Source organism: Triplophysa dalaica, chromosome 5, assembly GCF_015846415.1.
Source record: "Triplophysa dalaica isolate WHDGS20190420 chromosome 5, ASM1584641v1, whole genome shotgun sequence".
Classification (NCBI taxonomy): Eukaryota; Metazoa; Chordata; class Actinopteri; order Cypriniformes; family Nemacheilidae; genus Triplophysa; species Triplophysa dalaica.
Genome location: NC_079546.1, coordinates 20,191,734 through 20,253,114, shown reverse-complemented (window position 1 = coordinate 20,253,114; position 61,381 = coordinate 20,191,734). Strand labels below are relative to the sequence as shown.

The 61,381-nt window shown below is 36.3% G+C and overlaps 2 protein-coding genes across 2 annotated transcripts; both read left to right on the top strand.

Annotated features, from left to right (window-relative positions):
- Positions 1 to 25,649: 25,649 nt before the first annotated feature.
- LOC130420412 (C-type mannose receptor 2-like) lies at positions 25,650 to 34,115 on the top strand. The gene is made up of 5 exons (XM_056747696.1): positions 25,650 to 25,685; positions 25,952 to 25,990; positions 26,074 to 26,431; positions 33,284 to 33,615; positions 33,745 to 34,115. Exons 1-5 carry the CDS (start codon positions 25,679 to 25,681, stop codon positions 34,113 to 34,115), a joined length of 1,107 nt encoding a protein of 368 aa, XP_056603674.1. The 5' UTR covers positions 25,650 to 25,678.
- Positions 34,116 to 47,119: 13,004 nt separating this feature from the next.
- LOC130421475 (C-type mannose receptor 2-like) lies at positions 47,120 to 57,513 on the top strand. The gene is made up of 3 exons (XM_056749361.1): positions 47,120 to 47,156; positions 52,223 to 52,576; positions 57,101 to 57,513. Exons 1-3 carry the CDS (start codon positions 47,120 to 47,122, stop codon positions 57,466 to 57,468), a joined length of 759 nt encoding a protein of 252 aa, XP_056605339.1. The 3' UTR covers positions 57,469 to 57,513.
- The last annotated feature ends 3,868 nt before the right edge of the window (positions 57,514 to 61,381 follow it).

Genomic DNA, 61,381 nt, shown 5'->3' with positions numbered 1-61,381 from the left:
TATGTGATCAACACCATGAGCACCACCACACTTACTAATGTATATTATATACTGTATATGTGATCAACACCATGAGCACCACACACTTACTAATGTATATTATATACTGTATATGTGATCAACACCATGAGCACCACCACACTTACTAATGTATATTATATACTGTATATGTGATCAACACCATGAGCACCACCACACTTACTAATGTATATTATATACTGTATATGTGATCAACACCATGAGCACCACCACACTTACTAATGTATATTATATACTGTATATGTGATCAACACCATGAGCACCACCACACTTACTAATGTATATTATATACTGTATATGTGATCAACACCATGAGCACCACCACACTTACTAATGTATATTATATACTGTATATGTGATCAACACCATGAGCACCACACACTTACTAATGTATATTATATACTGTATATGTGATCAACACCATGAGCACCACCACACTTACTAATGTATATTATATACTGTATATGTGATCAACACCATGAGCACCACCACACTTACTAATGTATATTATATACTGTATATGTGATCAACACCATGAGCACCACCACACTTACTAATGTATATTATATACTGTATATGTGATCAACACCATGAGCACCACACACTTACTAATGTATATTATATACTGTATATGTGATCAACACCATGAGCACCACCACACTTACTAATGTATATTATATACTGTATATGTGATCAACACCATGAGCACCACCACACTTACTAATGTATATTATATACTGTATATGTGATCAACACCATGAGCACCACCACACTTACTAATGTATATTATATACTGTATATGTGATCAACACCATGAGCACCACCACACTTACTAATGTATATTATATACTGTATATGTGATCAACACCATGAGCACCACCACACTTACTAATGTATATTATATACTGTATATGTGATCAACACCATGAGCACCACACACTTACTAATGTATATTATATACTGTATATGTGATCAACACCATGAGCACCACACTTACTAATGTATATTATATACTGTATATGTGATCAACACCATGAGCACCACCACACTTACTAATGTATATTATATACTGTATATGTGATCAACACCATGAGCACCACACTTACTAATGTATATTATATACTGTATATGTGATCAACACCATGAGCACCACCACACTTACTAATGTATATTATATACTGTATATGTGATCAACACCATGAGCACCACCACACTTACTAATGTATATTATATACTGTATATGTGATCAACACCATGAGCACCACCACACTTACTAATGTATATTATATACTGTATATGTGATCAACACCATGAGCACCACCACACTTACTAATGTATATTATATACTGTATATGTGATCAACACCATGAGCACCACACACTTACTAATGTATATTATATACTGTATATGTGATCAACACCATGAGCACCACCACACTTACTAATGTATATTATATACTGTATATGTGATCAACACCATGAGCACCACCACACTTACTAATGTATATTATATACTGTATATGTGATCAACACCATGAGCACCACCACACTTACTAATGTATATTATATACTGTATATGTGATCAACACCATGAGCACCACCACACTTACTAATGTATATTATATACTGTATATGTGATCAACACCATGAGCACCACCACACTTACTAATGTATATTATATACTGTATATGTGATCAACACCATGAGCACCACCACACTTACTAATGTATATTATATACTGTATATGTGATCAACACCATGAGCACCACCACACTTACTAATGTATATTATATACTGTATATGTGATCAACACCATGAGCACCACCACACTTACTAATGTATATTATATACTGTATATGTGATCAACACCATGAGCACCACCACACTTACTAATGTATATTATATACTGTATATGTGATCAACACCATGAGCACCACCACACTTACTAATGTATATTATATACTGTATATGTGATCAACACCATGAGCACCACCACACTTACTAATGTATATTATATACTGTATATGTGATCAACACCATGAGCACCACACTTACTAATGTATATTATATACTGTATATGTGATCAACACCATGAGCACCACCACACTTACTAATGTATATTATATACTGTATATGTGATCAACACCATGAGCACCACACTTACTAATGTATATTATATACTGTATATGTGATCAACACCATGAGCACCACCACACTTACTAATGTATATTATATACTGTATATGTGATCAACACCATGAGCACCACACTTACTAATGTATATTATATACTGTATATGTGATCAACACCATGAGCACCACACACTTACTAATGTATATTATATACTGTATATGTGATCAACACCATGAGCACCACCACACTTACTAATGTATATTATATACTGTATATGTGATCAACACCATGAGCACCACCACACTTACTAATGTATATTATATACTGTATATGTGATCAACACCATGAGCACCACCACACTTACTAATGTATATTATATACTGTATATGTGATCAACACCATGAGCACCACCACACTTACTAATGTATATTATATACTGTATATGTGATCAACACCATGAGCACCACACACTTACTAATGTATATTATATACTGTATATGTGATCAACACCATGAGCACCACCACACTTACTAATGTATATTATATACTGTATATGTGATCAACACCATGAGCACCACCACACTTACTAATGTATATTATATACTGTATATGTGATCAACACCATGAGCACCACCACACTTACTAATGTATATTATATACTGTATATGTGATCAACACCATGAGCACCACCACACTTACTAATGTATATTATATACTGTATATGTGATCAACACCATGAGCACCACCACACTTACTAATGTATATTATATACTGTATATGTGATCAACACCATGAGCACCACCACACTTACTAATGTATATTATATACTGTATATGTGATCAACACCATGAGCACCACACACTTACTAATGTATATTATATACTGTATATGTGATCAACACCATGAGCACCACCACACTTACTAATGTATATTATATACTGTATATGTGATCAACACCATGAGCACCACCACACTTACTAATGTATATTATATACTGTATATGTGATCAACACCATGAGCACCACCACTTACTAATGTATATTATATACTGTATATGTGATCAACACCATGAGCACCACACTTACTAATGTATATTATATACTGTATATGTGATCAACACCATGAGCACCACCACACTTACTAATGTATATTATATACTGTATATGTGATCAACACCATGAGCACCACCACACTTACTAATGTATATTATATACTGTATATGTGATCAACACCATGAGCACCACCACACTTACTAATGTATATTATATACTGTATATGTGATCAACACCATGAGCACCACCACACTTACTAATGTATATTATATACTGTATATGTGATCAACACCATGAGCACCACACACTTACTAATGTATATTATATACTGTATATGTGATCAACACCATGAGCACCACCACACTTACTAATGTATATTATATACTGTATATGTGATCAACACCATGAGCACCACCACACTTACTAATGTATATTATATACTGTATATGTGATCAACACCATGAGCACCACACACTTACTAATGTATATTATATACTGTATATGTGATCAACACCATGAGCACCACCACACTTACTAATGTATATTATATACTGTATATGTGATCAACACCATGAGCACCACACTTACTAATGTATATTATATACTGTATATGTGATCAACACCATGAGCACCACCACACTTACTAATGTATATTATATACTGTATATGTGATCAACACCATGAGCACCACCACACTTACTAATGTATATTATATACTGTATATGTGATCAACACCATGAGCACCACCACACTTACTAATGTATATTATATACTGTATATGTGATCAACACCATGAGCACCACCACACTTACTAATGTATATTATATACTGTATATGTGATCAACACCATGAGCACCACCACACTTACTAATGTATATTATATACTGTATATGTGATCAACACCATGAGCACCACCACACTTACTAATGTATATTATATACTGTATATGTGATCAACACCATGAGCACCACCACACTTACTAATGTATATTATATACTGTATATGTGATCAACACCATGAGCACCACCACACTTACTAATGTATATTATATACTGTATATGTGATCAACACCATGAGCACCACACACTTACTAATGTATATTATATACTGTATATGTGATCAACACCATGAGCACCACACACTTACTAATGTATATTATATACTGTATATGTGATCAACACCATGAGCACCACCACACTTACTAATGTATATTATATACTGTATATGTGATCAACACCATGAGCACCACCACACTTACTAATGTATATTATATACTGTATATGTGATCAACACCATGAGCACCACACACTTACTAATGTATATTATATACTGTATATGTGATCAACACCATGAGCACCACCACACTTACTAATGTATATTATATACTGTATATGTGATCAACACCATGAGCACCACACACTTACTAATGTATATTATATACTGTATATGTGATCAACACCATGAGCACCACACACTTACTAATGTATATTATATACTGTATATGTGATCAACACCATGAGCACCACACACTTACTAATGTATATTATATACTGTATATGTGATCAACACCATGAGCACCACCACACTTACTAATGTATATTATATACTGTATATGTGATCAACACCATGAGCACCACCACACTTACTAATGTATATTATATACTGTATATGTGATCAACACCATGAGCACCACCACACTTACTAATGTATATTATATACTGTATATGTGATCAACACCATGAGCACCACCACACTTACTAATGTATATTATATACTGTATATGTGATCAACACCATGAGCACCACCACACTTACTAATGTATATTATATACTGTATATGTGATCAACACCATGAGCACCACCACACTTACTAATGTATATTATATACTGTATATGTGATCAACACCATGAGCACCACCACACTTACTAATGTATATTATATACTGTATATGTGATCAACACCATGAGCACCACACTTACTAATGTATAGTATATTATATACTGTATATGTGATCAACACCATGAGCACCACCACACTTACTAATGTATATTATATACTGTATATGTGATCAACACCATGAGCACCACCACACTTACTAATGTATATTATATACTGTATATGTGATCAACACCATGAGCACCACCACACTTACTAATGTATATTATATACTGTATATGTGATCAACACCATGAGCACCACCACACTTACTAATGTATATTATATACTGTATATGTGATCAACACCATGAGCACCACCACACTTACTAATGTATATTATATACTGTATATGTGATCAACACCATGAGCACCACCACACTTACTAATGTATATTATATACTGTATATGTGATCAACACCATGAGCACCACCACACTTACTAATGTATATTATATACTGTATATGTGATCAACACCATGAGCACCACCACACTTACTAATGTATATTATATACTGTATATGTGATCAACACCATGAGCACCACCACACTTACTAATGTATATTATATACTGTATATGTGATCAACACCATGAGCACCACCACACTTACTAATGTATATTATATACTGTATATGTGATCAACACCATGAGCACCACCACACTTACTAATGTATATTATATACTGTATATGTGATCAACACCATGAGCACCACCACACTTACTAATGTATATTATATACTGTATATGTGATCAACACCATGAGCACCACCACACTTACTAATGTATATTATATACTGTATATGTGATCAACACCATGAGCACCACCACACTTACTAATGTATATTATATACTGTATATGTGATCAACACCATGAGCACCACCACACTTACTAATGTATATTATATACTGTATATGTGATCAACACCATGAGCACCACCACACTTACTAATGTATATTATATACTGTATATGTGATCAACACCATGAGCACCACCACACTTACTAATGTATATTATATACTGTATATGTGATCAACACCATGAGCACCACCACACTTACTAATGTATATTATATACTGTATATGTGATCAACACCATGAGCACCACCACACTTACTAATGTATATTATATACTGTATATGTGATCAACACCATGAGCACCACCACACTTACTAATGTATATTATATACTGTATATGTGATCAACACCATGAGCACCACCACACTTACTAATGTATATTATATACTGTATATGTGATCAACACCATGAGCACCACCACACTTACTAATGTATATTATATACTGTATATGTGATCAACACCATGAGCACCACCACACTTACTAATGTATATTATATACTGTATATGTGATCAACACCATGAGCACCACCACACTTACTAATGTATATTATATACTGTATATGTGATCAACACCATGAGCACCACCACACTTACTAATGTATATTATATACTGTATATGTGATCAACACCATGAGCACCACCACACTTACTAATGTATATTATATACTGTATATGTGATCAACACCATGAGCACCACCACACTTACTAATGTATATTATATACTGTATATGTGATCAACACCATGAGCACCACACTTACTAATGTATATTATATACTGTATATGTGATCAACACCATGAGCACCACCACACTTACTAATGTATATTATATACTGTATATGTGATCAACACCATGAGCACCACCACACTTACTAATGTATATTATATACTGTATATGTGATCAACACCATGAGCACCACCACACTTACTAATGTATATTATATACTGTATATGTGATCAACACCATGAGCACCACCACACTTACTAATGTATATTATATACTGTATATGTGATCAACACCATGAGCACCACCACACTTACTAATGTATATTATATACTGTATATGTGATCAACACCATGAGCACCACCACACTTACTAATGTATATTATATACTGTATATGTGATCAACACCATGAGCACCACCACACTTACTAATGTATATTATATACTGTATATGTGATCAACACCATGAGCACCACCACACTTACTAATGTATATTATATACTGTATATGTGATCAACACCATGAGCACCACCACACTTACTAATGTATATTATATACTGTATATGTGATCAACACCATGAGCACCACACTTACTAATGTATATTATATACTGTATATGTGATCAACACCATGAGCACCACCACACTTACTAATGTATATTATATACTGTATATGTGATCAACACCATGAGCACCACCACACTTACTAATGTATATTATATACTGTATATGTGATCAACACCATGAGCACCACACACTTACTAATGTATATTATATACTGTATATGTGATCAACACCATGAGCACCACCACACTTACTAATGTATATTATATACTGTATATGTGATCAACACCATGAGCACCACCACACTTACTAATGTATATTATATACTGTATATGTGATCAACACCATGAGCACCACCACACTTACTAATGTATATTATATACTGTATATGTGATCAACACCATGAGCACCACCACACTTACTAATGTATATTATATACTGTATATGTGATCAACACCATGAGCACCACCACACTTACTAATGTATATTATATACTGTATATGTGATCAACACCATGAGCACCACCACACTTACTAATGTATATTATATACTGTATATGTGATCAACACCATGAGCACCACCACACTTACTAATGTATATTATATACTGTATATGTGATCAACACCATGAGCACCACCACACTTACTAATGTATATTATATACTGTATATGTGATCAACACCATGAGCACCACCACACTTACTAATGTATATTATATACTGTATATGTGATCAACACCATGAGCACCACCACACTTACTAATGTATATTATATACTGTATATGTGATCAACACCATGAGCACCACCACACTTACTAATGTATATTATATACTGTATATGTGATCAACACCATGAGCACCACCACACTTACTAATGTATATTATATACTGTATATGTGATCAACACCATGAGCACCACCACACTTACTAATGTATATTATATACTGTATATGTGATCAACACCATGAGCACCACCACACTTACTAATGTATATTATATACTGTATATGTGATCAACACCATGAGCACCACCACACTTACTAATGTATATTATATACTGTATATGTGATCAACACCATGAGCACCACCACACTTACTAATGTATATTATATACTGTATATGTGATCAACACCATGAGCACCACCACACTTACTAATGTATATTATATACTGTATATGTGATCAACACCATGAGCACCACCACACTTACTAATGTATATTATATACTGTATATGTGATCAACACCATGAGCACCACCACACTTACTAATGTATATTATATACTGTATATGTGATCAACACCATGAGCACCACCACACTTACTAATGTATATTATATACTGTATATGTGATCAACACCATGAGCACCACCACACTTACTAATGTATATTATATACTGTATATGTGATCAACACCATGAGCACCACCACACTTACTAATGTATATTATATACTGTATATGTGATCAACACCATGAGCACCACCACACTTACTAATGTATATTATATACTGTATATGTGATCAACACCATGAGCACCACCACACTTACTAATGTATATTATATACTGTATATGTGATCAACACCATGAGCACCACCACACTTACTAATGTATATTATATACTGTATATGTGATCAACACCATGAGCACCACCACACTTACTAATGTATATTATATACTGTATATGTGATCAACACCATGAGCACCACCACACTTACTAATGTATATTATATACTGTATATGTGATCAACACCATGAGCACCACACACTTACTAATGTATATTATATACTGTATATGTGATCAACACCATGAGCACCACCACACTTACTAATGTATATTATATACTGTATATGTGATCAACACCATGAGCACCACCACACTTACTAATGTATATTATATACTGTATATGTGATCAACACCATGAGCACCACCACACTTACTAATGTATATTATATACTGTATATGTGATCAACACCATGAGCACCACCACACTTACTAATGTATATTATATACTGTATATGTGATCAACACCATGAGCACCACACACTTACTAATGTATATTATATACTGTATATGTGATCAACACCATGAGCACCACCACACTTACTAATGTATATTATATACTGTATATGTGATCAACACCATGAGCACCACCACACTTACTAATGTATATTATATACTGTATATGTGATCAACACCATGAGCACCACACACTTACTAATGTATATTATATACTGTATATGTGATCAACACCATGAGCACCACCACACTTACTAATGTATATTATATACTGTATATGTGATCAACACCATGAGCACCACACACTTACTAATGTATATTATATACTGTATATGTGATCAACACCATGAGCACCACCACACTTACTAATGTATATTATATACTGTATATGTGATCAACACCATGAGCACCACCACACTTACTAATGTATATTATATACTGTATATGTGATCAACACCATGAGCACCACACTTACTAATGTATATTATATACTGTATATGTGATCAACACCATGAGCACCACCACACTTACTAATGTATATTATATACTGTATATGTGATCAACACCATGAGCACCACACACTTACTAATGTATATTATATACTGTATATGTGATCAACACCATGAGCACCACACTTACTAATGTATATTATATACTGTATATGTGATCAACACCATGAGCACCACACACTTACTAATGTATATTATATACTGTATATGTGATCAACACCATGAGCACCACACACTTACTAATGTATATTATATACTGTATATGTGATCAACACCATGAGCACCACCACACTTACTAATGTATATTATATACTGTATATGTGATCAACACCATGAGCACCACCACACTTACTAATGTATATTATATACTGTATATGTGATCAACACCATGAGCACCACCACACTTACTAATGTATATTATATACTGTATATGTGATCAACACCATGAGCACCACCACACTTACTAATGTATATTATATACTGTATATGTGATCAACACCATGAGCACCACCACACTTACTAATGTATATTATATACTGTATATGTGATCAACACCATGAGCACCACCACACTTACTAATGTATATTATATACTGTATATGTGATCAACACCATGAGCACCACCACACTTACTAATGTATATTATATACTGTATATGTGATCAACACCATGAGCACCACCACACTTACTAATGTATATTATATACTGTATATGTGATCAACACCATGAGCACCACACACTTACTAATGTATATTATATACTGTATATGTGATCAACACCATGAGCACCACCACACTTACTAATGTATATTATATACTGTATATGTGATCAACACCATGAGCACCACCACACTTACTAATGTATATTATATACTGTATATGTGATCAACACCATGAGCACCACCACACTTACTAATGTATATTATATACTGTATATGTGATCAACACCATGAGCACCACCACACTTACTAATGTATATTATATACTGTATATGTGATCAACACCATGAGCACCACCACACTTACTAATGTATATTATATACTGTATATGTGATCAACACCATGAGCACCACCACACTTACTAATGTATATTATATACTGTATATGTGATCAACACCATGAGCACCACACACTTACTAATGTATATTATATACTGTATATGTGATCAACACCATGAGCACCACCACACTTACTAATGTATATTATATACTGTATATGTGATCAACACCATGAGCACCACCACACTTACTAATGTATATTATATACTGTATATGTGATCAACACCATGAGCACCACCACACTTACTAATGTATATTATATACTGTATATGTGATCAACACCATGAGCACCACCACACTTACTAATGTATATTATATACTGTATATGTGATCAACACCATGAGCACCACCACACTTACTAATGTATATTATATACTGTATATGTGATCAACACCATGAGCACCACCACACTTACTAATGTATATTATATACTGTATATGTGATCAACACCATGAGCACCACCACACTTACTAATGTATATTATATACTGTATATGTGATCAACACCATGAGCACCACCACACTTACTAATGTATATTATATACTGTATATGTGATCAACACCATGAGCACCACCACACTTACTAATGTATATTATATACTGTATATGTGATCAACACCATGAGCACCACCACACTTACTAATGTATATTATATACTGTATATGTGATCAACACCATGAGCACCACCACACTTACTAATGTATATTATATACTGTATATGTGATCAACACCATGAGCACCACCACACTTACTAATGTATATTATATACTGTATATGTGATCAACACCATGAGCACCACCACACTTACTAATGTATATTATATACTGTATATGTGATCAACACCATGAGCACCACCACACTTACTAATGTATATTATATACTGTATATGTGATCAACACCATGAGCACCACCACACTTACTAATGTATATTATATACTGTATATGTGATCAACACCATGAGCACCACCACACTTACTAATGTATATTATATACTGTATATGTGATCAACACCATGAGCACCACCACACTTACTAATGTATATTATATACTGTATATGTGATCAACACCATGAGCACCACCACACTTACTAATGTATATTATATACTGTATATGTGATCAACACCATGAGCACCACCACACTTACTAATGTATATTATATACTGTATATGTGATCAACACCATGAGCACCACCACACTTACTAATGTATATTATATACTGTATATGTGATCAACACCATGAGCACCACCACACTTACTAATGTATATTATATACTGTATATGTGATCAACACCATGAGCACCACCACACTTACTAATGTATATTATATACTGTATATGTGATCAACACCATGAGCACCACACACTTACTAATGTATATTATATACTGTATATGTGATCAACACCATGAGCACCACCACACTTACTAATGTATATTATATACTGTATATGTGATCAACACCATGAGCACCACCACACTTACTAATGTATATTATATACTGTATATGTGATCAACACCATGAGCACCACCACACTTACTAATGTATATTATATACTGTATATGTGATCAACACCATGAGCACCACCACACTTACTAATGTATATTATATACTGTATATGTGATCAACACCATGAGCACCACCACACTTACTAATGTATATTATATACTGTATATGTGATCAACACCATGAGCACCACACACTTACTAATGTATATTATATACTGTATATGTGATCAACACCATGAGCACCACCACACTTACTAATGTATATTATATACTGTATATGTGATCAACACCATGAGCACCACCACACTTACTAATGTATATTATATACTGTATATGTGATCAACACCATGAGCACCACACTTACTAATGTATATTATATACTGTATATGTGATCAACACCATGAGCACCACACTCTACTAATGTATATTATATACTGTATATGTGATCAACACCATGAGCACCACCACACTTACTAATGTATATTATATACTGTATATGTGATCAACACCATGAGCACCACCACACTTACTAATGTATATTATATACTGTATATGTGATCAACACCATGAGCACCACCACACTTACTAATGTATATTATATACTGTATATGTGATCAACACCATGAGCACCACCACACTTACTAATGTATATTATATACTGTATATGTGATCAACACCATGAGCACCACCACACTTACTAATGTATATTATATACTGTATATGTGATCAACACCATGAGCACCACCACACTTACTAATGTATATTATATACTGTATATGTGATCAACACCATGAGCACCACCACACTTACTAATGTATATTATATACTGTATATGTGATCAACACCATGAGCACCACCACACTTACTAATGTATATTATATACTGTATATGTGATCAACACCATGAGCACCACCACACTTACTAATGTATATTATATACTGTATATGTGATCAACACCATGAGCACCACACTTACTAATGTATATTATATACTGTATATGTGATCAACACCATGAGCACCACCACACTTACTAATGTATATTATATACTGTATATGTGATCAACACCATGAGCACCACACTTACTAATGTATATTATATACTGTATATGTGATCAACACCATGAGCACCACACTTACTAATGTATATTATATACTGTATATGTGATCAACACCATGAGCACCACACACTTACTAATGTATATTATATACTGTATATGTGATCAACACCATGAGCACCACACTTACTAATGTATATTATATACTGTATATGTGATCAACACCATGAGCACCACACACTCACTAATGTATATTATATACTGTATATGTGATCAACACCATGAGCACCACACACTTACTAATGTATATTATATACTGTATATGTGATCAACACCATGAGCACCACCACACTTACTAATGTATATTATATACTGTATATGTGATCAACACCATGAGCACCACCACACTTACTAATGTATATTATATACTGTATATGTGATCAACACCATGAGCACCACCACACTTACTAATGTATATTATATACTGTATATGTGATCAACACCATGAGCACCACCACACTTACTAATGTATATTATATACTGTATATGTGATCAACACCATGAGCACCACCACACTTACTAATGTATATTATATACTGTATATGTGATCAACACCATGAGCACCACCACACTTACTAATGTATATTATATACTGTATATGTGATCAACACCATGAGCACCACACACTTACTAATGTATATTATATACTGTATATGTGATCAACACCATGAGCACCACCACACTTACTAATGTATATTATATACTGTATATGTGATCAACACCATGAGCACCACCACACTTACTAATGTATATTATATACTGTATATGTGATCAACACCATGAGCACCACCACACTTACTAATGTATATTATATACTGTATATGTGATCAACACCATGAGCACCACCACACTTACTAATGTATATTATATACTGTATATGTGATCAACACCATGAGCACCACCACACTTACTAATGTATATTATATACTGTATATGTGATCAACACCATGAGCACCACACTTACTAATGTATATTATATACTGTATATGTGATCAACACCATGAGCACCACACTTACTAATGTATATTATATACTGTATATGTGATCAACACCATGAGCACCACACTTACTAATGTATATTATATACTGTATATGTGATCAACACCATGAGCACCACACACTTACTAATGTATATTATATACTGTATATGTGATCAACACCATGAGCACCACACACTACTAATGTATATTATATACTGTATATGTGATCAACACCATGAGCACCACACACTTACTAATGTATATTATATACTGTATATGTGATCAACACCATGAGCACCACCACACTTACTAATGTATATTATATACTGTATATGTGATCAACACCATGAGCACCACCACACTTACTAATGTATATTATATACTGTATATGTGATCAACACCATGAGCACCACCACACTTACTAATGTATATTATATACTGTATATGTGATCAACACCATGAGCACCACCACACTTACTAATGTATATTATATACTGTATATGTGATCAACACCATGAGCACCACCACACTTACTAATGTATATTATATACTGTATATGTGATCAACACCATGAGCACCACCACACTTACTAATGTATATTATATACTGTATATGTGATCAACACCATGAGCACCACACACTTACTAATGTATATTATATACTGTATATGTGATCAACACCATGAGCACCACCACACTTACTAATGTATATTATATACTGTATATGTGATCAACACCATGAGCACCACCACACTTACTAATGTATATTATATACTGTATATGTGATCAACACCATGAGCACCACCACACTTACTAATGTATATTATATACTGTATATGTGATCAACACCATGAGCACCACCACACTTACTAATGTATATTATATACTGTATATGTGATCAACACCATGAGCACCACACTTACTAATGTATATTATATACTGTATATGTGATCAACACCATGAGCACCACCACACTTACTAATGTATATTATATACTGTATATGTGATCAACACCATGAGCACCACACTTACTAATGTATATTATATACTGTATATGTGATCAACACCATGAGCACCACACTCACTAATGTATATTATATACTGTATATGTGATCAACACCATGAGCACCACCACACTTACTAATGTATATTATATACTGTATAAGTGATCAACACCATGAGCACCACACTCACTAATGTATATTATATACTGTATATGTGATCAACACCATGAGCACCACACTTACTAATGTATATAATATACTGTATATGTGATCAACACCATGAGCACCACCACACTTACTAATGTATATTATATACTGTATATGTGATCAACACCATGAGCACCACCACACTTACTAATGTATTATATACTGTATATGTGATCAACACCATGAGCACCACCACACTTACTAATGTATATTATATACTGTATATGTGATCAACACCATGAGCACCACCACACTTACTAATGTATATTATATACTGTATATGTGATCAACACCATGAGCACCACCACACTTACTAATGTATATTATATACTGTATATGTGATCAACACCACGAGCACCACCACACTTACTAATGTATATTATATACTGTATATGTGATCAACACCATGAGCACCACCACACTTACTAATGTATATTATATACTGTATATGTGATCAACACCATGAGCACCACCACACTTACTAATGTATATTATATACTGTATATGTGATCAACACCATGAGCACCACCACACTTACTAATGTATATTATATACTGTATATGTGATCAACACCATGAGCACCACCACACTTACTAATGTATATTATATACTGTATATGTGATCAACACCATGAGCACCACACACTTACTAATGTATATTATATACTGTATATGTGATCAACACCATGAGCACCACACACTCACTAATGTATATTATATACTGTATATGTGATCAACACCATGAGCACCACACTTACTAATGTATATTATATACTGTATATGTGATCAACACCATGAGCACCACCACACTTACTAATGTATATTATATACTGTATATGTGATCAACACCATGAGCACCACACTTACTAATGTATATTATATACTGTATATGTGATCAACACCATGAGCACCACCACACTTACTAATGTATATTATATACTGTATATGTGATCAACACCATGAGCACCACACTTTACTAATGTATATTATATACTGTATAAGTGATCAACACCATGAGCACCACACTCACTAATGTATATTATATACTGTATATGTGATCAACACCATGAGCACCACACTTACTAATGTATATTATATACTGTATAAGTGATCAACACCATGAGCACCACATTTACTAATGTATATTATATACTGTATAAGTGATCAACACCATGAGCACCACACTCACTAATGTATATTATATACTGTATATGTGATCAACACCACGAGCACAACACACTTACTTATGTATATTATATACTGTATATGTGATCAACACCATGAGCACCACCACACTCACTAATGTATATTATATACTGTATATGTGATCAACACCATGAGCACCACCACACTCACTAATGTATATTATATACTGTATATGTGATCAACACCATGAGCACCACCACACTTACTAATGTATATTATATACTGTATATGTGATCAACACCATGAGCACCACACTTACTAATGTATATTATATACTGTATATGTGATCAACACCATGAGCACCATCACACTTACTAATGTATATTATATACTGTATATGTGATCAACACCATGAGCACCACCACACTTACTAATGTATATTATATACTGTATATGTGATCAACACCATGAGCACCACCACACTTACTAATGTATATAATATACTGTATATGTGATCAACACCATGACCAACACATTTACTAATGTATATAATATACTGTATATGTGATCAACACCATGAGCACCATCACACTCACTAATGTATATTATATACTGTATATGTGATCAACACCATGAGCACCACACTTACTAATGTATATTATATACTGTATATGTGATCAACACCATGAGCACCACCACACTCACTAATGTATATTATATACTGTATATGTGATCAACACCATGAGCACCACCACACTTACTAATGTATATTATATACTGTATATGTGATCAACACCATGAGCACCACACTTACTAATGTATATTATATACTGTATATGTGATCAACACCATGAGCACCACCACACTTACTAATGTATATTATATACTGTATAAGTGATCAACACCATGAGCACCACACTCACTAATGTATATTATATACTGTATATGTGATCAACACCATGAGCACCACACTTACTAATGTATATTATATACTGTATATGTGATCAACACCATGAGCACCACACTTACTAATGTATATTATATACTGTATATGTGATCAACACCATGAGCACCACCACACTTACTAATGTATATTATATACTGTATATGTGATCAACACCATGAGCACCACATTTACTAATGTATATTATATACTGTATAAGTGATCAACACCATGAGCACCACACTTACTAATGTATATTATATACTGTATATGTGATCAACACCATGAGCACCACACTCACTAATGTATATTATATACTGTATATGTGATCAACACCATGAGCACCACCACACTCACTAATGTATATTATATACTGTATATGTGATCAACACCATGAGCACCACCACACTTACTAATGTATATTATATACTGTATATGTGATCAACACCATGAGCACCACACTTACTAATGTATATTATATACTGTATATGTGATCAACACCATGAGCACCATCACACTTACTAATGTATATTATATACTGTATATGTGATCAACACCATGAGCACCACCACACTTACTAATGTATATTATATACTGTATATGTGATCAACACCATGAGCACCACCACACTTACTAATGTATATAATATACTGTATATGTGATCAACACCATGACCAACACATTTACTAATGTATATAATATACTGTATATGTGATCAACACCATGAGCACCATCACACTCACTAATGTATATTATATACTGTATATGTGATCAACACCATGAGCACCACACTTACTAATGTATATTATATACTGTATATGTGATCAACACCATGAGCACCACCACACTCACTAATGTATATTATATACTGTATATGTGATCAACACCATGAGCACCACCACACTTACTAATGTATATTATATACTGTATATGTGATCAACACCATGAGCACCACACTTACTAATGTATATTATATACTGTATATGTGATCAACACCATGAGCACCACCACACTTACTAATGTATATTATATACTGTATATGTGATCAACACCATGAGCACCACATTTACTAATGTATATTATATACTGTATAAGTGATCAACACCATGAGCACCACACTCACTAATGTATATTATATACTGTATATGTGATCAACACCATGAGCACCACACTTACTAATGTATATTATATACTGTATATGTGATCAACACCATGAGCACCACACTTACTAATGTATATTATATACTGTATATGTGATCAACACCATGAGCACCACCACACTTACTAATGTATATTATATACTGTATATGTGATCAACACCATGAGCACCACATTTACTAATGTATATTATATACTGTATAAGTGATCAACACCATGAGCACCACACTCACTAATGTATATTATATACTGTATATGTGATCAACACCATGAGCACCACACTTACTAATGTATATTATATACTGTATAAGTGATCAACACCATGAGCACCACATTTACTAATGTATATTATATACTGTATAAGTGATCAACACCATGAGCACCACACTCACTAATGTATATTATATACTGTATATGTGATCAACACCACGAGCACAACACACTTACTTATGTATATTATATACTGTATATGTGATCAACACCATGAGCACCACCACACTCACTAATGTATATTATATACTGTATATGTGATCAACACCATGAGCACCACCACACTCACTAATGTATATTATATACTGTATATGTGATCAACACCATGAGCACCACCACACTTACTAATGTATATTATATACTGTATATGTGATCAACACCATGAGCACCACACTTACTAATGTATATTATATACTGTATATGTGATCAACACCATGAGCACCATCACACTTACTAATGTATATTATATACTGTATATGTGATCAACACCATGAGCACCACCACACTCACTAATGTATATTATATACTGTATATGTGATCAACACCATGAGCACCACCACACTCACTAATGTATATTATATACTGTATATGTGATCAACACCATGAGCACCACCACACTTACTAATGTATATTATATACTGTATATGTGATCAACACCATGAGCACCACACTTACTAATGTATATTATATACTGTATATGTGATCAACACCATGAGCACCACCACACTTACTAATGTATATTATATACTGTATATGTGATCAACACCATGAGCACCACCACACTCACTAATGTATATTATATACTGTATATGTGATCAACACCATGAGCACCACATTTACTAATGTATATTATATACTGTATAAGTGATCAACACCATGAGCACCACACTCACTAATGTATATTATATACTGTATATGTGATCAACACCATGAGCACCACACTTACTAATGTATATAATATACTGTATATGTGATCAACACCATGACCAACACATTTACTAATGTATATAATATACTGTATATGTGATCAACACCATGAGCACCATCACACTCACTAATGTATATTATATACTGTATATGTGATCAACACCATGAGCACCACACCTACTAATGTATATTATATACTGTATATGTGATCAACACCATGAGCACCACCACACTTACTTATGTATATTATATACTGTGTATGTGATCAACACCACGAGCACCACCACACTTACTTATGCATATTATATACTGTGTATGTGATCAACACCACGAGCACCACCACACTTACTAATGTATATTATATACTGTATATGTGATCAACACCACGAGCACCACCACACTTACTAATGTATATTATATACTGTATATGTGATCAACACCATGAGCACCACCACACTTACTAATGTATATTATATACTGTATATGTGATCAACACCATGAGCACCACCACACTTACTAATGAATATTATATACTGTATATGTGATCAACACCATGAGCACCATCACACTTACTAAAGAATATTATATACTGTATATGTGATCAACACCATGAGCACCACCACACTCACTAATGTATATTATATACTGTATATGTGATCAACACCATGAGCACCACCACACTCACTAATGTATATTATATACTGTATATGTGATCAACACCATGATTACCACCACACTCACTAATGTATATTATATACTGTATATGTGATCAAGAGCACGAGCACCACCACACTCACTAATGTATATTATATACTGTATATGTGATCAACACCATGAGCACCACACTTACTAATGTATATTATATACTGTATATGTGATCAACACCATGAGCACCACCACACTTACTAATGTATATTATATACTGTATATGTGATCAACACCATGAGCACCACACTTACTAATGTATATTATATACTGTATAAGTGATCAACACCATGAGCACCACACTCACTAATGTATATTATATACTGTATATGTGATCAACACCATGAGCACCACCACACTTACTAATGTATATTATATACTGTATAAGTGATCAACACCATGAGCACCACACTCACTAATGTATATTATATACTGTATATGTGATCAACACCATGAGCACCACACTTACTAATGTATATAATATACTGTATATGTGATCAACACCACGAGCACCACCACACTTACTAATGAATATTATATACTGTATATGTGATCAACACCATGAGCACCACCACACTTACTAATGTGTATTATATACTGTATGTGTGATCAACACCATGAGCACCACCACACTTACTAATGAATATTATATACTGTATATGTGATCAACACCATGAGCACCACCACACTTACTAATGTATATTATATACTGTATATGTGATCAACACCATGAGCACCATCACACTTACTAATGTATATTATATACTGTATATGTGATCAACACCATGAGCACCACCACACTTACTAATGTATATTATATACTGTATATGTGATCAACACCATGAGCACCACCACACTTACTAATGTATATTATATACTGTATATGTGATCAACACCATGAGCACCACCACACTTACTAATGCATATTATATACTGTATATGTGTTCAAGAGCATGAGCACCACACTTACTAATGTATATTATATACTGTATATGTGATCAACACCATGAGCACAACACACTTAATAATGTATATTATATACTGTATATGTGATCAACACCATGAGCACCACCACACTTACTAATGTATATTATATACTGTATATGTGATCAACACCATGAGCACCACACTTACTAATGTATATTATATACTGTACATGTGATCAACACCATGAGCACCACACTTACTAATGTATATTATATACTGTATATGTGATCAACACCATGAGCACCACCACACTTACTAATGTATATTATATACTGTATATGTGATCAACACCATGAGCACCACACTTACTAATGTATATTATATACTGTATATGTGATCAACACCATGAGCACCACCACACTTACTAATGTATATTATATACTGTATATGTGATCAACACCATGAGCACCACCACACTTACTAATGTATATTATATACTGTACATGTGATTAAGAGCACGAGCACCACCACACTTACTAATGTATATTATATACTGTATATGTGATCAACACCATGAGCACCATCACACTTACTAATGTATATTATATACTGTATGTGTGATCAAGAGCATGAGCACCACACTTACTAATGTATATTTTATACTGTACATGTGATCAAGAGCATGAGCACAACCACACTTACTAATGTATATTTTATACTGTACATGTGATCAACACCATGAGCACCACACTTACTAATGTATATTATATACTGTATATGTGATCAACACCATGAGCACCAACACACTTACTAATGTATATTATATACTGTATATGTGATCAACACCATGAGCACAACCACACTTACTAATGTATATTATATACTGTATATGTGATCAACACCATGAGCACCACACTTACTAATGTATATTATATACTGTATATGTGATCAACACCATGAGCACCACCACACTTACTAATGTATATTATATACTGTATATGTGATCAAGAGCATGAGCACCACACTTACTAATGTATATTATATACTGTATATGTGATCAACACCATGAGCACCACCACACTTACTAATGTATATTATATACTGTATATGTGATCAACACCATGAGCACAACACACTTACTAATGTATATTATATACTGTATATGTGATCAAGAGCATGAAAGATTTATAGCAAGCAAGATTTTAATAGCAATGACAGCTGGGGGGACTTTCTGGTTTTGTTAATCTGTTTAACTCAGTCAGTGAAGAGTTACATTAGTACATGTATACAATCCCTAAAGCACAGGTCTTATCAGCTGACAATTTTCAAAGCACTTTTGAGATCCATTTGAAAACCAGCTATAAGATCATTTATTTGTGATGAACTATTTAAACAGAAAACCCAACTGATAAAAAATATACTTACATACATTCTGGTCGTTACCATTAAACTACCATTAATGAACCACCATTTTTTAACTCAGCCTAGTTTTCACACACTGGGTCACACTATGAGTACAAGTTGTGACTATTATTGACATTGATAGTTCCCTTTCTGTCAGTCTCTCGACGTTGTGTCGAGAACGACAGATGGGGTTCGCCCTTGAGAACCAATCAGAGGTGGACAATCCTGGGGCCAAAGAGTAAAAGTCCTGCCATATTTTTGTTTCACCCATGAACTTAGCAGCTGATTTCACCAGCGGAGGAACCAAAACATTCCTTTTAAGTCACAAGTCAAATCTCAAGCCCTCAAAGAGTTAATGTTAATGAGATGATTAAGTGAGTAATTTAATGATGATTGAGTGATGAACACCTGCTGTTAACAATCAACATCACTGAAGAAAAGAGAAACACAAGAAGTACAACTGACTTCAGCCACAGCCTTGGATGACATCAGCTGAAAAAAAAAAAAATTCACCATAATTGTGGTCAGTGTTTGCTTTAGTTGTGCTCTTGAGTCGTTCAGTAATAGGTTGTGGGTCTTTTTCTGTCTCTTCTCTCAACCGAATGCTGGTATGTCGTGAGCGCACTGGTGGTCACACAGACTCCCCACTTATGGTTATAAAGCACTTTAGGTGTACAGGAATACACAAGCGAGCGTTATATAAATGGCTTATTTATTCAAAGATACTTGCTAAATTAATTACAATATTTGTTCAATGCTGAATCAAATCTTGAAGGAACAGAATAGTTTGTATTTCTGGTTTAAATCTCTCTAGGTTTATGATCTGCATTTGGATATAAAAACCTCCTAAATCAATGGCACAATACAGCTTCACTATATGGATCAGTCTTTTAGACATGAACATTTATCATATGAACCTCAACAGTGGTGACAATTATAAGTCATACTGCATTGCATGATGGGAGTTTTTCATGCATTGCAGCTTGAAGCATTTTGTTGAGCGTCACCATTGTTGAGCTTCATATGCTGGTTCATGATGTCTGTCTAGAAGTTTTAACTCAGGTACGTGCATTTCTAGGGTTGGCGGGCTACTATCGGTGTTTTATACCCCACTTTTCTTCGATAGCCAGCCCCCTGACAGACCTGATGAAGAAAGGACATCCAGAGAGACTGGACGGCTGAGGCAGAAGCAGTGTTTCGAGCTCTGAAGCAAGCCCTAACCTCGTCACCGGTCCTGTACGCTCCAGATTGCGGCTGCCCTTTTTTTCTCCAGACGGACGCCTCAGACAATGGTCACCCCAGATCAGTCCTCTGGAACACCATGTCTCGTCTCTAGATGGGACGAGAAGATCCTGAGTTGGCTACTCCCCCTCTATGGCGGAGACCATCACCCAAGCTAGGGCCCCATCTACTAGGGGTTTATACGTCTCTAGACGGCGCCTCTTCTCATCCTGGTGTCACTCTCAACGAGAAAGATTCACTGAGGTGCTCGATCAGGATCGTGTTGTCCTCCTTAAGAGACGGGAGACTGATATCTCCCCTCCACACTGAATGTGTATGTAGCCTCTGGGCCCCCCAAGAGCCCCTTGGAGGTTCCGATCTTCCTCACCTGACGAGTAAGATGGCCCTCCTGATGGCGCTCGCTTCCATCAAGAGGGTAGGTGACCTCCAAGCTTTCTCCGTGTCCCCGGAATGCCTTGAATTCGGCCCTGGAAACTCTCACGTTATCTTGAGACCCAGGCCCGGATGCCGGCCCAAAAGTTCTCACTACTCCCTTCCGGGGCTCTCCCCATTGGAAAGGAAGGTATGCCTGCGAAAGTACCTTTCCACCCTCCAGTAGGTTGGGTCAGTTCGCTATCTACCTCTATTCTTACCCAAACATATGGCTAAGAATAGGTGTCTCACCAACCTTCCTTCTTACCCAAACACTGGTTAAGAACCGTCATTCCATCCATCACTAAGCAAGCACCCCCTGAGGGTTGGGCTGGGTAGAGCAGCCTTCCCCCTTAGGCCGGGACACCATATGAACTATCACCACTTTCACTTTATTTCTGTCATACATTCCCTTAAAGAGAAAAATGTCAATTCTGTGATTATTTTCTTTCTCTCGTGATCCCGTGAACCCGTATTACATCTGCACATCATAAAAGATGTCTAGTAAAATTATTTTATTTCAAGTGAATTATAAATGTTTTAAATATATGTATTGAAGAACCACATCACACCAGCCTCCTAATATCTTTTATTCACTGTGTTTTACTGACGCTGACTCATGACTCTGATGTGACACTATGCAAACAAGATGAAAACAGACACCTCATTTATCCTCATTTCAGTTCTGTTTATTATACCAACAGGTGGAAAATATACAAATAAGCAGGATGTAAAATATGAAAATAAGTCTTCCTAGAGAAAAACCCAAATGATGTGAGGTGCTGAAGATCAGATGTAATATAATGACATATAAACACAGAGAGAGAGAGAAACAGCAGCAGATTCAGGAGAGAAACACACAAGAGATGAAAAGTAAGAACTATTTACATTCTCATTTCTATTAATATTATCCTTTTGATATGACTTTGTTTTATAAAAATTGTGATCGTTTTAACTCTTTTTTTTCACATATTTATATAGCATAACAGACACAGTATAACAACCTTTCATATCACATTTATTTCATACATCTTTAATTATACCTTAAACAAGTAACATTCTGTGAATTCTTTTATTATTTATTTAATGTGGTTACCAAATTTTTTACATTTAATGTTTTCAATGTGTTTCTTCCTCAGAAATGGCTCAGACTCTATATTTCAGTCTTCTTGTCATTGGTGAGTTTTTGTTTCTGGTTTTATGTGTGATTTATGTGAATCGATTATGTGTGTCTAATAAAGACTCAAACTCTCTCTTTCAGCTCTCTGTTCATTATCTGAAGGCATTCAGCGCCGCTATCACTATATAAACATTGAGAAGACCTGGACTGAAGCTCAGAGATACTGCAGAGAGAAATACACAGATCTGGCCACAGTCAACAACATCAATGACATGAACGAGCTGAAGAAGACTGTGAATAACAATCTGGAGTTTGTCTGGATTGGACTGAAGAGAACAGATGTTTTTACATGGAAGTGGTCTCTGGGTGATCCTGTGAAATATCTGAACTGGGAAACTGAACCATCAACTGACACAAATAATTGTGCTGTTATGAGAAATGGAAAATGGCGTCAGCAGAAGTGTATTGATAAGCTGGGATTCATCTGCTACAATGGTGAGTGACAGCAAACCTTCACTTCACAAAACATGATCATAAGACAACAATAATAAACATCACAGTTAAGAAACAGAACACATGTGGGTCAGATGAACAGGTTGGAGCTGAACTCTACAGGATTGGACACTTCTGATTTAAACAAATACGCAAAGACAGTCAATGTAACACAGTAACATCATTACATCTGATTCACTTCTCATCTCTGACTTCAGGTGTTTCAAAGGATTTCATTATCTGTCAATCACAGACTTTCCTTCTCAGCTGTGGTGAGTTCTCTGAGTTTCATCATTTACATGTTCACTGATTTAAAGGCCACATAACATGATGAGAAAATAAAGATTTGTCAAACACAATTGTCTGTAATGTTACTTTTATCAACAGATCAGGGAACTATTAAAGTCCTTTCAGCCAATTACGGGCTTACAGACCGACAGACCTGCTCTACTGGAAGACCAGATAACCAGATCTCAAATGTTCAGTGCAGTCTGAACACATCTCTAACGGTGGCCACTCGGTGAGAACAGAAAACATTATTAAAGAGTTATCAGATATTATCACATCATCTTTATATATTTTTGCTGTTTTTTGTATTTATTATCACAGATGTGATGGAGAAACTAATTGTTCTATGGTTGTGAACAATACAGTTTTCACTGATCCTTGTCCTGGAACTCACAAATACCTGAATGTGTCTTATGAGTGTGTTGAAGCACCACCAAGTGAGTTTTACACCCAACTGACACCAGACCTTATAAAACACTACACAAGAGTAAAGTTTAAGTGTATTTTAAGTGTTATTTATTTATTTAGTAAGTATATAAGTAACAGTCTGCTAGTAGTGAACCTGTAGGTGTATTATTTTAATACTACTGGGGACTAAACTGACCTCTTCTAAGTTTATGAAACTAGACTTTTAAGTGTAGTCTAAGTTTAAGTCTGGGGTTTTAACTCAAGTCCTCGGGTCTCCCCACACAGAATCATTTAGACGTCTCCCTATTGAACACATGAACGAGTGAATAAGTCAAATCAGATTCAGTCAATGAGATAATGAAGTGAAGATTGAGTCATTCACAATCACTGAAGAAAACATGAACAATAAGAAGAAAAACCCTCATCGTGTTTAGTGTTTCACAGCAAAGTCCGTGGTGTAAAAATGTACACCCTGGTGTATATATGAATCCATCACTATGGGTGTACAAATTCACACTGAAGAAGAGTCTTTCTGGTGTGAAATGTTAATTTATTCTTGCAATTAATGAATCAATTGAGTTGACTTTACAAGTGATAATTAATCTTTAGTGATGACACCTGCTGTTCATGATCAGAGTCCACTGAAGAAGTGAACAGGAACAGGAAAAAAAGACTGTAGCCACACAGATTCATGTCATATAAATACACAATCAGATATGCTAATAAAACACAGTGGACTTCTTGACTCTTGTTCTCTTATATTAATGTGTTTGTTGGTTAGCTGTGATTGTTTGTTTTATTGTAAATGGAGTCATTTTGTGTTGATGATACACTGGAAGTAGTGTGCTGTTCCCTATCAAAAGCTACACTCGATGCTGCATTTCAAATGCTATGGGAGAACAGTCTTTGTTCGACCGGTTGTGAAGCACGTGTGTCAAACACGGCAATAATTATTTTGGCTTTAAATAACCTCGGCAGGTGACATGGCTAATTACACCCACACCTGCAGGATATAAATACGTGTGAATGCGGACGCCTCATCAGGTTCTTTTGTCTTCAAGGACTTCAAGGTGTGCTTGTGTTGTGAGGGAGAAGTCTCCCTCTTTGTTGTTTTCAAAGCCTTTATTATAAAAGAGATTTTACCAAGATTCTTACACTAGTGACCAAGCACTCTCTGAGTTACTTAGTCTAGTGTAAAAATAAGGCAAAATAAAATAAAACCATGACTGACTCGGATCGGAGATTTGTTTCTCCCTGTGAGAGGATGCTCTCCGATTTCGATAAGCATGAGTTTTGCTTTGAATGCTTGGGGGCTGACCATGCCGCCAAGGGACTTGAGGGAAAGTGTGAACTCTGTGATGGTTTTGGGTTCAGAGTTCTGCGTGCTCGGCTCGCCTTTTTTAAACGAGACAGAGCCACCTCTTCCTAACCCTGTGATTCGCAGTTTGTTTTTGCTGAGGTGCGGGAGACGGATCCGTCTGCTTCTCCCGTAAATTCACTGAACCGCGACTTCCTCGCCTCCGCTTTTGAAGCGTGCCCGGCACTTCTTCTGAGCCGGCGGAGGATGAGGTTTCTCTTGTTTCTGCGGGGTTAGATAGATCCGCCACGAGGCGTTCCTCTCGTGATATTAAAGCGGTTGAGGATCTACTCGGGGCGGTAACCAAGGCAGTCGACAGGCTCAAACTCGACTGGCCGCAGGAACAAGAGGCTCACAAGGGTTCAAAGCTCAACGACAGATATCTGTCGGGTGGCCGGAGGGATGAGCCCCAAAATCGGGCTCTCCCTTTCTTTGAGGATCTCCACGGCGAACTGTCTCGCTCATGGCTCACTCCTCCCGTGTTTTCGTGCCATCGACGACGATTTATTCGACCATCGTTGGCGCGAGGCCACGGGGATACACGCCGATGCCCAGGGTGGAAGAGACGCTGGCTAGCTATCTCTCCCCTGGGACATCGTCGTCCCTGAAAAAGCCTTCTCTTCCCACCAAGCCTTGCAGAGTAACATCTGCGCTGGTGAGAAAGGCTTTTCAGGCAGCGGGTCAGGCTGGTGCTGCACTGCACACCATGGCGGTTTTGCAGGCATACCAGGTTGACCTACTGGATGATGTCAGCACTGGCGGGGTGATTGACGAAGCAGGGTTTTCAGACCTACGCCGCGCCACAGATTTGTCTCCCCGTGCAACCACGCAAACGGCCCGTGCTATCGGCCGTTCCATGGCTGCTTTGGTTACTGTTGAGAGACACCTGTGGTTGAACCTCACGGGCATCAAGGACAGGGACAGAGCCTTCCTCCTTGATGCCCCTATCTCGCCTTCCGGACTGTTTGGAGATGCGGTTAATACCGTTGTCACCAGGTTCCGGGAGGCGAGACGTCACGAGGAGGCATTTGTCAAATATCTACCTCGCTGTGCTCAAGCGTCTGGAGTGTCTGCCACCCACTCCGGACCGGTTCCCCAGTCCCGACCGGGCACACAGTCTACCTGAGGCGTGAGGTCCTCAGGGAGAGTGTGGCGAGTCGAGCCCCCCCTCGCAGAGGCAGGGGAGTGGCCCACCGTGCCCTCAGGCTGCCTCGGGAGGACCAGACCTGAGGCGCTTCATCTCTTCTAACAAGAGATCCTAAAATGTGTGCACGGGACTGTGGGGGTGTGTCCCCCCCGAGGTGGGGTGCATAAAATTCCAAGAGAAATTGGAGGCTCCCATTCGGTACCCTCAAAGGGCCGCTTTGCAATCTCCGCCGTCACTGGGCCTTTCGGGGATAGCGGGCTCAAAAAGAATGCTAGATGTTCGGTTGACTTCTACCATATTTCAGGACGCCATACATCTGGTATACCCCCCCAACGAGAAGTGCCAAAATTGATACGCCTTTCAGAGAAAACCTGGCAGCGTGGAAACTACTGCCAGGTATCTCTCCATGCGATGAAAGAACTGTAGACCAGGGCTGCAGGATAAAATTTGCATATCGCCTTCCGCGAACGGCGTGGTCTTCACGTCCACGCAACCGGAGAGAGCAAATGTGTTGGCACAAGAATTACATGCTATGCTTGTTAAAGGGGCCATAGAACGTGTTCCCCTACCAGACAAAGAATTAGGCTACTAAAGCCGGTATATTTTAGTTCCCAAAAGGGATGGGGGATCAAGATGATTATGTCTTACATTCAGTCCCACGACTGGTTCGTGATGAACGATCTGAAAGATGCATACTTTCATAAATAGATCCTGCCACAACACAGGAAATTCCTGAGGTTCGCTTTCGGGGGCGAAGCTTACCAGTATCGGGTTCTTCCATTTGGCCTTGCCTTGTCATCCCGCACATACACAAAATGCACCCTGCGACTCCAGGGTATCTGCAATTGAAATACATAGACGACTGGGTGAATTTTTGCCTAGTCTTGCGAGTTAGCGCTTCGACATCGGGATGTCATCCGATCTCATCTCAAAGCTCTCGGGTTAAGACTCAACGCCATAAAGAGCGTTCTCACGGAAAATACAATGTATTTAGGGATAATATGGGATTCGACCACTTTCAAAGAGTTTTAGGTCTCATGGTGGCGGCTTCCACGGTGATACCTCTGGGATGCCTGAACAAGAGACCGTTTCAGTTGTGGCTCAAAGCCAGGGGGTTTTATTCAAGGGCCAACCCCCAGAGGCAGACAAGGGTGATGTGCCAGGGGCTTCTCACCCTTACTATGTGGTACAGACCTCGGTTTCTGACTTTAGGTCCCACTCTCGGTCCGTGTAGTCGTCGCAAGGTGCTAACGACAGACCCATCCCTTATGGGTTGGGGTGTGGTCTTAAATGACTGTCCAGCCCAAGGGATCTGGAGAGGTCATCTTCTCGATTGGCACATCAATTGCCTGGAAATGATGGCTGTACTTCTGGCCCTTAAATACATCCTCTGGTAGTTACGAGGCTACCATGTCCTAGTGCGGGGGGACAACCCTTCAGTAGTCTCGTACATAAATCAACAGGGCAGGTTGCGGTATTGCCACCTGAACAAACTGGCCCAGCAAATCCTGCCCTGAGAAGAGGTCAAATTCTTGTCCCTCAGAGCAATTTACATCCCGGGGCATAGGAATGAGGGAGCAGACTTGCTGTCCAGACAAGCTGTGATAAATGGGGAATGGAAACTCCACCCTGAAAAAGTCAAACATATCTGGAAAGATTTTATGAAGCGGATATGGACCTCTTTGCTAAGCAGGAGACGGCACAATGTCCCCTCTACTTCTCTGACTCATCCAGCTCCCCTGGGTCTGGACGTGATGGCTAATACGTGGCCCAGACTTCGTCTTTACACATTTCCTCTGATAGCTCTGCTCCCTGGAGTCCTGGCAAAGGTCTGTCAACAGGGCTCGCGCCTCTTATTGACGGCTCCCCGTTGGCCAACCAGAATCTGGTTCTCAGACCTAGTATCCCTCCTCGACGACTCGCCATGGGCGATCCCAGTCAGGAGAGATCTATTGTCTCAGGCGAAGGGGACAGTGTTTCATCCCTATACTGAGCTCTCGAACCTCCATGCCTGGCTACTTAAGGGCACCAGCTGAGAGATGTCGAGCTTCCGCCTTATGTAGCGGAGACTATTCTAATTGCTTGGCCTCCCTCCACTAGAAGGAGCTATGCCCTAACATGGAGCGATGTTGACAGATGGTGCATGGCACACCATGCAGACCCAATTACTGCCAGATCGTTTAAGTGCTGCATTTTCTGCAAGATAAACTGTCCTCAGGGACAAGCCCCGGTACTCAAGGTTTATGTGGCCGCCATTTCGGCCTGCCACGCCCTGATTGAGGGGGTTTCTGTGGGGAGCACCCTTTAGTCACCCGCTTTATTTGTGGACCGAGGCGGCTGATGCCTCCTTCTAGAGGGACAGTCCTTCCATGGGACTTAGCGACAGTGCTCGAGGGTCAAGTTAGCGCCCCCTTCGAACCTATGGAGTCAGCACCTCTTCTGACCTTTAAAATGTATTTTCTAATGGCAATCACCTCTCTTAAGAGAATCGGAGATTTGCAGGCGCTTTCAACCTCGCCGTTCTGTTTAAATTTTGCACCTGGGATGGTCAAAGCTATACTGCATCCTCACCCGAGTTATTTGCCTAAAGTTCCGTTCACCACTGTGCATCCGGTTATTCTTAAAGGCCTCTTGCCCTCCGCCAATCACAACGCTGGAGCAGGAACGATTACACCTACTGTGTCCAGTACATGCTCTTCAGACTTGCGTCTGCAACGGCTGCAACCAAAAAACAAAATCACATTGGGTGAGGGATGCTATTGCTCTGGCCTATGAGGCGCGCAGTCAAGCTTCACCTCTAGGAGTCAGAGCTTATTCCACAAGGGGGTTTCATCGTCTATGGCCTTAGCAAGAGGTGTCCCCTTGCAGCAAGTGTGTGATGCGGCGGGCTGGTCCTCTCCGCACACATTTTTTTTTCCGTTTTTATAGTCTGGATGTCCATGCCACTCCCGGCTCACGTGTCCTGGAGTCTACATCCCAGAGTCGTGCTTGAGGCCTCCTCTCGGATTGTGCACACACGTCACACAACCTTGGGGGGTCCAGACACTTCCAGTACGTTGCCGTTGGTATTCTCGTTCCCATAGCGTTTGAAACGCAGCATCGAGTGTAGCTTTAAATAGGGAACGTCTCGGGTTACTTGGCTGTAACCCTGTTCCCTGAAAAAGCGGGAACGAGATGCTGCGCCTCAATTCCGCACTATAGGCGTGCCCGGACGTCCTTTCAGACAAAGTTGGAACCTGATGACGCGTCCGAATTCACACGTATTTATAACCGGCAGGTGCGGGTGTAATTAGCCACGTCACCTGCCGAGGTTATTTAAAGCCAAAATAATTTTGGGCGTGTTTGACACTCGTGCTTCACAGCCGGTCGAACAAAGACTGTTCTCCCATAGCGTTTGAAACGCAGCATCTCGCTCCTGCTTTTTCAGGGAACAGGGTTACAGCCAAGTAACCCGAGACATTTTCATCACTGTTTGTAACCTGTGACATCATTCCTCCACTTTCATATTTGTTTTTTTTTCTGGAACCTGAACAAGTTAAGCATTTATCAAGACGTTTAGAAGAAATATGTTTTTGTAGATTGACATCTGAACTGTAAGTGTAATGAGAATGAATGAAAGTCATGAGACTTGAACCTTAATTTTTTTCAACAGACAGCAGTAAATCATACATCATTTATACTTCTAATGCAACATGGAGAGAAGCTCAGAGTTTCTGCAGACAGTATCATACTGATCTGATCAGTGTGAGGAACCAGACTGACAATCAACTGATCCACAACATCATTAATGATCCTCACACATCTGTCTGGATTGGTCTGTTCAGAGGCTTGTGGGAGTGGTCAGATAACACTGACTCCGCCTTCAGATACTGGGACTCTGGTCAACCTGATAATTCTGGTACTGATGCTTGTACAGTGACCAATATGAATAATGAGGGGAAATGGCATGATCTATCTTGCAGTGTCTCTTACACTTTTATGTGTCATGAAGGTGAGTTAATAAAAGTCAATGTGTGTGTTTGACGACAGAAGTTTCTTCATGATGAAACTGATCTCAGTTCAGTCTCAGTGTTTGTGTTTTGTTCTCATGTTCAGTTGTTTGTGTTTATTGTGTGTTCAGATGAGCTGATATTGATCCAGAAGAATCTGAGCTGGACTGAAGCTGTGAGATACTGCAGAGAGAATCATGTGGATCTGGTTTCAGTTGATTCAGAGAAGATTCAGCTCTGGGTGACATCAGTGGTTCATCAGGCCTGGACTGCTGAGGTGTGGCTGGGGTTACACTATTACTGTCTCATGAATCTCTGGATCTGGGTACGAGGAGAGGTCGTCTGCTATCAGAATTGGGCTCCAGGGGTTCAGATTCAACTGAATCACTGCAGCGGTGAACACAGAGCTGGAGCGGTTCAGTCTGGAGGAGATCATAAGTGGATCAGCCTTCCTCGATCTCAAGAACTCAACTTCATCTGCACCAGAAATAAAGAAAATTAAATCATGTGTGTCTGTCACTTTCTGTGATGTAGATCACTTCAGATGATGTAAACAACGCTGGTCCAGAAGAACTTCCAGTCTCAGTTTTTTTAACACAACAAACAGAACATTTATAATCAATAAACCAAAATGTTAAACTAATATCTTTAAGATTTAAATGTGTATATAAGATTTATAAAGAGATGTTATATATAGATTTATATGTATGCATGTTTTATAACTTTTGTTTGATTGTGAAATTATAGCAACATTCCAAATAAAATGTAAAGATTTACAGAGTCACATTGCTGACTGTGGGTAATAAATAAAAACACACTTTTGGAATAATTTGAGCAAAATACTTAGCAATAAGTAGTGATATTAATTATTAATAGACGAGGACATGGTGAATATGTAGCTCCGTATAGTTTACATTTGTTTGTTTGAATCATCTTTATGAAAGTTAAAAAAATATAGATTCCAATATTATATCTGTTTTATCAAAGCTTATTTATAAGAAATAATTGAAAAGGACAAAATTAAGATATGTATCCTAAAGCCATGGAATATTTTTTACAAACTTTTTTGACTTCTTATTGGTTGAACTGTCAACATGTGACCTGTGTTAATGATTTTTTTTTAGTTTGTGCTTTAACTGCTTTACAACAATTCTCTCATAGAGGTTTTAGCTTTCCTATTTGTTTCATTTAAACCGTTTATTCACTCTAGAATGTAATAGGTGGTACATTTGTTCTTCTTTCAAATAAAATTGGTAAAGTCGTTTTGATAAAAGTTTTGAAAACACTGAATTTAGATTTTTTTTTACTTTAATTGCATTTAAGAATCTCACAGACAATATTTCATGTCTCTTTAAGTTAATAATGGAAATGTGACTGCTGTCATCTGTGGTTTTCTTAATACAGTATAGAGCAGCTCTTCCCAAAGTCGGGACTCCAATATGGATCCAGACCCACCTTAGCCTATGATGAAAAAAATAACTTGTACACAAGATGTTCAAAAACAATGTATAATATCAATGAAACTGTATTTGTGTTCTTTTGATTAGGTGATAATATAAAATACAACACAATAAAAACATGATCAAAAATTAAACTTTATCTGTTATCTGTTTCTTCAAATAAACTCTTCATATAGAGTTGATTTGTTTTATTTCAATTTATTTAAAGTTGTTTTAAATGTTTATTAAAAGCAAGTTTTGTAATAATAATTGTACCGGACCTTTGACATTGACAAGAATTCAGAATTCAGACATTTGAATATAAACTTTAAGAACACCTGGTATAGAGGATATTATTGTAAAGTATTGTTAGATTGCACAATATTTGTATTTTTATTTATTTTGTTGCTATGTTTTTGTTTGTTCTTTGTTTTTAAGGAGTGTGCCATGCATCCCCCAGCCAAACAGCTTATGCCCACCTAGACGTCTCTGAACAGACCCCCTCTGGCAGCAGAGGATGCTGGGAATGTGCCGTGGCCGCAGGAAGTTCCTGGCTGCCTCTGTCGCGCTGCTCTTTATTCCGGCCCTCACCTGGATCTATCTGTCATCTGCAAACTTCACCGGTAAGACGACACGCAAAACACATGTCAGTCAAACACACACGTTTAAATAACACTCATCGGTGTTTTGACTTTCCAGTGAAACCTCTGTCACCGCTGGAGCTTCAGTCATCAGGGAGAATTGTCCAATAATGGACTAAAAAAAATTGTTAGGAATCAGTTTTATATGTTTGAAAAAAGCTTTCAGAAACCGTACGATCGCTGGGGGAGTGTATTGAGCACAGAAATACAACGTAATACACCAACTCGTTTTTTGACAAGTGGACCATGTTAAGCATGAGAAGACAGCACGTTTAACATTGTAAAGAAGTCAGAATGCATGGAGGTGTGTCATCGTCACTGATAGTTATTTCAGCTGATTCTACTTCCACTACAGGCTTCTCTTTTGTTGCAATCTAAAGGGCATTTACAAATGAAAATGAATTTATCATGTTAATTACAGTTATTGTGTAAAGGTATTATCTATCTCTCTAACTACCCCCTGATAAAGCAATAAACATGATACTAAATATAAAGTGTATTTATTTATGTGCATCCATGAAGATTACCCAATAAATGTGTAGTGTTACATGCTTTCAGCAAAGTGTTTACTTACCTTTACAAGTACAACATGACCCACAGTACACTTTTTTGAGAATACACTTCTGAAAATGTTGCCAGATGCCTGACGGTCCCCATAGCCTGAGTGAAGCAGTTCATCCCGTCATAAAAATTAAAATGTTCTCCAGTGAGACAATGAAATGAAATGATTTTTGACTCAAGATGGTACGTCACAGCGACATGTTCGTATCTGATTGTGAACACAGGAATGTAATTACATTATGCTATATAAAAAAATGAAATAAATAGTCCAATAATTAAAAAAATTAACTTAATACTATAATTTAACATTATTTGTACATATTAGTTAATTTAGTTACTTATGTTTAATTTGGCATCTTACTGATAATCTACAAATGTAGAGTCGAAGTATTGCTGTTTATTGGATTTCATAATAAAAAAAATGAATGTCTTGCCTTTCATTAAAGAGTTCCACTGAAGAATCCACTGATCAACAGCAATGATCACAAAACAAGGTACACTGTAAAAAGTGCTTCACTCACAAAGTAGGCTTTATTTAATTTAAATGGTTTTAATCTACTTAATTTTATTTGTTTTATACTAAAACGTATCACACTGTAAAAAGTAATACCTAGATCTAACTTATAAAAAGTGAGGCTAGTTGCTGCATTGGACTTTTTAAGTTGAATCAACTTGGAGCCTTTTTTTAAGTATAATAAACACTTTAATATTACTTAATACAAACGCAACAAAATCAAGTTGAGCTAACTAATAGTACCAGTATTCTTCAGTTAGATAAACCTACTTTTATTGGTAGAGGGAACTTATTTATGGGTTGTTACAAGTAACCTGTAATCATTTTATTTAGGTGTTATGAACATTAATTTTTCTTAGTAAAATTAAACTAATCATATGTGAATAAACATTTTAATTGAGTCCTGGCTATAACATCAAAAAATAAATCTTAATGTCTATATTCTTAGCACTACGGTAATTAACTTTACATAAACAGACATTGTCAATGACAATTACAAATTCAATTGAAGAAGAAAAAGATGGGAAGATAGATCGAAGACAATAACATTTATAAAATGTCAACGACTACAAAAGAGGCAATAAATGTGGCCACACACGTACACAAAATATAAAAATATTTGCCCAGAGGAATACAACAACTACAACCTAAAATACAACCCAGCTAACAAAAGTTTGTTATAAGAACGTTCCTTTTAAAATATTCAAAATGTTTAAGATAAATTCCAGCTGACAAAAGTCAACATCATGGTGATCAGTGTTTCCTTGAGTTGGGCTCGTGACCCTTGACATTTACTTTTGAACATAGATGTACTTTTAAGTACATTTTTCAAAGAAATTGAAATGATGCTCTGAGTAATGGTGTTGGTTGGTGGTCAGTGAGATATCTACCATGTTTACATTTAAATAAATTACTGTCCTGCTGATCTTGAAATTACATTAAAACATCTGGGAGTTTGATTACATTTTTCAGTCTCAAAAGCTTTTTTGAAAAAAGAAAATACTCAGAATTTAAACACACAGACATGAAGAATCAGTTTATGAATCTCAACAATGGTGAGAATAAACAAAAGAAAACTTCATGCTGCGATGCATGCTGGGTAACATCATAGCACAAAACTAATTAATAATTCCCAGCATGCATTGCGGTTGATCCGCTAATCTGAGTTAGTTGGTTGTTTCTCACCATTGCTGAGATTCATACATTGATTCTTGATATCTGTGTGATTCTAAAATGTTGTTTGATAAAAATACATCCGTTTTTCACAAATCTTTCTAGATATCTAAAAACAATTTTACAATGTCCTTTCAGGATCTCTAGCATAGCACTCAACCTAAATGAGTACTGAATCAAGCTATAACATCACAGAGGTTTTACCAATACCATTTGTTTAGGTTCATATTTGCTCTGCCGTGACAAGTGCACTTTATGAGCACTTTCAGCAGTTCAAACATACATTTGCTCAGGGGTCAAGATCCCAACTCAAGGAAACACTGATCACCATGACGGTAACTTTCTTAAAACGCTTAAAACATTTTATTACGTATTCAAACATGTGAAAAACCTCTAAGGAACGTTCTTATAACACATTTTTGTTAGCTGGGTTGTATTCCAGGCTGTATTTCAGGTTGTAGTTGTTATGTTTCTATGGGTAAATACTTTTCAGCAGTGACGCTGTTTGTTAACAGCAGATGTTCATCACTAATAAATCAATCATCACTATAATAATAATGAAACTCAATACAAATTCTGTCAAACTGGAGCACAGAAAGGTGTTGGTTTTGGGATAAATCTGGGCCAGAATTGAAATGAACTGTTGTTTATATTTGGTTCAGTTCTGCTTTATTTGTTTTGATGTTTGAAATGTGGCATAGCTTTGGCATGCCTGTGGCCCAAATCTGGAGCGGACCGCACAAGGGCCATCATTCCACGCCATATGTGGGCCAGATGAGTAAAGTATGGGGAGTAAAGTGTGGGCCAGATTTGGGCCGCAAAAATTTGCTATCTGGGTTAGCACAACTTGATTTTGTTGCGTTTGTATTAAGTAATATTAAAGTGTTTATTATACTTAAAAAAGGCTACAAGTTGATTCAACTTAAAAAGTCCAATGCAGCCACTTGCCTCAATTTTTATAAGTTAGATCTAGGTATTACTTTTTACAGTGTACTCAATGAATGAACTTCCTGGATGTGTAAGTCCTTCTACACGGACATGCCTTTCTATTTCTGTGCACAACACAATTGATAAATATAGCAATTTAATGGCCAACATTTCATATGTAACTGGTCCTACTGTAACCGCTGACAGATGCTATCAGTCATTGGCTTCAGCCTCTAAAGGGACGCCAGTTTGTGAGTAGAGTCGGTTACATATATAAGGATATAAGTTCTATTCTAAATAACATCCTGTATAATACAGTCTGTCTTAAAATAGTTTTTGATAAAAGTGTATTTTCTTGCAGTTACTGTATTTGTACTACCCTGTATTTGTTCTGCCCATTGATGAAATCTAATTGTCATGCATTAAGGTGGCTGCCGCCTGCAACTCACTGCTAAACGCACCTTTTTTGGTCAGCCTAGATTATTTACACCTTATCACAAGCAACAATTATTCTCATCCAGAGGTCATGACCACTCCACAGCGATAGATAAACCAATCTTACCTTCTCTAATGTCAGCTTTATATAATCATGCCATGGTTTCCCATGTACACTGGAATAATATTACTGTAATCAGAGTGTGACACTTACCCTATTTAGATTGACCAGACGACCCTTGTGTTGTTCTAAACGGAAAATCACATTAACAGCCTCTCAGATCTAAGTACACTTAAACTAATGCCAAGTTGTTAGCCGGATCTCTTAAATCCTCAGCTGGTGTGCCTGTGCCACCTAGACAGGATTCTAGTCCGTTACTGACCTGAGCAGGGATTTGTGTAACAAGGATGTAACAGGATACAATATAATTCTTATACTGAATACATAACATGAGAATGTGTTTATAAATTCAGAATACTGCAGAACAATTTCAAACATGACAATTTATTAGTCAAGTAAATGTTACAATTCAATTCAATTCAGAGAATACGAAAACAAAACATCAAATCCTCAAAGTCTACGAGTCTAAGACGCATACCTTCACTTAAATACCCAGACCAGAATACCCTTCCTCCATACAACAACAATTTACATTGTAAAGGACTCTGTCCTGGATCTGATCAGGCCAGAAAAGGGCATTTGCATGAAGACACAACCTCAACAGTGAGCAGAATATCTTTAAACCCTCAAATCTATGTTATGATCTGCTCTACTGTTGTGGATATGAGACCATGGTACCAATCGCACTGAGACATTTCAAATGATACCAAATATGGATATGAAGATACTTTGTTCATATAAGATATGGTTTTTGTCAAATCCAGTTCATGGGTGAGCTTTGAATTGCTCTGAGTTCAGTTGGAGAGAGATGAGAGGGGGAGAAGAGAACAGATGTAAAGGTGTGAGTTGGTAATCATCATTCATTGTTACATGCTGTCTGAGATGGAGATGCAAACTCTGTGGGGAGATCATTGTATTGGATGAAGTTCTGTGTTTCCCGGGATATGGTGCCCTTTTGGTGTGGACACCTTGGCACCAGCCTTACACTGGTGTAACATAATTCCGGTCCAAAGTGGCAGAGTTTCCAAGTATTGACTGACTATGTCGATCAAACCAGGGCAATAGTAAGGATTGGGGGGAGCTCTTCCTTGTCTGTCTCTTTCTTGTTGTACCTGAGAGTACATCTTCAAAGCATCTCACAAAAGGGGAGTCATGCCTGATTGTTTTCGGGGTTGTGCCTGTAAGGTCTGCTTCTTCTGTTGGTGTTATTTCAGTTCGGCAATAAAAGACTGATTTTCAATTGCAGTCTTCAGGTTATTTATACTCTCCTGGCAGTTTGTATGTGTGGCCTCAGTAAAAACTGTTCCAATGTCGGTTAGAAGAGCTTTTATCTCATCCAGTGTTGAGGTATTCTGCAGCAGTGCCATGGAGTAAAGGAAGAGGTCCTTTGTTGGCTTTCCACATTTTACTTTAGACACCATACAGGACAGTATTTTTACCATGTGTGCTGCACATATGTGCACAACAGTGAACGAGTCTGTCTCAACCTTTTGAGGATGGAGGTGCTGTCTGAACATTTTACAATCTTCACGTGACAGACAAGTAAGCCAGTGCTGTATTGTAGGTGTGCTCTGGTCAGAAGAGAGCATCTCTGCTACAGCAACAACTAATGTTTCTGAAGTGGATATAACTGGACACCAAAGTGCATAATACAGTACACTTTTGCAGTCTTTAGGTTTGGCCACAACAGTTCCAGTTGCATCGAGGTAGAGGAGAAGTTTGCCTTCTTTCTGGAAGTCTTTCAGAAGCTGGAGTTGATCAACAGACTACATGTGTTTGACAAAGGGTGAAATTGCCACAAACTATATGACCATTGGCATTTCCTGGAGCAACTCGTAAATGGTTCTTCTTCTGTGTCCCATATTTAGAGTTTCTGCACGAGAGCGCCCTCTGGCTTTCAGATGTGGCGGCATTTAACCCTAATACATTGAGAAACTGAGCATATACATGATATATCATCCCGGCGCTGTTTAAGCAGTTTAATTTAATGAATTCGTCATTTTTTTATATTGATTTTTATATTGAACAATATATCCTATGAAAGAAGTTTTTTCACACTATCGGCTAATAGTTTATAAACAGCTGATGATCAGGGCCGATATATATCCTGTCATTCAAAAGAGGACACGAACATGCTAAGAATTTGTTCTATGTATATAAAACATCTAAAGAAACATCTCCAGTTCAATGTTCAATATTTATAGTCATTATATGAATTAGTAACACAAATTTAAGAAATATTAAATTAATCTTCAGAATCAGTATCGTCTGATATCACTGTAAATAATCGCCTGTCAGTATCTGTGGAAGAATTTAGTATTGGTGCTTCAGACCACTTCGTAAGATGTAAATACTGGTCCAGAAGCACGTCCAGTTTCATTTTTATTTATTTTTCAATCTTGATAAAAATATTCAATAAATAAATCTTGAAGATATTTGTTAAACATTTTGATTTGGTTATAAATGGTCTATTGGTTGTATATTGTTCAAACGTTTGTGTAGTGGATGTGCTTTAATATCATCGTGGCTTACGTTTTCATAAGTGGTCTTTAGGTTTCCTTTTTTATTCCAGCACAACATAAAAAAACATGCGTAACTAGAACACGTAGGTTTTGCCGTATCGCTATATTCCGTCACATCTGGTGTAGACACGGTGTAAGTGTATATTTATAATGTTGGTCTGTAACGTGTAGTTTTTTATATTTAGGCATTTATTTGATTTTGGTTAAAAGATATATTTTAATAGTTTTAGTTTTAGGCAACAAAAATGACCCTGACCAGAGATGCACTTCAACAGCCCTTAAATGTTATTCTGTACATTTGCTTTTTAGGTACAGTTCATGAAAACTTTGTAGGAATTTATGTTTTTTAGTGTTCCTGTTATTGGAAGCACAAGGTGTAAGCAGCGCACAGGTCATGGGTTCTGTCCCATATTCTTTATAATTGTTTTAAAGCGGCGTCTCATGCAAATCATCTCACACACATTTAATGAAGATGCTTCCTCTTGATTGGGTAATACTTGATGTAATCGTTAGTTTGATTGGTTTGATTAACTGTCCAGTGAGAAGGGGGGGGGGGGAGTAATTTAAATCAATGGCAGATGCGTCTCCAGGTATTCCCCTGACGTGTGACAACATGCCTCTGGAGAGCAACATTCCTCATTGACAGAGACTCACATAAATCAAAGCTCAGTCAGACAGTTCTTCATACCCCAAGTCTCTCCTGTAGCAGACATGCTAATGACAGAGTGATTATTATCAACAATATTCAGATTAATTGCTAAATAATGTTAATAATGTGACCCAGTCTGTGAAAACCTAGCTGGAGTAATTTTTGTAATTCACTGTTTTCTACATAAAATAAAGAACAGTCTGTGAAAATAATATAAATATATTATATTTATTTAATATTAACTGAATAAAACCATGTCAACAACGGAAAATCATAGTGATAAATAAATGTCTAAAATCAAGAGAATGACGGGATTGATGGTGCGTGTGTTGTGTTGTGTGTTACAGGTGTGATTCTGTTGTTGTGTTGTGTTGTTATGTTGTGTGTTACAGGTGTGATTCTGTTGTTGTGTTGTGTTGTGTGTTACAGGTGTGATTCTGTTGTTGTGTTGTGTTGTGTTGTGTTGTGTGTTACAGGTGTGATTCTGTTGTTGTGTAGTGTTGTGTGTTACAGGTGTGATTCTGTTTTTGTGTTGTGTGTTACAGGTGTGATTCTGTTTTTGTGTTGTGTGTTACAGGTGTGATTCTGTTGTTGTGTTGTGTTGTGTTGTGTGTTACAGGTGTGATTCTGTTGTTGTGTTGTGTTGTGTGTTACAGGTGTGATTCTGTTGTTGTGTTGTGTTGTGTGTTACAGGTGTGATTCTGTTGTTGTGTTGTGTTGTGTTGTGTGTTACAGGTGTGATTCTGTTGTTGTGTTGTGTTGTGTTGTGTTGTGTGTTACAGGTGTGATTCTGTTGTTGTTGGATCGTTTGAGGAAACTGAAGTGGGAGCAGATGTGGAGACTGATGGCGTCATGTTGTCCACATCACTCGCTGATCAGGTAAACACTTTATCTTTAATCTCTGTTCCTCTTCCCGTTCCTACATTTCCTATCACTCTATTTAAATAATATGCAAACTAGTGTTGACGGTTCAAAAAAACTATGACAGCAAGTATCACTAACAGTAAATACAGCTTGTGAGGATGAAGGAGAAATAGGTTTGACTCTGAATCTTTATTAGATGTTTAAAGTTAAAGGGATAGTTCACCAAAAATAAATATTCTGTCATGATCTACTCGCTCTTATGATGTTCCAAATCTGAATAAATGTCTTGTGAAATGAAAAGATATTTGAAAGAATGTCAGTAACCAAACAGATCTCATCCCCCATTTACTGCCATAGTAGCGAAAATAAATACTATGAGAGTAAATGGGGGATGAGATCTGTTTGGTGACCGACATTCTACCAAATATCTTCCTTTGTGTTCATGAGGATAAAAATGAATGAGGTTTGGAACTGTGTGAGGGGGAGTAAATGATGACAGAGGTGAACTGTCCCTTTAAGGTATGTTGGGTAAAGAAAACGATGTTGTTGGTATATATTTCTGTATGTATGTATGTAGGACTGTTATGTCAAATAAAATAATATTGTGTCTGCAGGACATCTTCAACGCTGTCATCAAACAGAATCCCTTCCTGGTCCATCAGCTGTCGTGCTTCTGGAACGTTCAGCTGTCGGATCACACGCGCTCTGAGAAGTGCTACAAAGATGTGTCTGATCTCAAGAAACGTTCATACGGCTGTTAACTGCCTTTACACGTATAACACGTATTGAAAATCATTGAGAAAACACATCATACGCCAGTAGAAACACCTCGGTGGACACAGCCCCTAAACCAAGAGATGGGGTAAATTGTCTCTATATAACAAATCCTTTAACAACATTTAAAAGTCATTTTAGAGGGAACAATATTGCATTATAATTAGTTTCTCTACATTAAACGTATTAAATTAATTAAATGTAATTTATTTGTATTATCCGACATTTCGTTTAAAGCCGCCTTTCATGACAATAAACTTTAAAGTTTTAGTTTATTTTACTGTTTCCTTGACATCACAACCAGAGCGAAATCTGAACGGCTCGATTTCTCACATGCTTGCAGGGAAAGGCACACCAAAACAAACTTACTGGGTTCTTTTTTTCAACGTTTTCTGGGTTGCTGGGAAATATTTCCACTATATTAGTAAAGTCAAAAGATTAGTAAAGTCAATTTTTTTTATATTTGTCTAACATAAAATTACACGTCCCCATTTAATGGTTTTTAGTTGCATCAGCCATGTCTGTAATATGTAAGTTAAAATTCCCCCACAAATGACCTGCCATATTCTGATGAACACTGAGGTCCTGTGATAATATTGTGTGATTTAGCGGGCTCATACTGTCACGGTTGTTTTCTGTTTTGGTTAGTGTCTGATGTCTTTTATTAGTTCATTTGTCTCTTGCCTGTTTTCACCTGTGCCTCATTTAGTTCATCCCTTGCACCTGTTTATCCCTTGTTATCTGTTCTATTTAAGTTCTCCCCTTGATTGTATTACTTGTCCAGTATTGTTAATGTTTCATGGTGTCTTGTATCTCCTGTGTTCCCGGTCCATTAAAGACCACCCTTTTGTGTACTATGCCGTCTTTGTCTTCCCTGCACGGACCCTGTGACAGAATACTGGACCTTAAAGAAATTATGGATTACCTACAGCTCAACATTTCTCCAGAGAAATATGTGGAGGAGTTCATTTTACTGAGTCGTGTGTGGATGACCAATCTATCAACGCGTGTATTGTAATGAGGTTTGATGAGGTCTCCCTTCGGTGTCTGTCGCCAGAGTTCAGGGACAGACCCGTAAGGGAGTTTATCCATCTTATCCGGTTGATAATGAGCCCTCGCCTATGTGTGAGCGAGGCTATCGCCAATGGGATCGAGTCTCATTTAGCTCCATTGAATCATGCGCTGAGAGACCCTCACCATCAGCCTGGACACTTCTTCCCTGCATGGACCCCGTGACACATACTGTAAATCTTTTTTCAAGATTTCATCCACAGTGTGCAAATTTCACACAGGGTATAAATAGTGTCCATGATGAATGATCATCAGGTGCAGGTGCAACAACAAAGTACAGGTAAGGGATCGTGGCAAAATATAGTCAATGGGTAAAAACGGAGAAAACTAAACAGGGAAACAGACATAAATGTGACACATGTAACCAAAATGAATTGTATTGCACGGTTAACCACTATAAGAGCCAGCCCAAGCCGAAGCGCTAGCTAAGATAAAGATACTCTGACCAGACTAAATGACTCACACAAGTCACTTATTTCAGAGGAAATGTGAGATATATTTGTAGGGGAGTAGGCGGGGCGAGACCGTGGTTCGAGACCGTTGAGTAATTGTTAATGAGCGCTGGCTGTGCGCTGGTCTTGTATCATGAAGGAGATCGGGATTATAAGAGAACGAGCGACCGGACCGTCGATGAGAGAGGACCGGGCCTGAACATGTTTTATGTTTGTTTGTATGTTCTTGTGTTCGGCAGTCAACCGTGAGGTGGCTGATAACATTTTACTTCAGTATTTTTTGTTGTGGTTTGTTTTGTTTGCCGGCTGTTATTATTTTTATTAAAACTATATTTAAATGTCTTCCGGTTCCCGTCTCATTTCTTCCTTTTATTGAACCTTTCTACAATATCCAACAGCAGACCCGCAGCCACACATTTTAAAACACAATCCAGACCGCCAGTCTCAGGCCGAAACCATAAATGGTTTAGTGCAGATCGTGCTACTGAAAGTTTTTGTATTATGTACTAAGTACAATATCTGAAAACGCTAGAAAATAAATAACCTAGATTTGTTTTGTAGTTATTTGCATAGTGCTTTCTATTTTACTAGATCAAATATTAATTTAGTTTTCATAATATCTACATAATTAATATATGTTCATTTTGAAACCAACACTTAGGCACAAAGTGTACTTTTTATTTCAAATATACATTATTTTTCAGGATTTAAATGAATACAAAATAAAGTCTCACATTACTTATATGAACAAAGATTTCAACAAAACACACTCAAACAGAACATATTTTACACATTTTAATAGATGTATATGTGAATATTTGCAACAGGAATAACCATGTTAACACCTCATTTTGAGTTCTGTTTATTATGACGACAGTAAGACTGGTGGAAAATATACAAATAAGAAGGAAATGAAATATGAAAATAAGTCTTCCTACAGAAAAACCCAAATGATGTGAGGTGCTGAAGATCAGATGTAATATAATGACATATAAACACACAGAGAGAGAGAAACAGCAGCAGATTCAGGAGAGAAACACACAAGAGATGAAAAGTAAGAACTATTTACATTCTCATTTCTATTAATATTATCCTTTTGATATGACTCTGTTTTATAAACATTGTATCTAAAAATAACTTCTAATGAAACTTTATCAAGAAACTGACTTTCTGTAGAAATACACTAAGTGATGGAAATGTTGACATTTAACTTCATTGACATTTATAGATTTAAACTTTTATGTCATATGACTCACAGATTGATTTGATTTTAAATGTTGCAATTTAATTTGTTTCTGACACCAAACTTGTGAACAAACAGAAGTTTAACATTTGAGCTTTTCAATGTGTTTCTTCCTCAGAAATGGCTCAGATTCTATATTTCAGTCTTCTTGTCATTGGTGAGTTTGTGTTTCTGCTTTTATGTTTGATTTAAATGTCAGGAGAATTGACACCAGAGTTATCCGTCTGTTTATTAATAACTGTTCTATTGAAGAAAAAGAGGCATTTTATAATAATTACTTTATGAAATATATCACACCAACAATCTAAGGCAATGTGTCCAAAAGACGTCTTTTCTGCGTCTGTGTTGATGTTGAATAGATGTCCCTTTAGGGGCCAAAAGTGAAAGGTTTTACTTCTTCTATTTATGACATCTTCTGAACATCAAAAAATTGAGGGACTGTTTTGCTGTCATAAATGTGCATTATTAACACACTATTACAGGTAACAAAAGAAAGTAAAGAATTAACAATGTTAAGAGAATAACTAAAGTAAACACTAAACACTATTAGGGTTCATGTTTTCTTCAGTGTTTGTGTTTGTTATCAGCAGGTGTTCATCATTAATGATCAATCGTGACTTCATTAATCATTTTAATTATCTCATTAACTTTAACTCTGCTTCAGTGTTACTTTTTAACTCTCTGAGTGAAAATTTTATAAACACTAAAAGTGTTCATTTAACAATGGAGGTTTTGCTGTGTGCTTAGTGAACATTCACGCCTTGCACGGCGGCACCATTGTGCTGCACAGATGTACCAGGAGACGCGCGGTCATTAGACAACCGATCGTGATTTCCAAAAGGCATATATTCCCCTTCAGAGTCAGAATCGGCAAATAACATTCACAACAGATCCTCACGCTACAACCTTTTATTAGCCATTTGGTGACTTTCTCTCACAAATCTCACAATTTACTCTGATGCTCTGAACGGAACTGCTTCCACTTCAATGACACTATAGCTCACTTGCTCTGCTATTTGCTCGAACACTTTGAATAGGAACATGACGTCATTTTGGTCTAGAATCGAAGTGGCACATGTCTGACATCTAGTGATATGCGACACAAATGAAATATTACACCATATTAGGATCTACAGCCTATTTCATTAAGTATGACATCTTGTCGCAATTCTGCGACTTTGCCGCTTAGAGGGTTAAGTTAGATTTAGTTTTATTTCAACAAACCAGCATTATTGTGATCAGTGTTTTAATGTTAGGTGTTCATTGGCGAGCCATGTATGTTGAAATATGTTTGTTGTGGAAAAGTCTGGGATCCAGTGGGATCATATGATGGTGATGATTTTGAAATGATGATATAACCTTTATGAAATCACAGAAACAACTTTACCTCTTGTGTTGTTGATTTGTGAATATTGTGTGACGGTACAATGAGTACATTACAGAAAAAGTAATGTTTTAATAAATTTGTTGTAAAAAATTATATAAATAGAAGAAACTGCTATGAAACATATTAAGCTTTCATAACTCTTGGAGAAGCTTCTAGTTCATTCATGTAAATTACTTTAATAAAATACTTTAAAATGTAGTATTATTTTTATTGAGACAATAAGAGTTCAACACTCATCATAAAATCCTCATCAATGGTGACAATCATCAAACCAATTCTGATCAACTGCAATGCATGCTGGGAGTTATCAATTAGTTTTGTACTATGATGTTACCCAGGATGCACTGTAGCATGAAGTGTTCATATGTTATCTGTTCAGTGATTTCTGAGCTAAGGTCTTTTGATACCAACTTACACCCCCTGCACAATAAATGAACATGATAGAAAACATATGGCTGATGATGAATCAGAGAGTAAAACCTCATATTAATCTCCACTTTAGAGATAATCCTCATATTTATCATGAAAACATTATATATCTAATATTACTACTGTAAATCTATATTTATTTATTATGAGATCTTCAACTTTAAAAAATCTTCTAGAAATGTTTTCTGTGTTTTTATATATTGTGATATTAACATATTTTAATGACAGTATATTTATTGTACAAAATATACTTTTTTTATTCTTTATAATCAACAAAAAATTGTACAAACTTTGCTAAAGTGATTATTTTGTAATAGTATTTGCTTAAACATTGTTAAAGTCATATTGTTTTATAAGTATTTGTATCATTACTGTATTCACCTACTGTAATGTAAATGTACATATATATGATTTTTAAACACAATTGACCCCTTATGATTTATTTTCACACAGAATCTGTCGCTCCATACATTTTAATACAAACATATATATTTTTCTTCAATCATACATTATGTGTGTAGTGAAAAGCACATTTCTTCTGAAGGTGTGCCTTTAGTCTCGATGTACCTACAACACACTGTGATCAACTTAAAAATTATATTATTATGCAGGATAAAATGACTCGTCTTAAAACTAAACACATAATGTTACAAAACTTACAACAACCAGAATAAAGTTTTTAAGCTTTTACTTTTTTCCATAATGTTACCACGAGGCTGGCGGTCCACAGAGAGCAGAAATGTGTCATAAAGTTAGTGAAAACAAAGTCCCCTGTTTAGAAAGATCATACGATTGTTTAGTTTTACTGTCACTCAAAATGAATCTCTTATTGATTTACAATGACTTTATTCATGGTTTCATTCATAGCTAGACCTCTACGTCAGAGCAGTGACTGTTCAGCGGATGACATCACAGTATCACAATAGCAGACTGCTCCGTTCTCTCTAACTACTCTCATGATACTTTACAGTCAAACACTGAGCAGCGCTGCAGGAGGTCAAACAGACCTGTTCTAATGGAAAAAAGACTTTATTTTTATTAAAAATAATATCTGCCAGTTTTAAAATATTTTACCTCATTTTTGTTCATCTCTGAGGGTCTAGAGGACCCTGAGGGTTCATTATTGGTTAGTTGAGACTATGATGGGGAAATGAACAATGTAGTTAAGACTGTTTCCCAAGTCGTAGTTATTCTGTAAGAGATCAATCGTTTGAATCAAGTTGGTTCAGTAATCTAGTTGATGACGTCACACATGTGGTGGAGTAATGATGTCTACTAATAAATACATTCAGATCGATTTAATGTCAAATTATTGCTGTAAATAACATACATTGCTTTAACAGCGACTTTTGTTATCTTACTGTTGTTATCTGTGATTTTTTTTCACAATATGTCATTTAGAGTAATCTGAGGGTGAGTGAATAATAACAGAATTGTCCCTTTAAGAGCAGTTGTTAAGTGATTTCATATTGATGACATCACATCTAAGAAATAACCATCATCACTTCATCCCACTGGATTTTGTCTTCATTATTTTCATTTTAAATTGATATTGATTCTATACCTTAAAAATTGATAAATCAACAGTTTTTTATCAAATATATTCAAAATATATTATTTAAACCAGGAGTTTTACTATTCAACACTTACTAGAAAAAGCAAATAAGCCCAAATCAACCTTCTCCAAAACGTCTCTGTATGTCAAAAAAAAAGAAAAAACATAAAAAATGATGGTTTATTTCAACTCATCGTTGCATCAGAAATGGATAAACTCAACTGCTTGGTTTAAATTAACCCACAAATGTTTAGATTTGACCAGACAATGAGTTAAACAACCCAGCATAGACTGGGTCAAAATGAACACATTTGTGTTTTACAATAATGTAAATAACCCATTGTTTTTTAGAGTGATGGGACACTATTAGGAAATAAAACAAAACACATTTTATTCTTAGAGGTAGAAGCAGTTAGGGATAAAAGACTCAAATGTTTTTTTAAATATCAACGAATCACGCTGTAAAATATTTGTAGTAGATAAAGTCAGTGCATTATATTGCTTATAGTGAAAAAAATGGTCCAAACTTGTAAATAAAAACTTTTTTGTTGAATAGACAAAATATTTGGTATTCACTGCCATTGACGAGTTATTATGGAGATCAGTGTTTGTACTGTTGTACAGCAGGTGGCGCTATTACACACCTTTGAGGAAAAAGTACAGAATCCCAGAACCTAGAACGTATATGTTTTATACGGAATCTTTGACAAAAAACTTTAATTATCTCAACTGTTTAATCAGAGTGATGAATTTCTGAAGAAACCTACCCACATCTATGGAGTGATAAAAAACGAACAAATGAAGATAGAAGAATACGGTTTCTTTTGTTTAAAAGCTGAGACTCTGTTCTTTCATTTGACATATTGTTCAGTGATCTTTTATTTACAAAAAATTTACTGTGAGCAATTAAAATTGGGTGAAAATGTTTAAAATCGCTGGCGTAGGCTGGCAACTTTTTTTTAAAGAGGCTGGTGGCGAATGAGTTAACAAACAAGGGTTTCGAAATGTCCTCATGATTGAGTTTCGGGATTTCAATGTTCAGGTCTAAGTGCACAATAAAGAGTTATTATTGCTAATGATGGTGAAGTAAAGATGAGAAAGTAGAATAAAATCTAATTGATATGAGTTGAATAGATTAGAGATTGAAATCAAACAGCACAGAATATATTGCACACTTTAAAAAAATTAAGTTGGTTAAAAAAAAAAATAGGTGGCTTAGTGGTTAGCACGTTCGCCTCACACCTCCAAGGTTGGGGGTTCGATTCCTGCTTCTGACTTGTGTGTGTGTGGAGTTTGCATGTTCTCCCCGTGCCTCGGGGGTTTCCTCCGGGTACTCCGGTTTCCTCCCCTGGTCCAAAGACATGCATGGTAGGTTGATTGGTATCTCTGGAAAAAATTGTCCGTAGGGTGTGAGTGCGTGAGTGAATGAGTGAGTGTGTGTGTGTGTGTGAGTGTGTCTCCATCCAGGGTGTATCATGCCTTGATGCCCAATGACTCCCGAGATAGGCGCAGGCTCCCCGTGACCCGAGGTAGTTCGGATAAGCGGTAGAAAATGGAATGGAATGGAAAAAATAAAATATTTTATTATAATTTTATTACCAGCTCAGAAATCTTACTGCATGAGTTGACTTATTTTTCTTGTTTTCTGTTTTATTTTTAAGTAAATGTGATTTGATTCCAAGTCGCCGACTCGAGCGCTCATCTCTGTGAGACAATAACAGACTAAAATCTGTCAGAATCTGCTTCTTCATTACAAACTCTGTGTCAGTAAATGATGATTGTGTGGTGTCAGCACACTCCTGCTTAGATCAGCTCTGAGTGAATGTGTTTGAATAAAAACTCTCTCTTTCAGCTCTCTGTTCATTATCTGAAGGCATTCAGCGCCGCTATCACTATATAAACATTAATAAGACCTGGACTGAAGCTCAGAGATACTGCAGAGAGAACTACACAGATCTGGCCACAGTCAACAACATCAATGACATGAACGAGCTGAAGAAGATTGTGAATAACAGTCAGGTGTATATCTGGATTGGACTGAAGAGAACAGATGTTTATAAATGGAAGTGGTCTCTGGGTGATCCTGTGAAATATCTGAACTGGGAAACTGAACCATCAACTGACACAAATAATTGTGCTGTTATGAGAAATGGAACATGGCATCAGCAGAAGTGTAAAGATAATCTGGGATTCATCTGCTACAATGGTGAGTGACAGCAAACCTTCACTTCACAAAACATGATCATAAGACAACAATAATAAACATCACAGTTAAGAAACAGAACACATGTGGGTCAGATGAACAGGTTGGAGCTGAACTCTACAGGTTTGGACACTTCTGATTTAAACAAATACACAAAGACAGTCAATGTAACACAGTAGCATCAATACATCCAGGGGTGGGCATGCATTTCAAATACTTAACCCTTAATATCCACATGGCCCATGGGCGGGTCATCACTAAATATTTGTTCTAATTCAGTTGAAACTCACCATCATGATGATCAGTGTTTCCTTGAGTTAGGCTCTTGACTCTTGATGTTTATTTTGCCATTCTGTAACTCTATGGTTTCAAAGTTTATTTGTTTTGCAAATGCAAATATAAATCAAATCAAATATTGTTGGTCTGTGAAATAATCCTCATTTCGTTTAATTTATCTTGAAAGAACATAATAGTGTGGTATTATTTTGATGTGAAAAAATTATTTCATGCAAAATTAAAATTATACCACAGAATCACACAGACATGAAGAATCAATATTTGAATCTCAACAATGGTGAAAAACAACAACAACAAAAAACATCATGCTTCAATGCAGACTGGGAGTCATAAATGAGTTTTGAACTAGGATGTTACCCAGCATGCATTGCATCATGAAGTTTTGTTGTTATTGTTTGTTACCGTAGGCCCTGTACATGTTAAGGGTTAAGGATTCTGTATTTGAAATACATGCCCACCCCTGAAAACATCTGATTCACTTCTCATCTGTGACTTCAGGTGTTTCAAAGGATTTCATTATCTGTCAATCACAGACTTTCCTTCTCAGCTGTGGTGAGTTCTCTGAGTTTCATCATTTACATGTTCACTGATTTAAAGGCCACATAACATGATGAGAAAATAAAGATTTGTCAAACACAATTGTCTGTAATGTGACTTTTTATCAACAGATCAGGGATTTATTAAAGTCCTTTCAGCCAATTATGGGCTTACAGACCGACAGACCTGCTCTACTGGAAGACCAGATAACCAGACCTCAAATGTTCAGTGCAGTCTGAACACATCTCTAACGGTGGCCACTCGGTGAGACCAGAAAACATTATTAAAGAGTTATCAGATATTATCACATCATCTTTATATATTTTTTCTGTTTTTTGTATTTATTGTCACAGATGTGATGGAGAAACTAATTGTTCTATGGTTGTGAAGAATGCAGTTTTCACTGATCCTTGTTCTGGAACTTACAAATACCTGAATGTGTCTTATGAGTGTGTTGAAGCACCACCAAGTGAGTTTTACACCCAACTGACACCAAACCTTATAAAACACTTTAGAGTGTAAAGTTCCAAAAAATAGTACAGAGTTGAGTTAAAGATCACAAAGTGTGATGGATGTGGACACGTCTATAAAGACACAACTGGATACTCTGACCGAACAAACCCAGAAATTATGAGTACATTTAAATGTTTAGTTTAATAATCAAAATTATAGCGTTTGCATGAAACAAAACTTTAATGTCACTAGTTTAAATGAACTTGAAGTGAAATTACAGAAAAACATACACTTGTAAAGAATTGCTGTATTAGACTAATTGTGACAGATGCGTTTTTGCAGTTATATTTTTTAATTTATAAAGCTCAATACAAATATTTATGCCATATTACAATACAATTATTAAACAGATGTATTAGTGTTCAAAAAGCATTCTTTTAACAAAAGAGAAAAGTAAAAGAGAAACAAATGTATATATTAATACTACATGAAAGAGTGAGGGTCCTAATCTAATAACAAAAACATATCCAACATAGACACAAAATTGAGGTCATTATTATTTGTTGTAATCCTAAAAGAAGTTATCAGTGTTCTTACATCATTGAATCAACAATTGAAATGTGGTGTAACTTTGAGGAAATCAAATGAATTTCTAGTAAAGGCACATTTCAGCAGAGGCGGACAATCCTGGTGCCATAAAGTAAAAGTCCTGCCATATTTTTGTTTCACCCATGAACTCAGCAGCTGATTTCACCAGCGGAGGAACCAAAACATTCCTTTCAAGTCACAAGCAAGTCTCAAGTCCTCAAAGAGTTAATGTTAATGAGATCATTAAGTGAGTAATTAAATGATGATTGAGCATTAGTGATGAACACCTGCTGTAATTGAGATGTTGACGTTTTATTGGTTATATGATGTCACCATCATGGAGATCAGTGTTTGCTTTTGTTGGACTCTTGACCCTATAGTTAGATTTTGCACTGTATCAGTTCATGTACTGTTATAAAGCAGAGAGATCAGTTCTGTGACGTGTGTAATTCTTCACTTATTTTATATGAAGAGTTGATCTAACACTGAAATGTTTACAGGCGAGATATTTCTTTTAGATCATAATCATGTTAATGTTTAGCATAATGAACCCAGTACACTCGTTGTTTAAACGAACTGTTTATCTAAAAGAATCATTGAGAAAATTCATTAGCAACAAAGCTCATGCTAAATTAAAACTTCTAGACAGACATCAAGAACCAACATATGAAGCTCAACAATGGTGATGCTCAACAAAATGCTTCAAGCTGCAATGCATGAAAAACTCCCATCATGCAATGCAGTATGACTTATAATTGTCACCACTGTTGAGGTTCATATGATAAATGTTCATGTCTAAAAGACTGATCCCAATATTGAAGCTTTATTGTGCAATTGATTTAGGAGGTTTTTATATCCAAATGCAGATCATAAACCTAGAGAGATTTAAACCAGAAATACAAACTATTCAGTTCCTTCAAGATTTGATTCAGCATTGAACAAATGTTTACCATGAAAAAAATATTGTAATTATTTAAGAAGCAAGTATCTTTGAATAAATAAGCCATTTATATAACGCTCGGTTGTGTATTCCTGTACACCTAAAGTGCTTTATAACCATAAGTGGGGAGTCTGTGAGAACACCAGTGTGCTCACGACATACCAGCATTCGGTTGAGAGAAGAGACAGAAAAAGACCCACAACCTATTACTGAATGACTCAAGAGCACAACTAAAGCAAACACTGACCACAATTATGGTGAAAATGTTTTTTCAGCTGATGTCATCCAAGGCTGTGGCTGAAGTCAGTTGTAGTTCTTGTGTTTCTCTTTTCTTCAGTGATGTTGATTGTTAACAGCAGGTGTTCATCACTCAATCATCATTAAATTACTCACTTAATCATCTCATTAACATTAACTCTTTGAGGACTTGAGATTTGACTTGAGACTTGGCTTTTGACTTGAAAGGAATGTTTTGGTTCCTCCGCTGGTGAAATCAGCTGCTGAGTTCATGGGTGAAACAAAAATATGGCAGGACTTTTACTCTTTGGCCCCAGGATTGTCCACCTCTTCATTTCAGAGGTGTGATTTGAACAGTAAGAGTCATTTGTTTCTGATCATTTACATTTATCCTCATCAGTGATGTCCTGGATTAAGTACATTGCTTCTACAGTAAGACCAAAACAAAGTGTGATGATGCTTTCATAACTGACAAAATACACTTCTTACTTTAAGTTCATATTTAACGTTTATTGGAGACGTTTTTAAAGTAAATGAATGAAATGGGTTAACAGATGATGAAAAGGATGAAACCTAGAGTCATTCTGAATTGTTGACTTCAGTTAATCTGTAGGCCGATAGTTTTTAAGCATCTGTGCCTGTATAGTAAACAGCAGCTTCAGCAACCAATTGTCAAGACCTTTCAGAACGCCCATTTCTCCAACCTACTCAAACTCATACTAGGAAAACATGAACAATAAGAAGAAAAACCCTCATCGTGTTTAGTGTTTCCTTCAGTGGACTTCTTGACTCTTGTTCTCTTATATTAATGTGTTTTATGCTTAGATGTGATTGTGTGTTTTATTGTAAATGTAGTCAGTTTGTGTTGATGACATGCTGTTCTGGAACAAAACAAGTTGAGTATTAATTTTAGAGGAAAATATGTTCCTGTAGATTGACATCTGAACTGTAAGTGTAATGAGAATGAATAAAAATCATGAGACTTGAATCTTTATTTTCTTCAACAGACAGCAGTAAATCATACATCATTAATACTTCTAATAGAACATGGAGTGAAGCTCAGAGTTTCTGCAGACAGTATCATACTGATCTGACTAGTGTGAGGAACCAGACTGACAATCAACTGATCCACAACATCATTAATAATACTGAGACATCTGTCTGGATTGGTCTGTTCAGAGACTGGTGGGAGTGGTCAGATAACACTGACTCCGCCTTCAGATACTGGGACTCTGGTCAACCTGATAATTCTGGTTCTGAAAATTCTACAGCAACCAAAGTGAATAAGGAGGGGAAATGGCATGATGTATCTTGCAGTGACTCTCACACTTTTGTGTGTCATGAAGGTGAGTTAATAAAAGTCAATGTGTGTGTTTGACAACAGAAGTTTCTTCATGATGAAACTGATCTCAGTTCAGTCTCAGTGTTTGTGTTTTGTTCTCATGTTCAGTTGTTTGTGTTTATTGTGTGTTCAGATGAGCTGATATTGATCCAGAAGAATCTGAGCTGGACTGAAGCTGTGAGATACTGCAGAGAGAATCATGTGGATCTGGTTTCAGTTGATTCAGAGAAGATTCAGCTCTGGGTGACATCAGTGGTTCATCAGGCCTGGACTGCTGAGGTGTGGCTGGGGTTACGTCACTCCTGCTCTGTGGGGATCTGGTTCTGGGTGAATGGAGAGATTGTGTGTTATGATCATTGGGCTCCGGGGAATGAAACAGCAGTGGACGACTGTGAGCGTGATGTGAGATCTGGAGCGGTTCAGTCTGGAGGAGATTATCTCTGGATCAGCCTTCCTGGATCTAAACAACTAAACTTCATCTGCAGAAGAAAAGAGAAATAAACAGATATTAAACAGATATAAGTCTTTCACTTCCTGATAAACAACCATTTTTCTTCCTTTGTTCATTCTCTGGTTTTCCTTTTTTGTTTTGTTTTGTTTAGGAATAGGGTTCATCTAAAGGCACACTACAAATACAAACTTGCATCAAACTTTCATGACTCCCAGCATGCATTGCAGTTGATCTGAATTAGTTTGATGATTGTCACCATTGTTGAGGTTTGTGTTACGAGTGTTGATGTTTAAGTGTGTCTGACAGAGAACCTGTATAGGCTTGCGTAGTATATTTTTGTTTTACATCTTTGTAAACTTTTACATTAGTTCTCTAAGGAAGATTCTTTATTTTAATATTGATTGACTGTCATGTTTAGCAACATCTTTTACTTTGTCAAGAGCTCAACTAAAGGAAACTCTGATGAAAATGTTTGTTCAATGTTTATTCAACATTAATTGCAAATGGATTCAATGCCATTAACATTGAAAAATCAACATTTTCTAACATTATTTTAATGATTTTTTTGCTGTCAGGGAACACTTTTATTGCTTCATATGTGATTTGTTAATATTCAGAGTTCTTATCTTATGACTCTTATTTTGGATAATATATCATTTAAGTGAATTATTAACAGTTGATAGTGATGTGTGTTTGTTTACTGCTTAAGCTCTTTCAGCAATGAAAATGAAATATAAAAATGAAATCTGGTGAAGGTTGACTTTAATTCTGTGTGTGTTGGATTCATGTAATGGTGATGGATCAGTTCAAATAAACTCTAATATACAGACAGTATTTTCTCTCCTGACTTTTCACTTCATCTGCAATCATAACAGTTATTAATAATGTTTAGATTTAATCAATGAAGGTGTTAGATACTGACTATCTGAATAAATGCTGAAAACTAGACATCATTTGTTTTTATACACATTAATAAATGCAGGAATGAGCAGAATCACTCAGTGATGTGGTCTCAACAAAACAAGAGGTGTAACACACTGACCCCAAGTGGACAACAAGACTAAAATCATTAATCCTACACTGTAAAAAATCCCTATGAAATTAACAGTAAAATCCTGTTATCAGAAAGTGTCCGTAAAAAATACGGAGAAACACTGTAAAATTGTCTGTAAAATTAACAGCAAAAATTACATTATTTTTACGGAAAAATCCTGTAAAAAATGCTGTAGTTTTCTGTAGTTTTCACAGAGAAAATACGGCTACACTGTAAAAAATGTTCCGTCAATTTTACGGAAAAATACCGGCAGCTGTGGTTGCCAGTAAAATTCCGTAAAAAATACCGGAAAAGAACGTAAACAGTCTTGCAGTTTAAAACTTCAGGGCACAAACTTCAAGATGTGAATGAACTTAATACATTTGATTCTTTTATATTAACAACATTTCTTTATAGAAAATTAAAACTTGGTCCAAATGCATAAAAGTGATAACATTACATTTACTTAATTTATTTCTTTGTAATTCATTATTAAAGTCACTTTTAAACAAAGCATCATGCAAACATGACATCAGAATATCTTTGTCTGACCTTGAGTTAAACACAGACTCCACTCTTCAGCTTAGTGGTGACCCACAAAACATTTAATATCAGAAAAGAAAAGAGAAAATACAAATTCCGTAGTTTTTACGGAAAAATACCGGCAGCTGTGGTTACCAGCAAACTACCGTAAAATTACGGGAACATCCTGTTTTTATTCATCCAATCAATTCGCAGTGGAAAACATGAGGCACACCCACTATTCATCTTGTAAATACGTCAGAATACTGAAGACGATCATCACTTCTGCTTCACAGGGACTGCAGCATAACAGCCATGACATGATGTTTTATTGGTGTATTAAAGTCACCGTTATTGTGATCAGTGTTTGCTTTAGTTGGCCTCTTTCAGCCGTCATGAATACGTTTACAGTTTTCTTTGTGCTGCTGTGACATTGTTTTATATAAAACATAGTTTTGTAGCACATCAAATGAAAGTGTGATTAGGTATTTACTCTTTATCTAGGATGTTCTTTAATTACTTATTGTATTTTTTGTTACAAACGCCTCAATGAATCTACTTTTAAAAGTAACATTTCCTGCAATTGTCAATATATAAAGTATTTGAACCATTAAAAAGTTTGCATTTTGTCTTTGACTCAGACATCAAAATTCAGTGTATGAATCTCAACAGTGGTGACTAACAAATGAAAAGCTTACAGCCGCAATGCATGCTGGGAGTCATTAATGAGTTTTGTGCTTTGATAATACCCAGAATGCATTGCGTTTATCTTTAGAGGTTTTTTCAGTTGTCACCATTGTTGAGACAAACTGTTATATTCTTGATGTCTGCTAGAACATTTATCATGTGTTAGATGTGCTGTTAAAGACTTTCAGTATATTAATTAATTTCAGTCAATATCATAAATGAGGACAACAAGTAACTTTAAAGCACTATCTACACTCTTGAACATGTACTTACTCACCAACACAAGCTTTATCTGAGCTTTCCACCCACCTGAGTCAGTGTGTTTCAACTCATAGATGTCAATACTGGGAAAAGACTTCTTCACATGGAAAGCAAATGTTCAAGACCACAACTAAAGCAAATACTCTTCACCATAATGGTGACTCAACAAAACCATCAACATGTAAACTTGTGTTCATTTTCAATTAGAACTTTTGTAGACATTCAACAGAAATAAAGTGACAGTGGTGTCTGTAAGTGAAGGTGATAAAAGTGTTTGTGGAGTTGAAAAAAAACTCCTTGTGAAAACTTTGGAATTTCACTGTTCATTTCCCAGAGAATTTGACAGTGTTATCCGTATTTTATAAACGTTTTTTGACAACAGTTTTCTCTGTGAAAACTACAGAATTTCACTGTTAATTTCACAGCATTTTTTTACAGGGTTTTTCCGTAAAAACAATGGAATTTTTGCTGTTAATTTTACAGACAATTGTACAGTGTTTTTCTGTATTTATTTACGGACACTTTCTGATAACAGTTTTTTTGTGTGAAAACAACAGGATTTTACCGTTAATTTCACAGGCATTTTTTACAGTGTAAATGTTTTGTGGGTCACCACTAAGCTGAAGAGTGGAGTCTCTGTTTAACTCAAGGTCAGGCAAAGATATTCTGATGTCATGCTGCATGTTGCTTTATTTAAAAGTGACTTTAATAATAAATTACAAAGAAATAAATTAAGTAAATGTAATGTTATCACTTTTATGCATTTCGACCAAGTTTTCATTTTCTATAAAGAAATGTTGTTGATATAAAATACTCAAATGTATTAAGTTCATTCACTGTTTGAAGTTTGTGCCCTGAAGTTTTAAACTGCAAAGCTGTTTACATTCTTTTCCTGTATTTTTTACGGAATTTTACGGGCAACCACAGCTGCCGGTATTTTTTCGTAAAAATGACGGAACATTTTTTACAGTGTACCTTTTGCATAATGCAGATCTCACATTGCAGTTTGGCCCATTAATTCACACATGGACAATGCGTTATGAAAGCAAGCACAGTTACTTTAAGAGGTGTATTCGATCAAGTAAAATCTTCAAAAACATCACAAAATCACTTTCAGAGAGGCATCAATTGCTGCAGGCTTACCAAAGCAGGGGTAATGTGTTCTCCCCTGAGGATATTATGACCTGCTCTACAAGGTTTTACCCTCAGTTCTATGATAGCCAGTTGAAGGATGCGTTGAAAGCATTTAAGTTGTCAACACCAAATGCGGTAGTAGCAGTCAAAATTACTGTGCGAGGCACATCTTATGCAAATGGAGAGCTAATTCTTGGAATGATTGTGTGCATTGTAGTCAAAGAACAAAACATTGTACTTCTTGTTCTTAGACAGAAAAGAGCATGTCTTGATCCAGATCTCGGTGTAAATGAAGTAGATAGTGATCCTTTTCTATGCAAAAGACT

Excerpts from the sequence above, each read along its gene's own strand:
- LOC130420412 (XM_056747696.1), top strand. Across the intron at positions 25,991-26,073 it reads TTTCAGTCTTCTTGTCATTG|CTCTCTGTTCATTATCTGAA; the intron begins GTGAGTTTTTGT and ends TCTCTCTTTCAG. Across the intron at positions 33,616-33,744 it reads CACTTTTATGTGTCATGAAG|ATGAGCTGATATTGATCCAG; the intron begins GTGAGTTAATAA and ends TTGTGTGTTCAG.
- LOC130421475 (XM_056749361.1), top strand. The coding sequence starts at position 47,120 with ATGGCTCAGATTCTATATTTCAGTCTTCTTGTCATTG. Across the intron at positions 47,157-52,222 it reads TTTCAGTCTTCTTGTCATTG|CTCTCTGTTCATTATCTGAA; the intron begins GTGAGTTTGTGT and ends TCTCTCTTTCAG. Across the intron at positions 52,577-57,100 it reads GGGATTCATCTGCTACAATG|ATGAGCTGATATTGATCCAG; the intron begins GTGAGTGACAGC and ends TTGTGTGTTCAG.